At 39.3% G+C, this 72,089-nt stretch overlaps 3 protein-coding genes across 9 annotated transcripts in view; 1 reads left to right on the plus strand and 2 right to left on the minus strand.

Annotated features, from left to right (window-relative positions):
• LOC107205182 (solute carrier organic anion transporter family member 1C1-like) overlaps positions 1-5,625 on the plus strand; it is an 18,834-nt gene extending 13,209 nt beyond the window's left edge. For both annotated transcript variants that reach the window (XM_033514737.1, XM_015629459.2), the window contains 5 exons: positions 165-330; positions 1,119-1,300; positions 2,665-2,729; positions 3,905-4,022; positions 4,722-5,625. In XM_033514737.1, coding sequence (XP_033370628.1) covers positions 165-330; positions 1,119-1,300; positions 2,665-2,729; positions 3,905-4,022; positions 4,722-4,944 — 754 coding nt within the window. In that variant the 3' untranslated portion in view covers positions 4,945-5,625. The remainder of the gene's footprint in view (positions 1-164; positions 331-1,118; positions 1,301-2,664; positions 2,730-3,904; positions 4,023-4,721) is intronic.
• Positions 5,626-14,576: 8,951 nt separating this feature from the next.
• Positions 14,577-56,091, minus strand: LOC107204204 (solute carrier organic anion transporter family member 1C1-like). Of its 5 annotated transcripts, none has more exons than XM_033514734.1 (16): positions 38,955-39,190; positions 27,143-27,254; positions 26,088-26,239; positions 24,706-24,847; positions 24,487-24,619; positions 23,045-23,160; positions 22,327-22,473; positions 22,112-22,210; positions 20,448-20,693; positions 19,368-19,532; positions 18,687-18,882; positions 17,641-17,803; positions 16,729-16,913; positions 16,075-16,139; positions 15,813-15,930; positions 14,577-14,953 (listed from the first exon to the last, which is right to left on the minus strand). In XM_033514734.1, exons 3-16 carry the CDS (start codon positions 26,214-26,216, stop codon positions 14,740-14,742), a joined length of 2,118 nt encoding a protein of 705 aa, XP_033370625.1. In that variant the 5' UTR covers positions 26,217-26,239; positions 27,143-27,254; positions 38,955-39,190; the 3' UTR covers positions 14,577-14,739. The 5 variants fall into 5 exon arrangements, with proteins under 5 accessions (XP_033370625.1, XP_033370623.1, XP_033370624.1 ...); XM_033514732.1 differs by lacking the exon at positions 38,955-39,190 and adding an exon at positions 31,661-31,798; XM_033514733.1 differs by lacking the exon at positions 38,955-39,190 and adding an exon at positions 29,449-29,547.
• A 10,460-nt stretch (positions 56,092-66,551) lies between these two features.
• The window catches only part of PDE3A (phosphodiesterase 3A), a 223,870-nt gene continuing 218,332 nt past the window's right edge, over positions 66,552-72,089 (minus strand). For both annotated transcript variants that reach the window (XM_015628620.3, XM_015628622.3), the window contains one exon: positions 66,552-72,089. This exon is cut by the window's right edge and continues 3,386 nt beyond it. The gene's annotated coding sequence lies outside the window, so the exon portion shown is untranslated.

The raw sequence follows: 72,089 nt of genomic DNA on the forward strand, positions 1-72,089 counted from the left end.
AAGAGAACTTTGTTCTAGCTGAAATGACCTTACTGTCCATTTGACAACTTCACAGTGCTTTGTGAAGCAGATTTGGTAGCAGATTTCTAATTCTGTATTTTTTATTTTTTTTTACTATATAATTCCACTAAATAATTCCTTAATTTCCTTCTGTTTTCCTCCAGAATGAAGCACCTTTCCTCCAGCAAGCACATCTACGTGGCCAGCTGCAATGCTGAGTGCAGCTGCAACGTGGACCAGTGGGACCCTGTCTGTGGGGATAATGGGATTACCTACATGACAGCCTGCTTTGCAGGGTGTAAATCATCATCTGGGACAGGAAGGAATATGGTAAATATCCAGATGGGTAGATGACTCTGCAAGAGGACAAGGAGCAATGGTTTTAAGTTAAAAAAAGGTAGCTTTAGACTAGATAGAGGGAAGGCATTTTTATCAGCAGCAAAACCATTTGCAGGACTTCAAATAATCCTGTGTGAGCAAGACTATTAAAAACACTGTTTCTGCAGAAGAGTGTGCAAATGCTTATAACTTCTCTCAGAAGCAGAATTGTCTTCATTGACAATACTGAAAAAGACAAGCAGCATTATCAGGCTTATATTTAAACATTCCACCAATATTGTCTGGCTTCACTTCAGGAAAACTGGCCTTCAAACCCATGTCTCCTGCTAACTTCAAAGCCCATTATCAATCCAGCACCAAATGCTGTTTAAGCATATAATGATATATATGCATGAGTGCATATTTGGTCCACACCTCTATTTTTTCTTCTTGTTGTTGTTGCACATCTTCTTCATGGGATCCCTGAGCAGAATGGCTGGATAGCAGTTCACACATCTGATTCTTTTAGCTTTGAATCACTTTAAAGACACACAGAGCACCTTCTGTTCTAGCAGTGGCATGGCTGAAACTAGAATTCCAGTTTCTTTGTGTCTCTGGAGCAGCTCAGAGAGGCTGGAGCATATCAATGACCTGGCCATCAGTCTGCAGAGATGATTACAGAAGTTTTTTCAGCATCAACAACAGCCTGGCTGGTATGGGGAGTGAAAAATATAGCTGCTGAGATGGTTGTTTATTGCCACTGAATTCTGAATAAATAAATTCTCATCTTCTCCTTTCAGGTGTTTCACAATTGCAGCTGTGTGGATGGACAAGGACTCGGGCTTGGCAACTCCTCTGCAGTTTTGGGACAATGCCAAAGAGAAAGCTGTACCAAAGCCTTTCCCTATTTTTTAGCATTACAGACTGCATGTGCATTTCTTTTAGCCTTTGGAGGCACTCCTACATACATGATTATGTTTAGGTGAAATACTTTACCTTACCTTGACCGTAAAGCTTGGGGAAAGAGAAACAGAAAATGATACCTACTATTTCATTCCTGCTGTGAGGAATGGCATGTGGATCAAATTGTACCCCTGAGGATTTGCCTGTACTCTGAAATCCAGCTCTTTTCAGAGGCAGAGCAAAATATCTGTCCAGAAATTTAATTCTAATTTGATGCTGAGTAGATACTTTGGTGATGAAAGGGGGAGCATTATGCTGATCCTGAATGCTGGGTTTCAATTCTAGTGATAGCGATGTTTTTACCAGGGCACTGGGCCTGAAATAAGATGCAATGTCAAGCCATAGCCAATGCTGTTCACATTGTTCTGAGAAAAACAGGTACCTTTGTTAAGCCTTGTGGCCTCACAATGTCTTCTGTGTTGGGAGAAGTCTGATACTCCCATTTTTATCGTCAGCTGAGAGGAGCAGAATTATAGCAGGAATATTTTTTTTAAGATTTTCATTCCTTCAGTTGGAAAGCAGCACCACTATTTTATGTCTGCCATGTGGAAGTGTCTTTATCCTCCTGCTCATGGGTTGAATCTCAATCACAATGGCCAGTGCTCATGGCTAAATAACTTGGCTAAGCTGCTGATTTCCTGCAGTATTTCTGCAGGAAAATATAAAGCATGCCTGGATGTGCATGTCCATGGTTGTGGACAAGGCTCACTTTGCTGGCCACTTTTCAGAACCCTGATATGTATAATGAGAAGCCTTTGATATTGATGCTGAAGACACAACATACTGGTGTGTAAACTCCGGTTCAGGGAGCAGGCTGGGCACAGCAAGGCTCCCTCTTGTCCCTGTGCCAGCTCAGTACTCCCCTCTGGTTTTTGTCAATTCTTCCAGCTCACCTGATGGATACAGGCTGCTTTCCACTGGTAGGAGTGAGGTGCTTTTATAGCCAGGTCACTCACATTCGCTGTCTCTCTGTAAAATGCTAGTGGCAGAGGTGGGTTTAATCTAACAAGGACTGCACACCCTTGTTCCCTCTGGTCATCATAAAGCCAGGCTTGGAGCTTAACTTGTGGGCATGAACTGCCTTGTTTTGGTTGGTTCACTTTAATGTCCTTGTGCATCGTCTCCCAAAAGCATTTACAACCTGTTTTCCTTTGGTTCATGATGAATTCCTGTCGATTCTTCCATTTATTTCAATGAGTGTTCCTCTGTGGAAGGAGACTCTACATCTGAATTTAACTTTGGTGGATGTTTTCAGTCAGGGTTTGGGTGGGCTGTGCTGGGTAAGCCAGAATACTCTTGCAGTGGGGAATGTGCAGATGTTCACAGCATGACTGTGGCTACATTACTCTGTTCCTCACCCTGCTGTTTTGGTTTCCATTCCAGATCTGTTTCACCAGACCTGAAATCCTTTGCTGTTGGGATAGAAACTTTGGGTGGTAGAGTACTAGGTAAGACTTAATTCCTTTGTGGTTTTCAAGTGGGTAGTCAAAGACCAAAGTTAGCCATTGCAATACCCTTGCTCCAGAGAACAAAATAAATTTTCCAAAATATTTCTTTGTAAGCAGACTATACATTTCAAAATGTTTGGAGCAGCTTGCTGCATATTTCCTGGTATGTATTTACATGGTATGATTATGTCTTCAGATTTTTTCTCTACACTGGAAACAAATTAGACAAAGGAAGAAAATTTCATTTCACTTTTGAGGCTTTTTTTTTGCTTTTTTGTTTATTTTTTGTTTAATTGTGGACACAACTACCTGAGCTTGATCAGCTTAACACCCATCCTCCCTTTTGCTGACCATTATTTAAAGCTCCCATGTACTTTGCCTATTATTTTGTTTCTTGGGTTTATCTGCAATAAACAATCATTTAAGTATTGAGACACACAGTCTGCCCTGCCTGAAGCAAACCTTGCCTCATCTTCCTTGTTTGCTGATTTTGAAATCTCTGCCTTGCAGACAATCCCGAATAGTCATGTGGCTCTCTTTTCCAATCTCTGTATTATAGCTGAACACTGCAGAGAATCAATCTTCTACTTTTATAAGACAGTTATCATCACAAAATTGCACACTCTCTCAAACAGCTTACTGATGATATTAAAACATATCTGTTTAAAAGAAATTCTTTCACTACTATATAAATAATACACTTATTACCCAGTTTCTGTGGAGCAAGTGCTTAATTTCATCCCTTTGCACTGCACTAATCACTTTTTAATGGCAAACTGTTGTGTAAGACCTGAATAGATACATCAATATACATAAATATTAATATGTCATGGCATGCAATTCCTCACCAGGGATTGCAAAAGAAATGTTAGTTATATTATTTCTTTAAACAATGGAAGCTAAACTTCTGATAAAAATACCATTAAAGGGAATTTCTGACATTTCACTTGCTGGATATTATTAAGGTATAATTGTCCATCGTTTCAACTCCCTTTAAGTACTTGCATAAATATTTTCACAAATCTCTTCATATCAAAGCTGGAACTGGATGTTTAGTCCCATTCTATGCAGTCACAATTAAAAAAGCCTGGAGATTCACTTCCTCATTTCTTTATGTGACTTTAAATGATGAGCTCTCCATGTCTGAGATCATGTAATGAGAATTTTCTTTGCAGGAGGACTCCCAGCCCCTATTTATTTTGGTGCCTTGATAGACGAGACCTGCTTGAAATGGGGGACAAAAAGCTGTGGGGGATCTGGATCCTGCCGAGTGTACGACACAAAAGAGTTCAGGTAATCCTCATTAGGGTTTGGGAATCTGGGCAGCGAGGACCAAGGTGGACTTTTCTCTTGTCAACTATCTGTAGACTGATGAGGGCCTAACAGCACCACAGCTCCTTACTTTGACTAGACTTTAATAGGTAAATAAGTCAATTTTTATTCAATCTGATGTCTAAAATTGCAGGGCGCTGCCTTAAGTCACAATAATTAGTTCTTTTGTTGCAGCCTGCACTGAATAATAAAATAAGTGCCCTGAGTAACTCGGTGACACTTTGACTTTATGGGATGCTGAAAAGCATTGTACAAGGCATCTCACGAAATCCACGTGGACTTTGTAGGACACAAATGGCTGGAGAGCTGTGGCCAGGAGCACTGAGTGTGCCAGTGAGGAGCTGGGGAAGGACAGGGACAATAGGCAAAAAGCCCCAGCTGGTGCAGCTCTTCTTTTGTCAGCCCTAAAATAGAGTCTCCTGAATTGCAGCACACTCCAGACATTTCTGCTCTAAGTCTAAGACCTGATTAGAGCCTGTCTGGGGCTAAATATCATGAGGTCATTTGCTCTCTGCCTGCTATTTCTTATTTTAAAATGTGAAGCAATACCTGGCTGAGAATAGATGGTTTTGTCAAACTGCTCTTTATGTCTTACTTGGTTCCATACAGAATTGAAAAGTTTTATTAATATAAATGTATTTTGTCCCTCTTTTCCCCTAGGAATGTCTATCTTGGCCTCATTGCAGGACTACGGACAGGATGCTGTCTCTTGTACATAGTGCTCTTTGTTTTAATTATGAAACGCTTCAAATCAGATGGAAAAGAGATGACAGATATTAAAAATGCAGAAAGATCAACCAGCAAAGAATTAGATACTGCCAACAAAAGAGAAATTCTGCCTGGTTCAAGAACCTCAGAGGAGAGTGAGGAAACTTACATGTGAAAAAGAAACAATCTGTAACTTTGCCTATGCTTCAGTTTTTCTGAGCACAAAAGGAGTCTAATTACTGGCTTCAACAACTAGTTTACATTTTGGGAGTTCAAAAAGTATCTTTGAACATTGGCTTTTTATTTGCTTTACCCAGTCTGCTTCCTTTTCTCGTATGAAACAACAATAAGGGGAAAAGGTGTTCAAAATTTTGGGGAAGTCTCCCATCTTCTTGCTCTCAGTCCCTTTCTAAACCAACAGTAGGACAAGCCAAAATTTTTCAAGTGTCACAAATGTGATTATGATTGAAAAATTAAGAAGAAGAAATCCACAATAAGCTGCTTTGACATTTTTCACTGAGTTTATTTCAAGTCCTCTTGCTCTGTGTTTAGTCCTGCAGCTCTAGGTGGCCAACCAGGTCCCACTTGGGCCTCTCTGGTGTTCTTTGCTGTGGGTTCATGACCAGAGCTCGTTGTTGCAGGCTTGGTCCCCTGTGCCATGGCCAGGTGAGACCCTTGGGGCACCCCCAGGGCTCAAACTGCACTACAGCTCCGGGCTTTGGCTTCAAAGGTTTAACCAGTCAAAGTGGAAAGCAAGTGAAGAAAGTGGTATATTAATTTTTCAGCACATCTCAATAAAGGGTTTGAGAAACATTACTCTGAACTGATGAAATAAAGTGATAGGTGTTTCAGTTTCTTTGATTTTTTTTTTTTTAATGGGGGGTTTGCGTGGAAGGAAGGGAGATAATTTTTATCCTGAGGATCACTGTATTTGTACCACATATATTTAAATTTCCTTTCTTGTTAAAGTAAACAAAACTTCTTCAGTAAAGCTTGAAATACAGTACTGAATATTTGAAAATTCATGACTTTCCTCAGGCTACCTTGTCCAGAGAAAAGCTTTATTAAAGGAAGCTTGAAACAGTTATTAAAAGGGGAAAGAAATCTCTAAAAATATTGTTAGTGTGATTTTTTGTCATTAAAATAACAAAAAATATTAATTATTAAAATTATTAAATTTGTTATTAGCTCTCAGGATGTACCTTTGCAATAGGATGAAACCTACTTAGTAAGATCACTGGAGATTTTATCTCCATCACCTCCAAAATCGAGACAACCACAGGCATTTTGCTTTATTTTTTAGAGGGTGTCTCTTCTCCCTCCAATGCTGCACAGAAACCCAAAGCTAGGAAACAAAATTTCTTTCCTAATTTTAAAATTCCTTAGGATATGGAATAGAGCTAATAGACATAAAGAAAATGTACCACACTTTATCTGAGAAGGCAGCAGATCAGAGGGCTAAAGAGAGTGATTCTCCATATAAAATGATTTAATGACCTTTCTTCTACCATCTGCCCTGTGTAAATGCAAGAAGAAGGATGGGAAAAGGGTTGGTGTGATGCTCATTGAAAGGAAGTTCCTCACATCCTGGCCTTTGGGGATGGAGCTGTGTTTTACTGCTTAAAGACAATGACCAGTACATTTAGACTTTGTTTTTACATTCACAGCTCTGATTATAAACTCCCAGCAGATATGTGCAAGGTGTGTCTGTTATAAGAGATGAAATGAAAGGCACTCTAGTACAGAAGATATCAATAGTGCATCTAGGTCTGGAAATTATTAAAGGAAAATCCAAGTTCCAGAAACCTCAGGAACTATACACAGAGAGAATCGTGGTGTGTCATTCTCCTTCTGCAAGCAGTATTTTAACATTGAATAAATGCCTTGGCAGTTCTAGAAACACTCCTGATCTGAGCCAGACATAGAGTCAGTCAGGTGACTCATACTAACATCATTTCCTTTTTACTTCTGTTGTTTGGTTGTTTATTTCTGTACTCTTTTTTTTTTTTTTTTCTTCTTACATTATAGAGTTTTTTGCAGGAAGCATCTTGATTTTCCCAGGAGGTAACATTTTATCAAAGGTGTGTTGATAATTGATGTCAGACTGGAAATGAGATTCTGGTCAGATCTGATGATTCATGCCCAGATATTTACCCAAGATGGAACTTAGCAAAGCGAGGTTTTTCAAACAAATAAGAGTTAACATCATGCTTCATGACAGTCCTAAATTGATAATAGCACAAGCCCTGCCACAGGTAGTACTAAATGAGCCTCTCACTCAGTATTCTGACAACTCCAAGGTTGTCTCACTTCCCTGTGTTTCCAACATCTACTGTTTTTTGAGTGCAAATCTAGCAATCTCCTGGGAACAGAAGGTAGAAATTTCTTCAAGGGAACAGCTTGTACAGCAGTCAACTAGTACAGAACATGCAAAAAATTAAATAGGTGGTCAATCAAGTGGCATTTTCCGAAAGCTTTTTTGTCTCCTTGCTTCTCACAACAGAGAAGAACTAAGGACATTCTCTCTTCTAATTCCTCTGCTAAAAAGGCAAGGCTCCACCAGGCTGAGAGGCAGAGGGGGCCTGGGACTCTGGTTTGACAAAATCACATTACTGACCCTCGGATCAAAACTGGTATCTTTGTCCTGTGTGAGAGCTGTGATGTCTCTGAGCTCCACCACTGGGAAAATCCTCCAGGAAGGAAGAAAAACCTGTTGTCTCCCAAGTTCATAAGAGAAACTGCTAACCAAGAAAGCCATTTTGGAGGCACATTTGCACCTCTGCCAAGCTAGGCATGCTTTCAAATACAGGCTACAAACCATGTAGTTTAGGGTTCATTATAGAGAGCTTGGTGGGCCATAAATCATGGTAAGTCTGCTAAAATCCATGGACAAATAAAAGAGGCAGTGAGTTTTAATCAGACTGGGAGATTTAAGGGCATGAGTCCTGTGTTTACCCAACTCTTCTTTGAGGATATCAAAAAGCTCTTCAATGGCACTTTCAAAGTCCTGTCAGAATAGCAACGCAGGACAGAAGACAGCTCAGTTATCTGGCATTTCTTTGCTTTTAGATACACAATTGAACAGACATAATGACCTATGACTACCTGGTTTTATGATGTTTTCTAGTTGTTTATCAAAGAAATAGAAACAAACCCAGCATCCCTAAACCCACAGTTTTCTGTATGCATTAGGATCATCAAAACCCAAGCCCTCCTATGGCTGTTGTGTCCCCATTATCAACAACTCCTGTCTATTCTGGCACAAAAATAAGTTGGGAATAAAGTACTTGTTGTTGCAGAATAAACAGAAAATACCTCAGGCTGTCAACTGAAATTCAAAGCATTCAAAATGTTTTTATAACATAGGAGAGAGGTAACATTAGATTTAGTCTACCAGTTTTCACTGTGGAGTACAGTCATTTTGCCTTCCTCAAGTTTGAAATATAGTCAAAGTCTTTTCCAGCTGAAATTGTTAATATAGATCTGAGTCAAATGTGGTTTTTTTTTTTCTTCAGTGTTACTTTCTATTTAATTAATGTATTTATTCTGAACTAGATAAACATAAATAAATCACAGTTCAAGTTGAGGATTGTTTTCCAATAGGACTAAGTATTGTTTTTATGGTTAGGTGTTTTACACATGCTGTAATGTGATTACTAGTTTTAGTGAAAAACAAAGTAAGTCTTGAGTGATTAAGAATATCAGAAATCAGCAGGTCATCTCAGAATTCTGTAGATCAGTTTAATGATTGTAAATGAGGGGCAATAAAGTAATTGTTACAAGAGAAATACAGGTTGTGACAAAATATTCTGATGGAATCCTTGAGATTTGGTCAGGAAAAAAATTACATTTTACAGGAAAAATATCTGGGAAGTATTGCTAAAATTCTTATAACAGATCTGCATCTTAAACCAGAGGCATTCTGAGTTAGTGACTGTCAAACCTCATAATTCATCTCCTCAGCTGTGTTGCACTATAAGGCATTTCTATAAAATGCAGAATTTTCTTCTCTAAAGTCACCAGGTGGGAAATCATCAGAAGAGTTTCATGTTTCTCAGCAGGAGATATTGCTACATTAATGAATGAGCGCTCCTGTTATCAGCAAAAACCATAAATGACTTAATCTCATTTGGATGCATATTTATTTTAATATCATCTTATCAATGGAACATCTATGTTACATATTATTACCTCTAAAATTAGCATTACACCAGGTCACATAATCACAGACTTTGTGCTGAGTCCTGGCTTAGCTGACAAGATCAATGAAACCTGAAATATTACTCCTGTACTAATAGCAGGTTATAGTAATAATAATAATGATAATATTATAATCTGAAATATCTCAGGGGTCCTGCCAGATTTTCTGTATTGATTGCTTCAACTTTTTTTTTTTTTTTTTTTTAAAGCTGCAGGTGCTTGGGTCAGAAAACCATCTCCTAAACATAACAGATAGATTTCTATATGAAATTTTATTCTTCACAGCCAGTAGAAGGTATGAATCACATGAGATTATAATGACCACATATACTATTATATCAGTTGGAGAATGGCTCATCAGGATACCTGGTTTGCAGAGTGGAACACGTCAGCACATGAATAAAATTGCAAATGAAGAGAAGAGCTTACTTTAGGAGACTGTGAAAAGGTTTCCTGTCAATGCTTATGAAGTATGATCTGCATCTTAAAAAGATGATAATAAGTTTAGAGGAAGAATTTAATTTTTGGGCGTCCTATTTTAAGTAATTTGGGTAACAATTTTGAGTTTAAAATCATCAGTACCCAGAAGTCTGAAAAAATCTAATACCAGGCTTACTGAATAAAGCATTTCTTTAAGAAAAAAAAATAAAAATAATTCAGGACACCTCAAAAACATTTTAACTTCTATTTTTCAGGATTTTTTAAAGTGTCATTTCAGAGCAAGCACACAAACAGGTTCAACCCCTCTGAAGATCATGAATATTTGCCAATCCCTGAGTGTTCCAATCTCATTTCTGCTTTAGCCTGTGAATACCTGACCTTATTTTGATTGGAAAAATGGCTAGATCATAAAGTTATGAACCAGTATACCAAACAAGAGGAGATATACATTGCAGTCAAAGGTATAATCACAGCTGAGTGAGCTGAAAATACTGAATCTAGCTGGCACCTGTTCCAGTGCTGAAAAAGGCACCTGCTGCAGATTCTGGGAGGGTGATTGGACAGAAAGCCAAAATGCTCTGCTGGAAACTGAAATGTTCATAACAACTGTCATTTGAAGCTAAATGAATCAAAGCTAAAATTCCAGAGGCAAAACTGTTGTGTCCAGGCAAAAATTACTCTTTGGAGAAGAAATGAAAGGGTGGGAACTTCAGATAAAATAATGTTTATAATAATATTATTATATATAATGCTTATATAGCTTATAAGTTATATGTTATATAATTTGTCAGACATGCAAAGCTCACCCAGAATGAGGGAACATTTCAATAACTGTTAATAAATAATACAACATCCTGATTTATGAAGCTGTATCTCTTTAAAGTAGGAAATATATCCTAAAGCACTTCTTTCCTTGTGTGTTTGCTGTCATCCAACTCATACAAATGGAGGCTTTCAAAGCACTTACACAGTCCTGTTTCATTAGTGAATGTGAGTTAAGCTTTTTGGAACCTGCATCCATTGGGATGTGATTATAAAGTAAACCTGAAAGACAAATTTTGACTAAGAAGTTTAACTTAAAAATCTTGTTTATAAGTGCTTTGGAACATGTTATTTTACCTAGCTTGCATTTATTGACTGAAGAAATAAGATGTAACAGAGTGAGGAAGTGAATGCAAACATCCCAGATGCCAAGGTGATCTGTTCAACTTCAGTGTGTCAAAAAAAGATCTACCTGGAGGTTAACTGATCCTCCAGACAAAGTTTTGGAAGATAAAGAACACTTCTTCTCACGTCAGATCATTCAAATATTTACGTAATAAATAATTGTTATTTCCAGCTCAGTTTTTCTCCCTCCTCTGACTCCATGGTGTTTATGGAGACTGACCTAAGAGCTGAAGATACAAATGGAAAGTTGGTGGAAATACCAAGATTTCCACATTTTTCTGTAGATCCCAGAAGACATCTTCTGAGAGAAAAACTGAGGAGCAGAAAGGAACAAAAATAGTTCATGCTGATCACTGAGCTGTCACTGCAGAGGGTAAGTTGCAGCAACTTAGAAAGAAGTGATTACAAGTAGGGAAGTAATTCCTTAACAGGATTTTCTTTCAAGCTGCACAATGCAGAAACTCACTCCAGCATCAACACAAACAATCCTAGCCCTGCCTGCAGTCCCTGCCCTGAGATCCCCTTTTTTTGAATCAAGTGGGCTGGGTTATTTGCAGATTTTCATTGTTAACACCAAATGTTGGACCAATTTAGTCTCGTTCCTGTAATCATTTCTGTTCCTTGTATTTCCAGTCCTTTTTTATTTGCTCTCTTAATTCAACTTTCAAAATAACACCTAAGAGCTGATGTCTTGCAGAGACAGCCCATGTGTGCTCTCTGCACTGTGTTTTGATAACTGTTTTCACCATTTCATCTGTTTTTTGGAGGTAGAATAATTTAGGTAATACATCAATTTGACACATTTTTAGTTTGATTTTGGCCCATCCATACTTCCTTAGGTATGTGCTGCCCTGTCAGTTTTGTTCGGCAGTTCTACATTTATTGAAATGTTCAGTCCTCCCAAACCTTTTAGGGATCAACAGGAGCACATTTGTTCAATAAATTGCCCACTGTTTCTTTCCATGCCAGTATTAATATTTTTTTGCAAGTTCAAATTGACTGGAAAGTGAATCCCTTCTCCATTAGTCTCATCAATACAGAGATGATGACAACTGACCCAAAGACAGGTCTTCCAGACCTACTAATGCTTGGATGACCTCCAGAAGTAGCTGCTGAATTTCCTATATCCCTGGAGAATTTGTCAAATTCCCTGGAATAAGGGCATTTGTGAGACCTGGATGGCAAAAGCATTTCTTACTCTCCATAATGATTCTTTTTAACCAACTCAGTGCATTCCTGAAGTGAAGGAAAACAACAAACAACTTTAAATCCTGTGTATTTTAATGAGGATTAAAAAAAGACTAGTGGGCTGAAATTAATGATGATTCAGAAATGAGTCAGCTATTGAATTCTCCTTCAAAATCTGTTTTCAAGAAGGGAAAAAATAAAAAGAATAGTATGAATAATTGGAAACTAAGGAGCTTTTGCAAGTAAATACTTGCAGCTGCTTAGTGTAAGTAAGGAATTCCAGAAAGCATGCATAAGAAAGAGCAAATTAATTAGTGCTGTTACTGCAGGTATCTTTTGAAAATAATTGATAGCTGCTAGGATTTCAGGTGAATGCAGCAAAGAAATTGGTATTTTTAAAGACTTGAGAGATCTGACTGCATATGAGACATTTATCCTTGAAGTGAGTTGAACACAACATCCATCCCTGGTCAGGGATGTGGCCCTAATCCCACAGGGCACTCAGGGTGGGCTTGAAGAATTCTAGGCTGTCCCTTATGTTTTCATATTTCACCCTGATGCATTAAATTTATGTTATCTTTTAAATTCCAAGAGTTTTCTTAGAAAGGAAAACATGTATGTTTGTTTGAAGCTAAAGTCAGTTCTGTTGTTCTGCTGCACTGGATATAATGCTTGACAGATAGGCATTTTGCCAAGAAATCATTTGATAAATTCTGAAATTTAAGAAAAAAATAGTGACAACATTTAACACTGCTTTAGATGACAACTACTGAGTTCACCTCCCAGACTGGACAGTCAAATTATTCACACCTGATGGATTTGCATCAGTAGAGGCCTTGTCACCAAAACAAATCTGACAGATTTTTTTTCTCTTTGTGTCATATATCTATGATGTATTTTACTGCCTATAGATTCTACTCCAGAATAAACCAATGGCAACATCCATGGGTATGCACCATGTAAAAAAAGAATGAGCCTTTCTCATGTTTTGCAGTAGTTCAGACATAAATCTCAAGAAGTGGAAAACCACTTTTTTTTTTTTTTTTTTTTTAATGTGTTCCAGCTTTGTCTTGGAGATATTAAAAAAAAAAAAAAGGAAAAGACCTTAAGCACAGCATATTTAGCTAAAAATATAAAAAGTATTTCTGTATTGATTTTGGACATCAGGTACTTCCTAAAAAGTGGGGAAGATTCCACACACTTATTTTCCTGAGCACTAACAGAAAAGATAAAAATTATTCCCTCATCTGCTTTTAGGCACAGACAGTAAGATAAGAAAAGACTTTTATTCTTTTTCTATGTTTTTCTCTTGCCCATTGTGCAAGAGGCACTGAACAATGTAAATTTATGTTGCAGTTTACAGCATGTCACTTTTGGTGTGTTTCTTCTAGGGGTGGTGATTCCGCCCCTTCTGTGGGTGGGCAGTCTGTTCCAAGCATTTCTGTCAAGAAACTATTCCTGATGCCCAAGCTGAACCTCCCCTGGCACAGCTTGAGACCTTTCATCCTTGTCCTCTTGCTGGTTACGTGGGAGAGGAGCCTGACTCCCCCCTGCTACACCCTCCTGTCAGGGAGTTTTAGAGAGCCACAAGGTTCCCCTGAGCCTCATTTTCTCCAGGCTAAAGAAAAATAAATAATTTCTCCAGTTTTGATGGCTGGAGCATCTCTGCCTTCAGTAAATATCACTTCATTTGGAAAAAAAGGTCCCAGTCTTCTCCCTTCAGCTGCTGCAATCACTGCTCAGTGATGGTCATGACAGACAACACATTTCAGAACAATTTAGCATTTTGCTCAACATAATTTTAAAATTTTTAAAATTTTTTTATTTTGAATCTATTAACCATATCCCACTGAGCCTTGGGCATCTATTTTAAATTATCAGCCGTCCTGTTGTGAAATGGTACTCAAGTGCTCACCTTTTTATTTAAAGCAATAACAAGTTGTCAAGCTCCACGAGGTGTGAGTACAGCGAAACCAAGCCAACAGATGCACAAAGGCAGCTTTGAGTACAGGAGCTAAAGTATATGATCCGAGGGAATTTTAAGGTGTGTGGAAACGCGGATGGGTGTTTTTCCTGCCTGATGATGAATTTCTCCCGGAATAACCAAAAGTGAATGTGAAAAACACATCGATATCTGCGATAGTCATTGCGAGCAGCGCTGTCATTTCAGTGCCCTCTGCCGGACACTGAATGGCATCTCAACACTGCCACGGGTACTTCTGGTGCTTCAGAATCTTGTCAATTAAAAAACCAAAAAATTAAAAAAAATATTATTTTAAAATAAAATTAATTTAATTAATTTAATTTAATTAATTAAAATTTAAATTAATTTCTCTGACTCTAAGACTTAAAAAAACCAACCAACCAATTGTCTTTATGAACACGTGTGTCATTTCGAGCAGGCATAACTTTTTCAGCCCAGGTAGGACAGAATGCTTCCTGAAAAAATACTGCTTTTGCTAGTTTTGAGATGAAAACCAGCTGCAATGATGCAATTCGGTGTGGTGCTTGGCTTAAATGCTTAGGCTTACTGTGAATTTTGATTGAATTTGACAGAATCAGAAAGCTCATCCTAGACTTGAGCTTGTCTCGCCTGTGTCAGTCCCCTGCATGGATCTGCATACAGGACCAGGATCACTTTTTGTGGGTCTTTGGCATATGGATGTTCTGGCAGCATCTTGGATCCCACTAAAAATATAAAAAAGCAGACTGGCTCTGTCAGAAGTGGCAAGGAGGTTTTTCTTTGTTGAGAATCTGGTTCTGTTTGTGTAACTTGTTCTGCTACTGGTAATCAGGTACACATAAAGCACATTCATACTTGTTTGTTAGTGTTTATTGTTGTTGTTTGCAGTTTTGCTATTAGTTATGCTCTCTGTACAGGGTTATTATCTATTATTTAGTTACTCACAGCATTTTGAATGGCACTTCTAAAAGAAGCTGACCTGGTTCACATGCCACTGGTCTAAATTGCTTTCTAGATAGAGGATTCATTCTCTGCATCAGAAGAACCTGGCAAACGCTCTTTGATCTTGCAATTGTCTTCTTTATTCATAGCAGCATCTTCTTGTCCATTCTCTAGAGGCTTGGAGTTCTTATTTTGAAAGTGTTTCTTTAGCAATATATAAAAAATTATTCCAACCAAGTAGGAAGGACCTCTTAAAACTGCTCCTAAACCAAGGAAGACATACCTGTGGGACAGAGCATAGAAGATTGGGCCAGGCATTGAATTCTACAAAAACACTGAAAAAAATAATTTAATGGCTTTCCAGGCTCCCATACATATATATAAAAAAACAACTCAGGAGAAGACATTAAAACTCATTGTTTGTGAATGATACCAAAAACTGGACATTTTTACTTGCAAAAACTTCTCTGAAGGAACTGATAATTCCTTTTTTTTTCCTATTTTTTTTTATTTTTTTTTATTTTTAAAAGATTTTTGGATCACTTTAAGACTTTAGAGTCTTTAGGGCTAGAAATATTTTGAGGTCACCAGCGTGGTCTATTGTATGTAAAAATAAAAAAACACATCAGAAGTTGCCAAGGCTTGAGTGAAACAGAGAAAAACCTATGGAGTGCTCCCCCAGGAGACTGATAGTGGTTGGGTTTTCACCAACACCTACAGCTACTCAGTACAATATTCTGTCATGGACTTTTCTCTCAGAAGTGGCCAATGCACAGCCTTAACATTCTTGCTAGTGTGAACAAACTACCTGCAAATAAGGTAAATCAGGGTAACATTCCTCTTCATGGTAAAACCTAAAGTCTGAGGTATTTTTAATTGGCTCTAAGTATATGAAGAATACAGAATTCATTCCAGATATCTCTGTCATGGATATTGAATTTCTTTTGTACAGTGTGAAAACTGACTAAGAATGAAGAGTTTAACATTTGATCTTGAGCTTTTTCAATTTCAGGAATTCTGGACCGACTTAAAGTTGAGCCCAGGGTTAGTATCTGACCATGATTTTGGATCACACACTAGAGTGTGAGTGAAGCAAGCATGTCCTTCCACAGAGAGGGTTTTTGTGCCCTAATTTGCTTTACCTGTTTGCATTGGAGTCATAGAGCCTGCAAGCCCCTCGCTTCCCACAGCTGGTGCTTCCCCATTTCAAGCACGTCTTGTCGATCGCTGCACCGAAATAAACCGGTGCTGGAATCCCAGCTGCAAGGAGACAGGCAAAAAAATGGGACAAGGTTTCACAGGAAAGGACATCTTCTCAGAAATCAGCTTTATATTTCCTTAGTGGTGATTGCACACTTCAAGGGTGGCACGAGGTGGATTGGGCTCTGCAATGATTTCTCTTACCCAGCGTTCTCATGATGAGTGTGTACAGACCAACTGCGAGAGCTTTGAGCTCTGGCTGAACACATCTGGAAAAAAAAGAGGTATAAGTAAGAAGTGTTGGCCTATTTAGTGCTTAGACATGCGATTAAATAACCAGAATTTATTACTCTTGTTGATGGAAAGCCAAAATTTGGGAGAAGAGTGCTTCCTTCCTCTGCTGAAGTGTGTTGAGTGATATGAAAAAGGTGAATTTATCTGCTGATTTCCATCAAATAGCTGCTGGAAAGTCCATTCCCTATGCATAATTAAGGACTTGAACTTTTAAAGTCATAATCAGAGCCTTTTTCTTATGGAAATGGACTCTAATTATCTTCACTCTTGGGCATACATTTCCCTCACTTACTCAGAGCCCCATCCAACCTGACCTGGAACACTTCCAGGGATGGGGCAGTCACAGCTTCTCTGGACACCCTGTGCCAGGGCCTCACCACCCTCACAGGGAGGAATTTCTTCTAACCTAAACTTTCCCTCTTTCAGTTTGAACCCATTACTCCTTGTCCTACCACTACAGCTCCTGATGAGCAGGAAAGTCCTTTTTTTCCCTAAGGTAAAGAAACAAACATGACTTTGAAAGCCTCACTAGAAAGCCTTTGATAAACAGCCTGCTGTACTCACCTGAACATAATCATATATGCAGGAGTGGCTCCCAGGGCGTAGAAAAAGCCACCTATGACTTGTATTACTGTGTAATAAATGAACTTCATCGAACAATCATCGCTTTTTGGACATTGCCCCAAGGTGGCAGAATTGTTTCCTACCCATGGACTGTTGATTTCAAGACATCTGCAGTTATGGAAGACCTGGAAGACACAAAACAGTTTTGGTAGGACACTGCTCATGAAATGGGGATTCTGTTGGAGAGAAAACAGAGTAAAGAGACGGCTCTAGAACATTTATGTTCTGGAGTGATCACCTGGCATCAGGAAACATGCAGATGGCACAGCACAATGAAGGTTTACATCCAGGGACTGGAACTTTGTCTCTGGGACTCTGGGCATTATCTCCAACACTCCATGCTAAGCAAAAATCAGTCACCCAGAAGAAGAAGAAGCAGTTTCCTGACATCCCAAATTCTCACATGGAGGAAACAAGCTGCCTTTCCTTAACCCATTTTTCATACTTAAACATTAATGATCACTAGCAGGGAAGATACTACTCTATCTTAGTGTACTTCAACTGTTAGGTTAAACCTCAGGGCAGCCAAAATTATGTTTATGAAAGGCAAAGCCTATGGACAACCTTCAGGCAACATGAAACCATTTGATTTGTGTGTTTCCCCCTCTTGTGCTCAACCTACAGATGACAAAAGTTAATATCTAGAATACAGAGCTAGAGCTTTTTGCTTAATGTGCAGTAACTCAGAGAAATCGCTCTTTTCTGTGCTGTTTGTAGCCAGAAATCAAAAATACCTTACTGACTAGTCCCCACTAACTCTGATTTTCCAAAAATGCATTATCCTACTAAATCTGTGATGTTGCATGGAAAATAAGCAGGTTGGAAACCTTGGAAACCAAAGCAGGGTCTTACTGTGTTCTTTCCACGTCCCACGGAAGTCTCGCAGCCAGCCAGACACGCCGAAACATAGGTGATTCCATTGGCTCCACACACAGGATCCCACACATTGGAGGCACATTTGCAGTGAGAGTTGCATTCAGAAATCAAGGAATTGTTGTGGTACGGAATGGGGTTGCTTGGAAGTTAAGTTCAGACAAGTGTAAGAAATTTTTAATTCAGTGCTGAAGTCAGTGAAGTCCCTTCTGTGTGACAGTGCTGCTGTTCTGAAACCCATCTCATATGCCCAGGACAAGTTTTCACAGCTGAGTTTCTACATCTCTATTGGTCTGTTTGAGATTCCACCCTCCTTGCATTGATATTAAAGTGATTACTAGATTATAGAGAATTTTAAAAAAAGCCCCAAACATTGCTACTGATTTTACAGGTGTAGACAGAAAAGAGAAAGGTGGGAGAGATCAGTTGAACTGCCCCCCAACTGAATTTAGAGCTAGCAAGAGTTATCACAGTCTTATCAAGTATATCTTTATTGGTTGGTAAAAATGCACCAATGACAGAAACCAGATCTCCTGGTCTCTGTAGTTAAAAAATACTCCTCTCTTAAAGCCTAGCTGAATTTTTTCATAGAGGATATGAAGAATGAAGTTATTATCTTTTGCTTTCAGTAATTCTTTGTGTATTGAGCAAAAAGATATGTCTTCACTTATCTTCTCCTTTCTAGGTAAGTAAAATTTATGTGCTTGCCATTTTTTCATCCCAGTGCTTCCTAAGCATAATTCCTAATTCCTAAGCATATTCCCTGGTCCACCATCTACATTCCTAGTGAAAATATTGCACAGAAATAAAATACTGCCACCCATCCCCAGCAAAACAACCTACATTGCTAATGATGCAATTCCTAATTAATCTTTAACCAGCACTGGGCTTTGTCAGGCTGACACTCTGCTGACCAACAAAACTACCCCAGTGACATGTGGCAGGTTTCTCTTTTAGCCTTGATGTCACAGTACCTTTTTTGAGAACTATGGAGAAAATCACAATCTTTTCTATTTTACACTCACCCTTGATAGGACACTGTCATTCCTGCCACGGCGTAGTTATCACAGCCAACAAAGAGGTGTAACAAACTGATGACATAGGACAAAAATGACATGGCAAATGAAAACTTTGTCGCTCCAATGATGCTCATTTTATACTTTTTCATTATAAGCCCTCCTAGGAAAATGCCAAGACCTACAGGAGGTAAGGATGTCACTCCTGAAAGAGATTATAGAAGGGGAATATAAGAATTAAAGAGTCATTTTGGTCTTAAGAGCCAAAGTCTGCCCTTAGTTTTTTGTTCCTGGTAGCTTTATGGTCTGTTATGACTTCAGAAAGGTTTGTGCTCAGTCCAACTCCTGGGCTGCACAAGCTGTTTGTGGAGTGCCAACCCTCCAAGCCCACTTCCATTGCAAGGAACTTGCCAGATGCTTCAGCAACTAAAACTTCCACACCACACTCATTGCATATTTGGGGTGCCCTTGTTATAAGTATAATATAAATGCAAAGTAATGTAATATAACTTAAAAATTTCTTAGGATCCCATAAGTAAAAACCCTGTAATTTTTTATAATTCAGGTTCAGGTCAGACTGCCATTTACCTCAACCTATTCTGCATGGAATTCAGCCCCAAATAAAGCACAGGAGAACTTACTCCCATGCATTTCTTACAGCATAAGCAGTTCTTGCATGGTGGAACTCACCTATTAGAAAGTTGGATTTGGATGTAGATTGTCCATACTGCTGTTCCATGTACTTTGGTTTGTAAGTCACGAAACCAATAAAACCACTGAACTGTAACAGTGAGCTACACAAAAATGTAAAGTACATTCGATTACCCAGTACTTTTTTCAGGGAGTTATAGAAATCTGAAAGAAAGGGACATATGAGTTGGCATTGGAAGATGCATGGCATAATTACTGGTGAGTAACCTGCAAAACTTAGGGCAAGGTCCTGCTCTCAGCTGTCCAAGCGCAAGTTGTACTGATCTTCATTTGCATGAGGGTATCTGAAAGCAAAACCAGGCTCTTGAAAAGCACCAGAGGTTGAGACACAGGAAGAGAATCCTAAAAGAAGATAGAAGTGTGGGTTAAGGCCTGGCTGCTCTGTTGAGATATGCACATGAAGACTAAGGGGCTCCACACAGCACAGACTTTGTTCAGCTTGCACGAATATTATCACAGGCTCAAGGCTAAGTGAGAGCTGCCTTGGTGGAGATGTCCAGTGTCTTCCACTGGGGTCTGAACAAAAAATTGACAAATGAAGCAAAGCAACTTCTTCCCATCACCTTTCCACCACTTTTTTGTTTGTTTGTTTGTTTATTTTTTTTTTTTGCCTAAGGGCTGCACAACCAGAGTTATTCAAGCCTGATGTATTTTCATCAGGCACCAATGTACTTCAGAATCTCCATGAACTCTGCCAAATGAATAATTTGTCTTTCCACACTGCAAAAGGAGCCTTTGAATATTTTCTTTAGGTTCAGATACAGGAACGCTTTTCCACTGTTCAAATTTCTTCCAGCACAAAATTTTAGAGGTAGGTGCCACTCAGGTGATGATTTATTTCAGGTGATGATTTATTTCAGGTGATGCATGCAGAGCCTCAGAGTCCTGAACAAGCTCTTTCACTTCTAACAATTTTTGGTGGACCTTTTCTTTCCAGGGGATAACTGCCTGGTTTAGATGGAAGTGCAGGGGAGGCAAAATATTTTGCAGAACTGTTACATTTCCTATATGAGTTGTGCCTATTGCTTCTCACATTTATACAACATGAGAAACACTTGCCTTTCAGCATTACTGACCACTTCCTTGGCTTCTTTTTTTCTGGAGAAAGTTTATTCTTCATGGCACCTGTGCTTTCCAGGAGACCATGTGAAGTTTTGTCCTTATTGGCTTCCTCTGGCTTTTTCAGACTCTTTGGCAGGAAGCAAAATGGAATGGCAGATAGGAAACTGGTTGCTCCACCTATTAAAAAGCCAAGCCACCATGCACCCACCCAGCGGGAATCCTGTGGGGTGATAGTGATGCTCCCTAGAAATGAAGAAAACAGGCACAAGTTACCCCAGTGAAGAAGCTGAGTGTTCCAAACCTTTTTTCTTTTATGACAGCTACATTTTATAGTGTCTGACTTCCAACAATAAACATGTAATGAGGGACCATCCCTGAAGTGAAGGCATCAGGAATCACACCCTGAATAGTGTTATACAATCATAGATTGGTTTGGAATTGGTTTGGAATCAACAATTCCAGTTGACCAGGATGGTCTGAGACCCATCCAACCTGGCCTTGAACCCTTCCAGGTATGGGGCATCCACAGCTTCTCTGGTTCCTGTCCCCTACCATCCTCACAGGGAAGAATTTGTTCCTGACATTCTAATCCCAACTTACTTTATAGTGGTTTGAAGCCTTTACTGTTTGTCCAGTGTTATTTTATCTGCATTTTTACAGCTTTCACTGACTGATATTTTGTGGCAGACATAGCAACGCCAAGGTCCTTACCCAACACATGGGAAACCAAAAGGGGTGGCAGACAGACCTCAAGTTTGGTGTGTTTTTTGGCTCCTGAGACCATCCTCTGCTTTCCTGAATTGTGTAGGTCACTATTAAGCAATTGGACATTCTCTGTGGTGTCAGTGAAATTACCCATGGCTTTAAATGTATTGCAAGGAAAATGAGAGTAGCTGGTTGTATTTTTCTGATTTTTAATTCTGGCATGATTGGCAGGGGACCAAGATTATAAGAATTTTCACTGCATGACTGGAATTGGCTCACTGTCTTTACTCTTAAATAAAATCAAACACTGTCTTAACAAAGGGCAGAGACAAAATAGTTCACCTATCTAACTACAGGATTCTGAAGAGCTGAAAACTTCTCTGTCCTGCTTGAAAAACAAGATCACTGAAGAGGAACAGGATGAAGGACCACGGCCACCACTTACAGGGATTGCTGTGTGCCCTCTGGCATTGTGCAGATGTGAATACACACACGTGTTTTCAGTTCATCTGAGTAAGCAAGGGCTGAGAAAAAGTGTAGAGCGAGCTGCAAAAACTATGTGAAATGTAAATGTAAAATATTCAGTGGAAAGGGTGGGCAATTCCCCCAAACTGTAAAGCTGCTGTACTAGCAGAACCTTTTTTGTTAAAATTCTATTTTAGAAAAAAAAAATCTTGATTCTGTGAGAGTTCTTGGTACTAATTCTTAGAGTTGTGTATTACAATCCTTTAATCTTAAAGCACACTTCCAAAATGTTTCCAGTCTAATTCTGCCTTTACTCTAAAAGCTTTCAGTAATTTAGCAAAATTGTAATAAATTATAAAATAAAAATAATTAAATAAATATAATTCAAATAGATTAATATAATTAATATAAAGAAAATATATGCAAGTGTTTATAGGAAATTTTTATGGACAAGTATTAGCTTACTTTCACTTTTTCTCTGTTTTGCTTACCTGGATCCACAAATCCAATATCCACATACAATTTTGCACAGAGAGATCCCAAGAGGAAACCAAACATCGGGCCCATCATGGCTATTGTGTGCAAACACGCTGAAAATACAATGAAGCAGATGCTAGTACCCTCTAATGGCTGAGTGCTGTCTTCTGCAGAGGGTGATGGACCTCTTACACTACTGATCTCTCAGTTTACTTCATGTTGAGATTACCTACATACACAGGAACATTCTCTTCTTTAGCAAAATCATCGAGGTAAGAGATGCCCAGGGGTGTTATTGGTGTCTCACCAATCCCACGTAACATGTTCCCCAGTAAGATATATATCCACATATATGATGATGGTTCCTTCTCACAGCCTGCAGATGACAGTTTACACCTTTGTAATAAAATATTTGAATGGGAAACAAGGAAAAATCACAGGAAACGTAGCACATGAAGTGATTATAGATTAGAAATCAAGGTATTAAGAACATTTCCTTATAGAAGATAAATGAAAGGCTGTCAGCCCCACGATAACTTTGCATGATCTTTTAATAACACATTCTTCCACCCCCATTTTGGATTTGATTTCTAAAAACACAGGTATCACCCATCAGAAAAAATGCTCATTAAAAAATAACTTACTGATATTTTCAAAAATATATTACCTGGCATATATAATGAATCTTTAATGTGAGAAGCTTGAGATGGTTTCTGGTGCAGAGCTTGGCTCATTCTCTACCTGTGTCCCATACAAGCAACATATAAAAGAGCAGTATTCCATATTGTAAGGAGGATAATGGCAATCTCCATTTATTTCTCTTAAACTCTATGCAGTTTCATGGGGAGTTCTTCCACTCCCCAACTCCAGGTCCTGGGTAGCTGAATCCTTGCAAGCAAGGATGAAACAAGCTCCCATATTGTGAATTTTCGTTTACATTTCCTTACCTGATGGTGAGACTTCCAGGACAGTGTCATTTACATCTTGATGTAGGGAACAGGGATTTATGCTGGAAGTTAAGTTGGCTGAAGCAGCTTTATGTGGTGCTGTTTCATACTTGTAGCTGCAAACACACAACAGTGGGTTTAGAAGCAGTGCTCACCAGGGAAACACCAGCATGGGAGGGATGGAACCACTTTGCTGTTGTTTCCCTAAAGCTAAAGATATCTTTGATTAAATATAAATTCAAGGGTCTACTGAAGGAGCAAATAAGATTATTTAAGAGCATTTTAGAAAAACAAAATGCTAAAATTAAGAAGAAATTAAAGTTAGAATTCTCTGTCTGGAAGGCATAATGTTTTAAGCTGGAAAATTCTAAAGGGCTTGTGAAAGTATCTCAAATAGGATTGAATTTTTGGTGTCTAAATTTAGGGTCAGGTCCAAGTGAGCTGCCTGTGTTGACCCCACAGCCAAGGAGAAAGAGAAGAATGTCATGAGTTTGAGCAAAGTTCCCCTTCCATCTTTGATGTGTGTTTGGTCTGTTCACCTGCTTTAACATGATCCCTTTCCCAGAAACGAGTGCTGCTGAGGGGCAAAGTACAATTAGCTTTAGCAGAACAGCATGGCAAAGCACACATTCTGCTTCAAGGAATTGCCCTTGCTCTGTTAGACCAGGCAGGCTTATTTTCCAGGTTGAAACAAAGAGCAGCCATTAGGAGACACAGTGCAGAGCAGTTCCCCTGCAAACCTTCAGGCCCAGGTTTGTGAGTTGCCCAGTGTAGACAAGTATGATACATGGTCTGTCTTAAAGACAAAGAAAAACTGATGGAAAGTCTGGTTCTAGTGCAAGATCCACTATTATGAAAGAAAGCATTCCTCAGTTTTCTTTTTTACAGGAGTATACCTAAAATTATTCTAATATATTTAAGAAATCAACAGAAATATGTCTTACTCTATTTGTCATCTCTGTGCCCAAGTTATGGCTAGAAACATTATCACATATGAGCACAATGGGGAAATTCCCTGAGCCACGAGAAGGTAAATGAAAATTAACCAAATATGGAAAATCAGTTTAGCCAGGCATGTGCATTTGGAAAAGGAAAAACCTGGTTTGAATTCTACCAGCACTCATCCATCTGCAGCTCTAGCATAATTTCATTCTTTGCTTCCTTTCTGAACAAGCCTGAGTGGAAACTAAAACATTCATTGTGATTTTCTCATTTTTTCGAGGAGTTGCACTTTCACTTCAGAAAAGCTGTATTTTTCGAATGAACATTCAGCATCACAATAGTGATGTGTGTGCCATGTGAGGTTCATTGCACTTGGAAGTGAGGTTCTACAGGCCTTTGGAAATCTAAGGCTAAAGATACAACAAGTTTCATTTAAAAACCAGAAAGCACAATGAAACTCCAGTGTTAGGTTACCCAAATTCACCATGCTTAGTACTTACTATCCCATGAAGAAATGAGGCATTGCTGATAAAAAGCATCCCACAGCCATAGTAAAGCATCCCACAGCTATTATTTTGGGCCTATGGAGCTTAGCTCCAAAATAGCTGACAAATGCAATCACCAGCAAGTTGCCTGCAAGGAAATGAACCAGAATTAGTGCCAGATGCTGCCTCATGTTTCTCTGAGTAGTTTTCTGCATGTTAAAGAATATCCAATACCCATCTCAAAGCTGCTGTCGACGAAACCTGCGGTAGATGATGTCAGGTCAAACCTCCGCTCAATCTGAGTGATGGAGCTTTTCATTATCGTACCAGACAAGGCTTTGCTGAAGTAGCTGAATGACAGAGCAGCCAGAAATACCTGGGGAACGATTCAGACAGAAAATGGGAGGTTGAGGCAGGAAAACTAGTTGCAGAGGGATCAAATATATTTAAAACTGTGTGGAGCAGTCACCATCACAACATTTATTTGTTACTTAAATTGGAGTGGCAAAGTTAATCTTAACCCAAATCACATTTTGCTTGGGTCATATGTCCCTTATTTTAGGTCAATTCATAACTTCATAAATTCTTTATTTCAATCAATTTGGCATCAAAATAAAAGATGTATTCAATGAGGAATGTGGTAGTGACTGAGCTTATCTCTGTGTCATATGATGTATTTTGAAATATGCATTTTATCTATATACCATATATCTCACAAGGAAAAGCTTAATACTCTTGGTAGTTTGACTGCTGCTTCCACCAACACACATTGTGGCTTTTGCAAAGAAAGATTTATTTGGTAAAACATTTAAGTTTGTTTAAATATTATCCAGATATTTCCACATAGTCTAAAAAACAAATAGACTTATTGCTCACTTGGAAAGAGTTGCAATACAACAGAAACTTGGGTAAATAAACAATGTAAATACAGGTTTGGACATTGCAATACTATCTACTCCAAGAAATGAAGCCAATCTGGGAAGTAAGAGCTTGAAATTTGGTATATTTACTCTCTGTTTGTCAGGAATGAAGAGAAAAATCTCCCAAGTGTGGGGTTTGCCCTATGTTCTATATTTCCTGAGCTTGACTGGCAAAAAATCTGAGAATCACCCTTTGTGCCTTATGCCAGCAGTGCTCTCAGAGAGCTTGGCTGAAATCACGAACTGCTGATAAGCATGAAAACACAAACAAAAATTAATGGGGTCATTTGGGTTTTAAAATGCAATCCTCAGGCCAGCCACAAAACATTTGATGAAATATGGTTCACCTCACCTTATTTTGACCCTACAAGACTGGTGGTGACAGCAACCTCTAGACAAGTGTGTTGTAGGCACCTAATTGAGGCTGGTTCTTCCTCTTGAAGCTGCTGCCTCTCTCTAATGACCAAGATGGGGATCCACCTACAAGTAACTTGTGGGTAAATATGGTAGATCCTGAATTTTTATTTTCTTTAGAAAAAAGATGAGATCTGACTATCCCCTGTACCTCTAGTGTGTGTCCAGTTCCACAAAAGATAGGGGGAAGAAGAATGAAGGAATTTGTCATGTCACATCTTGAACAACGTTTCTCAACAGATAACAATGGGAATTCATGGTGATATTGCTAAGGCACCAAACCTTCAATCCAGTGCAAGAGGAAGTCTTTTTGACTGGTGGATTTTTGTTTCCTTCATCATCCAAAAGCTGGTCAGGGTCTGCTTCCTGGTTAGAGTCATTGACATTGCTGGGTTTGGTTTCCACTGTCATGACTGATTTCTGTACTGAGTGATCTGAACTCAAAGAGAAAACAGTAATAAGTTCCAAAGCACATATGCCAAAATAGAGTTGTTTAAGGACCACTCTGATGAATCTGGTGAAACTAATTACAGGAAAATGCTGAGAGGTTGAAACTCAACCTTTCTACTTGAAACAATTTAGCTCAATTACTTTCATGTTTCAAAGTGTGTATTTGTTTAAATTCTGAAGTATCTAGTTTTGACACCTCTTTTTAAGAGACATAAGCACCCCCCTTTCTACCTTGTCCTATCTTTTAATGCTAAAAAGGCAATTTTGACAGAAGAGGAAGAGGCAAAGTATCTCTCCAAAAATAACAAGAGTCAACAAAGCAGTAGTGTTGAAGCACAGGGAGTCCTAGGAAGCTCTAAATTTTCAGGCTGCGAGGCTTAGAACTCAGTCATTGATTTGGTAAAATCTGTAGCAACACTGTGCCATCCAATTTATTCCTTTACAGTGGCTTGTTGGAAACAACTCTTAGTGACAAAATAATTTATTATTTCACCTAACTGAAATCCTGTAAGGATTTTACATGTTTTTTTTCTTCTTGCAATAATATGCAGGGTGTCCCTGATCTCTTCCTGTTTGCAGAGATGCCCAGATGCTTGAAATGATCTGCAACTAAACAGTTCAGGAGAACTGCTCCAGTTCCCTCAGCAACTTCCTGTAGTCATAGACATTTATATATCCTTTGACACATCAGAATGCTCTAGGGTTGAAAGCCTTGTTTTGTTATTAAGTTGTATTTTGGTTTAGTGCAATGAATAATTCAATACTTCATCTTTTTTTTTTTTCCTCAGCTTTTTAAAGTTCTGTGTCTAAGAGATGGATAACAACTAAAAAAGGACACTTCAGAGAAATCTGTTTGCAAAGTTTATTTAAAGAATGAAAACACTTGCCTGTTTGTGTAACTCCCACTACAATCAGAACAGATTTCTCAAGGACGATCCAGAAGCCAGTGCAGAGCCCCTCGGAAAAAAATGGGTCACTTGAAATAAGCCATCTTCAGATCTGCCAACAGGAGTATTGCATATTATTTTACAGTATTGAAATTAATGCCCTCAAGTCAGAGCTCAGAAATCACAGCTCACATGATCTGATTTCCCCCTGTGCAATACTCTCCTCATTTGAGAAAAGGGTGAAAAAGAGAGAGGGGAGGAAAAAAATCACACAAAGAGAGGTTTTATATGCTTGAATGCAGCTGAAAAAAGTTGGATGAACTTTTCCAATGCTGGAAAAGGTCCATCTGCTTTCCCACTGCTAATATCTACTTCCCAAACTCTTTTTGTGGCTGTGCTATAAGTCTGGGTCAGCACATGTATCAGGACAAAAAATATTATCTTCTCCTTCCCCTTGGCTACTCAGAGAGATAGGAACAAGAAGTAGAGAAGGGATTTCTCCAAGACTGCACAGCTACAAACAAAAAATATTGTGAAATAAAATTCCTGATGCTCAGGAAAAGCTAGTATACAAATGCTTTTGAGCATCTGATCCTCCAAAATTCACCTTTGTGTAACATGAAGATCTAAACTTCTCCTCATAATTATGATACATTGATGACTACAATAATGTGCTGGGTGAGCATATCATTGCAGATCACAGGATTGGAGAGGTGACCTTTTTTTTGGGAGTTTAAAGGTACAACATGACTTAAAATCTGGTGGCAGCATCTCCTCCCACCCTCAGATGACCCTGACCTACACAGATATCAGCTGGAAATGGAAGAGATGAGGGCTGGGGAAATTCCAGGCCACGAGATCATTAGAAAAAAGAAGATAAAAGGTCAATTCACAATTGATGGCAACAAACAGCAGCTGTTGAGCCTGATAATTTTAAGTATTGACAATGTTGATATTTTAGATTTTTTTCCTTAGCCTTTTTTTCCATGTTTAATAAATCAAAAGTTTAGTTAAAAATATGAAGTATGAAAGCAAAGTTATGAAGCTTTCTGCACCAAACATGACTTCTACTAATATGAGTTCTCTAAAACTACCATTCTTTGCCTGCACAAGCCACTCTTCTGTAATAGTGATCTGAGAGAGCTGCATTTGCAGAAAGACAAGATTTGGAAAATAAGGTATTGTTCTTGTATAGTGGTGTAGTCAATCAGCCTAAACACAAATTAACCAAATTTCTTCCTAGGGGAAGAAAAAGAAACTCTTCCCAAAAAACAAGCAAGCAAGCAAAAAAAAAAAAAAATCCACTAAAATTCTAAGCAGTACAGACATGAAATTTAATACTCAATTAACTTTTTTGGAACTCTTGATAAATTCACATGATTTTATGCTCAGTACAGTCTCTTCTGAGAACCACTTTGGCTGGGGGAAAATCAAGACTCTTAACAAATGAATATTAGTCAAGAGTCTTGATTTTTTTGCCCACCCAAAGTGGGGATCATTCGTGTTGCTGGGAGCTGACAGCTTCCTTGACATCATGGGAAATCATGCACCAAATTGCAATTCAATTGCAGAGTGAATGCAGCCAGCCTTGCAAAAAACAGATTTTTTCAGTGCTTCAGGGCACATGATATTATAAGGGCCATGGCCTAACTCAGTAAATCTGTTCCTTATGGATATAAAAAAAATCAGCGTTGTTTTATACCTGATAATTATATGCAAATTATAATGAATAAGAGCATCAACTAAAAAAGCCTCCACATGAATAACAGGTAATAAGTTTACAAAGGACAAGATGGCAGTTTGCTGCAGGTTTTGTAGACTCTAACAAAAGAAAAATACAGTGATGCTTGAGGACTTCGAAGATCCAGCAATGACACTCTAAGTCTGTCATCATAGTTGTTCTCTCAGGGACTGTGACATCACCCTGTAGAAGAGCAAATCACAAATCAAGAGCCACATTTCCTCCAGTAATTTACGGAATTGCAGTGCTGTTAATCTGATTATTTTACTGATATTTGCATGCCATCATAGCAAGACCTTTTAAGTTCACCTAATATGAAAAATGAGTGTTACAGAGCTGTGCAGACTTCAGTGCTCATTGTTCAAGACATACAGTGCTGACATTTCAGAGACACACGTGCAATGCATGATGCCATCACTAAAGAATTGACATTTTCACCAGGACTGGTGAATTATATTCAACTATAGCAAATGCAACTGGAAACTGCACAAGTCATGTTTGATAGCTGCAAATGGCAACATTTTAAAGTTAAGACAAACAGAAAGAATATTAGAGAGGTTCCTACCTAGGTTCTGCATCCACAACAACAGCAATTATAATACCACACAAATGCTCAGAAGTCAGAGAATTCTTTCCTTAAGCAAAGCTCTGCTGGTATATGGTAGAAGAATCATTAACTTCCAACTCAATCCAATGTTTTAATCTTGTCTCCTCCCAGTTCTGCCTCTGTTAAAGGTCCCAAAATCCATGTTTATCCACAGTGGTCAAAAGTTAATTAGGAAGGAAACGTGCAAGTGTGTTCCTTTTGTACATTCTTGCAAATCTCCTTTTTCTTTTCCCTGAAATTCTCTAGGTTATAATGGTTCACACCTCCCTGGTGTTCAAAAATATGATGTCCCAACTTTAGAAATATTTGTTTCCAATGCATTTTGTTATGAAGTTTTATTTCCATAGTATATGTCTAAAAGTCCATTCAGATCTGCTAGAGCCAGCCAAGGACTTGCAGGAAGAGAAAATGTAGTGCCTTGGATATAATGAAAAAAGGGGGTGCTCAAGAATCATTCACACTTAAATGACTGTTCAGATTTATATTTTATTGCTATTAACATTAAAGGCAGGTGAAATACAAAGGTATATTAGGACTATGTGTACTTTGGAGCTGCCCTTTATCACTTACAAACTCAGTTCAAGGAAATCGGAACAGGTTTATTTGATTGTGCCCCTGCTGTGCATTCTGCCTGATTCCTGAGAGTAATTGCACTTAAAAGATATGTTATTCTCGAGGCTGGTGAGATATGACTACTGTCTGCCTGGATGTTACACCAAAATTCCATTCCTGGTAGCTCCTGCCCCCTTCCCTGCCACCACTTTCACCCCATCACCAGCCATTTCCTCACAGAAATCAACCAGCTTAGTCAGACCTTGATGTACCCTTGATAAATCCATGCTGACTGTTCCAAATCACCAGTCCATTGTGCCAAGTAATGGCTCCAATGTTAACTTGCTTTATAATCTTCCATAAACCTCTGCTCCTATTTTATTGATTCATTTTGGTTGTCACTTTTTGTGCAGGGCAATTTTTACTTTTCCATGAGTAAGTGAGGAATAACGTGATCAAGGGGGACTTCATTCATCATTGCAGAGAAAATCCATGGTGTGAGTTTATGATCACATCCATTATATTTAAGTCTGAATGAAAAAAAAACCAAAACAACCAACATTGCCATCACTATAGTTTTTCTAAAAGAGTTGTCCTCACAGTCAGAGCATCACTTAGCATTAAATACCTGCAAGAGATGGAAAATCACGGTCCTATAACACATGTGGGCCTCTTTTTTTCAGAGTTAGTGATCCTTCATGTTCTGTTGTGGCACAAAACATCAAGCACCCACTTCCAGCAGTTTTCTTATACTATCTTGGCCCCTGTTTACTGCTCTTTATTGCAGGCTACCACACTGTACTGCTACTCTGTGTTGCTGGCATTCCACCAAGGGCACAGACACACAAACACCCATGTCCTCATCCCTCTCCAAAGGCGTGTCACAAGCTCCACTCTTCAGCTCTGACAGTGGCAAGAAAAGTATTCCCTGTTGTTTTACAAAGTTTTCTGGTGGAACTTTGCATTCCCAAGGTTTCATTTTCAGGTTGTCTTCAGATGTGATTGTCTTAGTGATCTAAAAGATCATGTGATCTTTTAAGCCTAAACATCTGGAAAGGGATGGAGCTAAAATTACTCCTTTACTTCTGAGTAGTAGAACCAGTAGAAAAAGGTGTTACTTTCTTTTTCACATAAGGGAAACAGTATTTCTTTGTTTTCATCATTCTGAAAAGCGAATACAATCAGTTCCTCCCTATTTTTCATTAGTCCTGTATACACCATTAATTTGTAACTTTCTGGGATTAAAATGTCTTTTGTACTTTGCTGAGAAGAGTTTTTCTATCTTCTGACTGCTGCTGTCCAAACTGTCTATGGAAGCATTCACAATCAAAGCTGACTTGTTGAACCAAGAACTGTAGATTAAAATTACCAGAATGGGAAACTACTGGAGTCAAATTGAAGACTATGGCCTCACACCTAAAAAATAAAAAGATGTATCTCTATTTCCATTCATGACCCCCTTCCATATTACTCACCCTTGCAGGAAAAAAAAAAAAAAAAAAAAAAATAGAAAGGATTACATTAGTAAAAATCCCCTTGATAAGAACATTGAGTTATCAGAAATTTCTGATTCCTGTTTGGGTTGAAAGCAGTAGTTACAAAAGCCACAATAAGTCACCTTTAGCACAGGAGCTGGTTGCAGACTCCTCCAGGCAGAGGGTGGCAGCAGATCCCACCAGAAGAAGAGGCTGCCAAGGCACAATTTTCAGGGGGCAGCAGTAGCAGGGAGCTGCTGGCCAGGCAGAGGCCAACTGGAGTAGGCAGCTTTGATTAGAGCCCTTCTTGTTCTCAGGACACTAATCCCTAGATACAGAAAATCAATGTATTTTAAAATTTAACTCTTTGTTAACAAACTAAATAAAAGGGATAGTGTACAGCAAGTGTAAGCAAATATTCCTGTAGTTAAGATACTACAGGAATCCTGAGAGGGTGAAAATAGCCTTTTCCACAATAGAAAAGGATTCTTTGCTGCTCCTGTCCCAGAGTGTCTAGTTTCTGTTTGGTGCTGTAGAGATAATGAGAGAAAAGCATGCTGAGAGGCTGATCTGTTGTCTCCATTTTAGCTGGTGTCTGGGAATTAATCCTTCTACTGCTCAGTGGAGCATTTGCCTTTCAAAAGAACTTGATAATTTTGTCATTGATTTGCATCATGCATCTATCTGGGGAAAAGTAGACCATGGTGTGCTGTTTTAATGGTATTTTTTTTTTATTTTTTTTTTCCTACTTAAAATACAAGGGGTAGATATTAGTGCTGGTTGTATAGCTACTCTTTGGATTGTCTTAAGCAGCAGCTTGGGTTGGAGTTGTTATTAAAGACACAGAAGTGATGTGTAAGTCCCTGGCAGGTGAGAGTGCTTAGACCTTTTTAGTAGCCAATCCAAATGTGAGCTGCATCACAGAACAGCAGAAACAAAAAACCATGCTGACTTCAGGTGAAATCCCAGGGCTTATCCCATCACCTTCACATGGTCTGAGATTAATTGAGATAACAGGACTGAAAAATCTAATATGGCCCAGGTAATTGAATACCTGGTATTATATACAAAACCACTTCAATAAACTGTTCATCTGTCTTGTTCCACTAGAGCAGAACTTTTACAAGAATGGGTGACTCTTGTTTTTTTTCCTGACAGAAAAATCTATCAGCTCTCAGAAACAGCCCAAAGACTCTTGTTCTAGTTAAGAAAAAAATAAAAATAAATAATTATTTCTATTGTAGTTTTATTCTGCTTGATTTCCAGACACTGGAAAACAGTCTGTCTGCACAGTTAAGCAAACAGATTTTTGCTGACTGTATAATGTTATCACAGGTTGGTTTTTACTTAAACAAGTTTGTGTTTTTCCACAACTTATTTTAGAAGTGCCAACATCACAGGATCGACAAGAGGGTTTTGTTTGTCTACAACAACCTTTCAAACTTACCATGCTCAACAGCCATGAGGGAGAGCCTGGGCACCATCCAGCTGTGAGAATGTGCTCCATGTGCTCTCCACTAAATCCTTTCCTTATTTACTCTCTTCAAAATTCAATGAACTGTATTAATCTGGGATGAGCTGTTGGTTAACTAACCTCCTGATATTAGCCACATGTTGCTTAAGTAAGGTCCTTTTAATGAGCTCTTTAAATCACCATTAAAGGGCCCCACATTTAAATTGCCCCTCATCATTTTTTACAGCAATTATGGACTTTTTGTCTTCTAGAGGTTGATTAGCACTGGATGAAGAACTGCCTGTGATGCTCCAGGGCACAAAAAAAGATGACCAGACTGGGTCAGATCTAAGATCCCTGTAGGCAACAGCCTTTGGGCTAGATTATTAATAATTGTTAATAATGTTTATCTATGTGCAAATGCTTTTAAAATAGCCCTGTAACCTAGCCTTGCAAGTCTATGCACTTCATTGCTTCTAGAAGCAAAATTTAGTAACTTTTCTTTCAATGTTATGCAGAATTAAGCTGCATGTTGGTTTCATCATCAGTCAAACCAGCCAAAGTGGTGCTGTCACTGTTTTCTCTCAGGTTATACCAATTGTGCTGTTATTTCAAAATATTGCAATATTCATACATCACTCTTACTCATTATTTTGAGCATTTCAAGGAGGCAATTTATAATTATTCAGCCTGTTTATTCTTTTTGAGATAGCCACACCCCTTGCTCTCTGCTTTTCAGTAATTCCCTCAGATGCTGGGATGGCTTAACCCTATAGCTATATTTATTTTGTATATCTATATAATATGCTAATATTATATAGATATTATATCTATCTAATCTATATCTATAATACATATGATATTATATGATATAACATATACAATATATATAATATACTATATAATATAATATTGCACATATTAATATATTAATATGTTAATATATATTTAATAATACATATTAATAGATAATATATAATGAATAAATAATATCATTATTATAATATTATATTATTTATTAGTTAATATAATGTAATATAATATAATATAATAATATCATTTATATATATATATAATATATAATTATAAAAATTATATATATATAATATATGATCACTCTTCTGATCTTGCCTTTTTGCCTCCTTTATTTGTTAGAAGTTCTTAAAATTCCCTCCTGACATGATTAAAAATGATGTGCCTATAACTAAGACATAGGATTTCATTTGAGAGCTGCACTTTTTACTGGGAGGTGGGAGAGGAAATGTGCCTTTGGCTCAGGTTCCCCAGGCCTGGATACCCCAGCCTCATCCTGCATGTGACAAGTGGGGACCTTGCTATGATGTCCCACCTTTTACATGGCACACAGCCCATGGGACCTTCTTAACAAGGATGTGAGTCCCACTCTGGCCTCTGAGGCTGATAGCAAAGGCTGGGAAATCACCTCAGCTAATTCTTTTAACAATCTCACCTTTGAAAATGAAAGGCATTTGCTCCTTTGTAGTCTCTTGGTTATAGTTTGGCATCTCTAAAAAGAGAGGAAAAGACCCAGATTTGTTGACCTTTGTGAGACAGCACCTGTTGCAGATATCGTTTAAGATGCAGAATTCTGGTAGGAAGATGCTGACAGACCCAAATACCCTGGTTCTGAGATAATTTTTTCAAGTATTATAACAAGTCCAGAATATGTATCTGTAGTCAGACACTCATCCATGCATCCATGGTACTGCTTAAAGTACTAAAATAAAGTAGCAAACTCGAAAATAGTTCAGAGTGGGAATGGTTTATATCTGCTTGCTGACTTACAGGATTACTATTGCTGAAGGATGGGAGGAGAAAAATGGACTTTTTCGAAACATAATGCAAATAAGAGTTATGGAAATAAATGATTTTCCTCATATTCCTAGGTGTAAAGAAAATGGGTTATGGAAGGAAAGCCTGCATTTTAAAGAATTATTCACTAAGTTCAGGCTTAATATATAACCACAGGAGATAACCCATGAAGCTGATGTTTTCTGTCTTTGTTTCTTTTTGAACTGTTTATTTCTCTTAATTTCTTTAGTTGTCTGTGGTGATTTAACCCCAGCCAACAATAAAACACCGTGTAGCTATATCCATCACCCTCCCCTCACAGAGGGATGGGGAGGAGAACTGAAAAAAAAAAAAAAGGTAAACCCTTCGGGTTAAGAACAGTTTAATAATTAGAATAAAATATAATAATACTAATACCAATACTAATACTAATACTAATACTAATACTAATACTAATACTAATACTAATTTCAGTGAAAAGGCAGATTAAAAAAATAAAGATAGAAACAAAACCCAAGAAAGACAACTTTTTGATGCATGATATGGTTGCTGACTGATATCCAGTCTGTTCCTTAACAATCACTGTTTCCTCTTGGCCAATTCCCTCCAGATTATATACTGGAAATGGCATTCCAGGGTAGGGAATATCTCTTTTGGCTAGTTTGGGTCAGCTGTCCTGACCATGCTCCCTCCCAGCTTCTTGTGCAGGTTCTCACTGGCAGAGTATGGGAAGCTGGAAAACCCTTGACTTGGGGTAAACACAATTCAGCAACAACTAAAACATCAGTGTGTTACTGGCATCATTCTCCTACTGAATCCAAAACACAACATTCTTCCAGATACTGAGAGGAAAATTTTCTCTCTCCCAGGTGCAATCAGTGAATTTTCCTGGCCCTCTTGCTGGCAGGCATGTGCAGAACTACTACTGTGACAGCTTCATAATTGTTGAGTAGCAGTGTCCTTGGCAGGACTGATTCACAAAGTAGGAATCACCCCCATTGCTTTGACACACATACAACATCAAGCACTGAGTGAAATGCAGATATCTCTCATTTTTTATCCCAGTGTGCACTTAAGTTGTGTTTCTCCTTTCTCTCGTGGGATCTGACAGCTCATTTCTATAGAAGTGCCCTCCTCAGGGGACTATGGAAAGCTCCAAGCATTGTTCTCACTCCTGGATGCTGGTGCAGTTTGACATTTTCTTTGCTATTTTTATGATGATGGAAAATGAATGAGACCTGAGACGGGAATGCCAATCTTTGTGATTCACCCCAAACACAATTCTTGACTTAGTCCCATATTCATAAAACTTCAGATTATTTTAATTATCTTTGTTTAGTTCAAAATATCCACTTCACAAGGCCCAGTGAAAACCACAGCTGTCCAGGACCTCACTGCCCATAGCCTCTGACACTCACCTGGGAGGACAAAGATCTGGGACAGGAGACTGGGTCTCCAATATTCCAGGCCACTGACCAAACACTCACCCATGCAGCAAATTGGGGTGACATTGGTTCTTCCTCTGACAAATGCATTTTCCCCAATAATGGGTTTAAAACCTTACCTTCTGCAGATATTTGGTGCTTAAGCACCATCCTCCTTGATGTTGCTATTGAGTGGATTTGTCAGGTCCCTAATGCCACAGGACAAACATTGATCTTTGGTAAAATCCAGTGATTTTAATGCAGTGATTTTAATTTTAAAATGCACTCTTATGCATGTGCCCCTTGTCATGCACCCCACAGGGGAGGCAGCAGGGTACCTACAGTCACTGCTGGGACACAAATGATGTGATATGGGTTTGTTTTGCCAATAATGTGGTGAAGGATGAATCCTTTCATCAGAAATTCCAGTCTCTTTAAAGGATATTTAAAGGTGCTGCTATTATCTTTTCCAGTCCAAGCTTCCTTGAGACTTTTTCATATTAAACACTCTCCTTTGCACTCCCCACCCCAAATATAATTAATGCCATATATTGACAAAGCCCAAAAATGTCTTCATTTCAGCTGGAAATTACAATAAATAAAAGGAAAAGCCCCAAGTCACCTGGTCTTTTAATTAATTTTAATTAATTTTATTTTTCCCAAGCTGTCTTGTCATAGCTTTTTAAAATATAAATCATATGTATCTTGTATTATTTTGTTATTACATCATAAAGTGCATGGAATTATTTAGTACACTGAGTACTAGAAAGTAGCAAGAAACTGCTGGAAACCTAAAAAAGCTCTACTTTCATTCCAGTTTCCTTTGGATGGTACTCTCGTGGTCCTTTTGACTGTAAGGACAACTTCCATTGTTGACTGTTGCGCTCTAACAAAGCTACTGGAAAACAGATTCCTAACCACAACACTTGGCATCCTAAGTGTTCTGGATCGAATTCTCGTGGTGTCCGGAGCCTGTGGCTGATTTGTCCTTCCAGAAGACACCTTCCTCCTTCCCTGTGCCTCGCTGTTTGCAAGGACGGGCTGTGTGCTGGAGATCTCTTCACCTTCCAGGTTGCCCGGTCAGGTTTTGTGCCCCGGCTCGTCTTGGCTGGTCCCATGGCAGAGGGAGCTGCCTGGCAGCCTCTCCTCTACCCCTCACACCCAGGAGGAAACCCAGGGGCAGCAGCGGTTCTTGCAGCTTCGTGAGGAGGGAGGGAGCTGAGGGGCAGCTGCAAAAACGGTGTCTGGGTTTGTCTGCACCTCCCCAGCCACAGGAAATCCCCTCACTCTGCAGGAAAATTGGTGAGCAGTGTTTTTAGACCCGTTCACGTGCTGAAAATTGACGGTCTTTGCTTTCGGGGTTTACAGTGGAAATTGCAAGAAGGTGAACATTTTCAGGGTGGCTGCTAAGATACTGCTTCTCTGATGATGGATTTTTGCCTGGAACACCACCCACTGGGTGAAATCACAGTGGAGATATCAGTTTTCCTAAAGTCTGGTCTCCTTTTCTGGCCAGTAAATTGACTGGATTAACCGGTCACTGTTGACAAAATTATCTTTTCTGCTCTTTGTCCCACAGGTGCCTCTCTCCCCGTTGGCTGAGAGGGTCTCATCTTGTGGAGAAAACCTTTTTCGGAGAACCCAAAGGACAGCAACACTGAAGAAAATGGACACGGTGCCCAAGACCAAAGTCAGCCCCAGGTACACATACCTGAGGGAGAAATCATTGATCAGAGCCTGTGTCAAAGGCAGTGCACGACTAGAAGGCATCAAGGACACATTCATACTTTCATCAGGTGAGGCTGGGTGAGGACACTTCAGTCAAGGGGATGGCCCTGGAGAGAGGAGTTTGTCAGCTTGCCCAGGTCAGGTATAGAGCGATGTGTGGTCATGAAAGCATCTCAGGCAATGACTGACCTCCACCCCAATGTGGTTCAATAAGAATAGCATGAATATTTTTATATTTTAGGGCAGTTACTCTATTTTTTGGTCATCTTATAAACAGAACCAGCGATACCAAGACCACTTGATGGCATTTTTGCTTTACAGCCATAATGACAGCAACAGCAGCACCAATAACATCATAATGTTTTATTAGCAAAAACAGTCCCAGCTGAGATTTTCCTCTTTCCTTCAAGTTTTCAAAGCAAGATGTACCCTCCTCTCATGTTTTTTTTCCTTGTGGTGGGAGAAGGGACAACCAGTTCTCCCATTTTCCTCTTACCACTGTTACTCCATTCTTCATTTCTGGTGAATCCTTTCACAAATGCAGTTCAGACAATTACTGTCCTCTAGCAATAAATTGATAAAGACAACTCTTCACACAAGCTTCTAGATAAGCCAAGCACATTTTGTGGCACCTTTACCTTTCATTTTTTGATCCAGCTCCAACATGGAGAAAAGTGAGGTTTAATAACTTGTTTACACATGTACATACACTATGACAGCAGAGATATTGAAAGCTGAGGGAAGCTTTACCATAAAATTGAAGATTCAACACAACTTTTTTTTTTTTTTTAAGTGTCAATTATTTTCAGCTGATACTGGAACAAGATGATCTGCCCCTCCTCCCCCCAAAAAAAGAGATTGAATCAAAAGTGAAATGTGAGTATTATTGTTAATATTGTTAGTCAGAGTCTTTCATTCGGTTTCAAATCCTTCACTCAAATTTTGTAACAGAAATTCTTCTACCAGTGCCAGGTGTAGACGTACTTTAAGAACAAAAGTTAAAGAATGGAGAAGAGCTGTTACCTGAGTGCACTGGAGTCATAGAGTCTGCACGCTCCTCTTCCCCCACATCTTTTGCTTCCCCATTTCAGGCAAGTGGTATCTATGGCTACTCCGAAATACACTGGGGCTGGAATCCCGGCTGGGTGTATTTAACAAATAGAGGTAAAGAAATTTACTTTCCAGGGTGATCAGTTCTGATCTAGAGGCCCATTCATGCAGAACATTAAATAGTATATTCTAACAGCAGTGACACTTCCACACTGTTTGCTGGTTCGAGAAGACGTGCCTTGTGCTGCCCAGGCACACACCACCCTTTCCTCCCTGTGGGAAGCCAGGAAAACATGACAAAACATCAAAAAGCCTGTGGAAGTCTGTGGAAGGGGTGCTGGCAATGGTTTTGTTTCCTCACCCTGCGGGACTTCTCTGGGCAAAAAAAATAGGAAATACTTCTTTCTTGTGAGCAATGGGGTCTGTTCAGCTTGGGTGTAGGGGTGTGTTGGGTGAGGGATGAGAAGGGACAGAGACAGTGGGGCTGGGAGCCTGCTGTGGGGCTGCAGGAATCCTCCAACTATCCTCAGATCCTACTGTGCCAGGGGCAAACCTACTGCAGCTCTTGGGGGTGATGGAAAGGAAAAGCCTTTTTCCATGTGCTGCCGGGGACATCCTGGGCTCTGTGTCACCTGGGGAGCCACCCATGGTTGCTGGAGGAGAAAGTAAGCCTGGAGACAAAATTCTGGCCTGCAAAGGTGTAAGGAAGAACACCTTTCACAGCTTATTTTGATGTAATTTCATCCAGTTATCCAACTCTGCTCATGTGACTTGCTTCTTGCTGATTTGTTTTTCATGAAGACCTAGAGGATTTTAGAATTTCCAGTTCATTGGAGTCTCCTGTTACCCTTGATTTCAGGTGACTCTACCACAAGGCTGCAGTGAACCCTGCCCCCAGGCACACCCTTAGTCAGATTAATTCCCTTAGAAAATAGTGAATATATGTCTGAAAAGCAATCACAAATTCTCAGCCATAGCTGTTGTATAGTTGCTGAGCAAGGAGACAAGATATAATTTTGATGTGAGCTTCATAGTCCACAGGATCACATCTCTATATATATTGGCCTTGTGTAGTTTAATTATATCTAAGACATAATTATGTGATTTATGAAGTACAAAGTAATTTCCTTTTTCAAACCTTTTTTTTTTTTAAATCATATGGTATTTATTTTGCAGATAGACATTGCTCTTTCCAACAACCAAAGCTTAATTCTAAGATAAATGATTATTGAGGAGTATATTAAAACTGACTTAGGAGCACAAATGGACTTACCAAGTACTCTTATTGCCAGGGTATAGATACCAAGTGCAAGTGATTTCAAGTGGGGTTTAATGCATCTAAAAATAATAATAATAAAAGGGTTGTTAACTAGAAATAAAGCATCAGGTGTATATAATTAGTACACAAATAGAAAGCAAGAGAAAGCAATGTGACCTTCTCATCCTTAATGTCATGTACTTTGACCAAATTGCAGAAATATGTAAAAGAGGTGATAAAAGCAGAATGACACCTAGGAATTCTGAACATCTATATTCAACATCACATTTTAAGATGGTTGTGGATTTTCAGATGATATCAGCACTTAGGTGTTACTAACACAGGACAAGAAAATTGATAGTGAAATCAGGCATCCATTGGATGGTTTCATTCAGTTAGACACTCCCTGAAATTCAGGATCAAGGCTGGTACAAGGTATTTAGGCACTCAATTTTCATTGCACTCTATCTAGGATCAGGATCACATCTCCTGTAAAGGTACATCCTCCAAGCCATCCTCTGACAGAGCAGACCATTTGCATTTGCACTCTTCTAAGATTGCAGGGTGAGTCCAACACGCACATGCAACTCTTCTGGCTCCAGATGAGCCCTGCTCCAGACTTAGATCATCATCCTGGGTCCTTGAGGGAGGGAGAGGCAGGAGAGCAGCTGCCTTTCCCAGCCCTGCTATCAGCAGGATGTGTATGGAGCCTCTCAGACTTGTAGGAATCACCTGCTCCCCCACCAGCAGCTCAAAATGTGCTGTTTCTCCCAGCACATACCAGACTGACTACTGCAATACCTAATCCAGCACAATCTGGCTATATGTTTGATTTTGGCAGGTGAGTAGTGCCATGATTAAACAAGGACATTTTTGGTATGTGGGGTAACATTGATATTGATACGGTAATTAATGAAACTTTTGTCACATTCTATTCAATATTAGTCAGAAAAAATAAAATGGGCTGAAATTCAATTTGTCACTATGGATGAACACAGCACTCTGGAGGTACAGTTTGTGTGGTCTGAACTAGGTGGGCTCAGCTCCTGCAAAAATTAATGTAATTGGAAATATGTTAAAAAAAAATAAAAAATAAAGACATTTGAGAACTAACTATTGTTCCCCACTGGGGTAGTTTTCAGCACTGTGTTCTCTTATGCCCTGGTCATGGATTATCATCACACAATCTGTCGATTGTGGCTTATACAAGCACTTCCATCTATGAGAGCATGACTAAAATGATTTTAAGTTGGAAGAACAGAATGTTGCTCTCCTACTACTACAAGCACTCCTCAGCCAAGAGTCCTCCTAAGCAAATCTGAGGGCATAGAAAGCAAAAAGTAGAAAATAAAACAAATAAATGGATATTTGATGTGGTTTCATAGGATTTATAAACTGCAAAAAATATCCTCTTTCACATGAAAAAAAAATTGTTTTATTCTTTGTATTGTCTTTGAACGGAAACAGGAGTCCTTTGTGATCCTGAGTGATAGCCAGACCTCTTAGGGAGATCTTAGACTTCCTTTTTGCTGCCTACTCACCTGCTATAAATAGCTGGTGCTTGAACAACAGCTATCTGAACTGCAGGGCTTTTTTCTCAAAAACTGCAGGGCTTTCCCAAGTTCCTTGGCTACTGTAATTAGACTAATACCACCAAAATGACATTTCAGCAAATGACTTGGTCACCAGCTGCAAGCTGAATGACTTCAGTGTGCAAACCATCACAGTAAATGTCCCTAAATCTTATAAACTTTTAGGGATTTAGCTGTATTTGTCCTCCATGGCAGGTGCAGTGATATCCACTCATCTGAAAACAGCTTGCTTAAGTGCTGGAACCTTAACAGAGGTGACTGAATACTGAATAATTTTTGAAAGAGATCATTGGGAAAAAATATATAATGAAGTTCTGCAACTTGACTTTGGGACTATTTGTGTTCAAAGAAAATTTATTTTCCTTCTGGTAACAGAAGCTCACTTTGAATTCTGCCAGATTTTTGGAGAAAGTCTCTCAGTGATGAATTTCAAAAAAGACAAAAGTAAGTGTGAGCTTAAAGTGGAATTGTGCCCACAGGTCATTTACAGTGCAGGAAAAAAAAAATAAATTATTGAACTTACTGAAACATGTTTTATTTAGCTGCAGATCAGAGGTGGATACCTTCAATCCAGCAGGAGAACAAATGACTTCTCAGTTTCAGTTAAATGTCTCTCAAACTAAAATTATTTTCTGCAGCAATAAAAGCATTGGAGCAGAACCAATAAAACTGTTTTGCTGATTTCATATAACAAAGTGGTTTAATATTGTAATTGAAAACCTTTCTAAGCTTTTCTAACTGAATTGATTAAGCAGTAAGGGTCTTACTGCTTAATTGATTTACTTAGAAATCCAAGAGCAAGTTCTTAGGGCTGAGAAGGGCAGGTAACTCCATGTGATTTAAGTTTGTACATGTTCAGTTATGAACATCTCCCAAACACTTAATTTTTTATGCAGTAGAGACAAGAAGAAAGCAGGAGGTAGAGTATGGCTACCACAATTTTGAGGCCAAATTTTGTGGTACCAGATCTGTACATTTTCCACCATATGTTTTATGGATAGAAGGAAGACATCATGTAGAGGGAAAGGAGAACTTTATCCCTGCATAGCTCTATGCCTGTATTTATCCAGCATGTCAGAAGCAGCCACAGAGAGCAATCTGGCATAAATCCTGAAGGCTTTGCTGCAAGCTCTCCACTCATGAATCATCCTCATCTTGGCGCATGGACACTTCAGCTGTGCAGAGGCTTCAGTAAAAATGGTCTAAAACTGATTATAGTATGATTGTTCTTGGAGTGAGCCCTTGGGGAGAGAGAGATGCTGTGTGGTTTTCCAGCACTCAGTGGTGTATGAAGAAAGCTGTGCAGCTTGTGTACACCTCACTGGCAGTGTTTGTGCAGGGCAGCAGAGAAGGATCCTCACCTCAGCCTTTTCTGAAAGTCTCTGTGTGAATATTTATTCTGGTTCAAGGACTGTGATGTTCAGCCAGTTCTAACACTGGCCTTGTCCATGTGGCACAAAGATACCAGCAATGAGACAGGGCCCGGTCCAGAAAATTTAGATCAAAAACAAAGAGAATTTGGGAGCAAGAAAACACAGTTAAAATACTAAAGATTAGTTAGACTGGGTTTACTGTTGTTTTGTTTGAGAAGTAGAATGTGCCCATCTGGAAATAATTTGGAAAAAGGAACTGAGAAAGAAAGGTTTCCAAAACAGAGCAGAGCAGGACTTGGAGTCCAAAAATTGCAAGTAGCTGACAAAAACCCAGATTAAGCACTTGTAGTATTAAATGCCTTTTGCACTTGCTAAAATTAGCTTCAAAGCTTACAGTGATGGACAAATAGTTCCAGCAGTTAAGTATCCATTGGGACAAGCATTCAATAAATCTCTGATTATCACAATAGGAAAAAGAAATATCTTGCTGAAATGATCATTAAAACGAGGAGAATACTCTGGGAGAGAACAATTATATGGAATATGCCACCTAGCTGCAAAACATTTCCCAATACTAGGAATACCAGGAGGGGAGGGATCACCAGTCACGTGTCAAAACACTTTGAAAACATTTAGCAAAGCTAGCAGAAACGATTTCTTACCTTAGAAGCAGTATGTATCCGGGTGTGCCACCTACTGACAAAGTGTATGAAGTGATAACTGATATTACTAGAAAATACAGAAACATTTTGGGACACTCATTTCCTTTTTGACATGGTCCCACCACAGCTGAGGAGCTTTGTGAAGATTCAAAGGTTCCCACGCAGCTGCAGTTAAAAAATACCTGGAAGAGAGCAGGCAAAAGTGTATGATAACCTAAATGGTGGAGAAGTGGATGTTTAGAAATTACACAACAAGCTTTTCTGGATGGCTGAAAATTTAAGTCCAAAGCGGGAAATGTTTTGCAAAAGGAAAAGGCTTATTCAATGAAGGAGAAAATCATAAAGTGTCTACCATTGATGGATCTAGTTATTAGGTTTTTTCCAAAAGTCTTGGCGGCCAACAGCTAAAAAAAAAGCCTCCAGCATTCTCTGCTTGTGATTCCTGCCGGCAACAGGAAGGGAGAAGATTTTAAACGTTGGTGGCAGATTGCTAAAAAAACCCTGAGGAGTTCAGGGCTGAAGAGGATGTGTCCTGCTCAGTTTAATTCCACTTACTCTGACAGATCTGGCTGTATCAGGAAAACCTGTCACATTTCCTACGGAAATGGAAGATGGCCTTACGGTGTTTTTCCCGCTGCCGTTGGATGCCTGGCAGCCGGCGAGGCAGGCGGAAACGTAGGTAACTCCATTCTCCCCACAGATGGGGTCCCAGTCGTCCTTGGAGCATGAGCAGCCTGAGTTGCACTCTGAAAACAGGGCTTGATCGTAATCAGTCATTGGTTTACTTCTGTGGGAAAAGAGAATTGCAAAGGTGTTGCCCAGGAGATGTGGAGGAAATCACGATCACCTCCTGGTTATGCTCTCTGCCAGGCACACCTGGACACACCTTCTCTCTGTAGCCCATTAAAGTTTGTCTCTTCACATCCACACAGCAGTGTAAATCCTTATTTCTCTGTAATCCAAAGGTTTTCACACTATCACACCACCTACTGTGAAATACTATTTACTTTATTAAGAAGGACAACTAAGAATTTATATTCATGCATGTTCTCAGATTTTTATGGTTTCAATTTTGTAGTTTTAACACAGCTAGGCAAGTGGCAAAGAAGGGATTGAGTTACCCATGGGAAATGGTCTCTGTAGAAGTTAGCAAGGAACTTATCAGAATGTGATTCATCCAAACTGAGTGATACCTTGCACAACAGCTCTCTGCCAAATTCAGTCACCAGACACCAGTGGAGCAGCTACCAGAGCTGCTGTGAGTCAGTGCTGGAAACTCCTCCCAAAAAGTTAGTTTTACAGAGTAATTGCATGGGCAAAATGTTAGCCTCAGGTGTACCATCCTCATGGTTAACATCATCAATCCTTAAGTTTTGAGTTCAAAGGCTATTAAATGCCATTCATTGTTCAGTGGCACACAAAGGCAAGAAACAATTAATTGAATCTCTTCCCCCCTACTGAGCTACTTGCATTTCCAGGAATTACTGGGCTCAAAGGATGGGTCCCATGGCAATAATAATTAAAAAGTAGTCAGAAAAGTAATCTGCACTTGTGACATAAACCCCTCTGTTGTATGCCTTAACCATGAGAAGGTCATGACACAACGCCCGCTGGAATGGAATGGTTTCCACTGATTTGAATCAAATTTCTGGGGAGCATATTCAGGTCAGTCACTCTCTTTTCAACAATATAGTGAAATAAAATGAGGAAGGAGTTTGGTTTGCAGTAGCCCTTCCCAGTCCTTCCCAGCATACCCGTGGTATGACACAGTCAGCCCGGCCACGTCCGAGTTCTCACAGCCCATCGCAAACAACGAGAGGAGCAAAAGGTAACCAAAGAAAGATGATCCCAAGGAAAGTTTTGCAGCCCCTAAAACACCGATTCCGAATTTTTTCATGATCAGTCCTCCAGAGAATATGCCAAAGGCCACAGCAGGAATGTTAATTAGACCTGAAATCAAACAGAAAAATCTGTAATAATGAAAACTCTGGCTCAATGGACTAACCTTGTCAGCCACAAAAACAGCTGCAGCAAGCAGATGAAGGAACAAAACATAAAAGATCTTCAGTCAGGGCATTTCCTTGGAGTGTTACAAAGGTGCTGGGACTGCTTTGAAAAACTTACTCCCAAAGACATAATTCTTTGCTGGTTCTTTGACAGAAAGGTTATGGATGAAGTTTAGACAATGCTCTTCCAATTTCTTAAGCTAGGTGGGGTTTTTTTTCCCACAATTAGTTTGTCAGTGGAGTCATCTGCTGATTCCTAGAGGACAAATTTAGTTTTATCTAATGTTATGAAAGCCGGAGCAAGACCTGCTTTTTTATTGTTTTTAGTGCTTCAAATTGCTCTGACAATTTTGATATCTATCAGAGATTGTGAAACTGTTTTTTAAAGAAGAAGAAGAAAGAGTAAAAGAGGCTGTGAAAGAAGATAAAGACTGAGTTTGAGTCAGCCCTCAGGTTTCTTAGGAGGGGTGGATCTGGAGAGAAAGGAAAGAAAGAAAAGGAAGAAAAATCAGCTTATTGCAGGCAGGGATAGCCACTCATCAGGATCCTTCCCTAACCAAACCATCACACACTCTGTTGGATATAGTCCCTATGCTCAGAGAAATCAAATGGTTCTTAATCCTCACTCAGTTTGCACATACCTCAAAGCTTAGCTCAAAATCTTTAAATACAATGAGAAGTACTATACTGAATGTAGGGATTGTTTTCTGGACTTTCTTTGGCCATCAACTATACTTGAAGATTTCTCCTTGCTTTGAGGAGTTTCGTGCCAGGAAATTCCAGCTTCTATCTTTAATGGAATTAACATAGCACAATGGATCATTACAGCTTTTCTGCATATATATACCTCTGTTGCTGTGCAACTAATGCTGCTCTGAAAAACAAGGCAGTTCCCTCTGTGTTGGGTAGATGTAAACCTCTTTGCTGCTTAATGCTGTTGAAGCCCTGGACTTCTGGAGCTGAACCCCAAATACAGGTTCAGCAACTGGGCAGTGAAGCCCACCCTCCTGAAGTCAGCTACACAAATTTTGATCTCTGTACCCAAAGGCTGAAGCAGCTTCTCTCCCTTGTGTTGTATGGAACAGCCTGGGGTCTGACTTGAATTCCTTTTATTTAACACCAAACTCTTCAGAGTCACCTATAGCACTCACTGAACTGATCTTCATTTTGTTGAAATAAATGGGAAGCAGATCTGTCTGATGATGAATTTATGTAAATTGTTTTAAAATTATTTCCCAGTTATTTTCTTCTGTTGTACATATATTGCTTTTCAAATTTATAGTTACACGGGAATTAAGATATCCAATCATGTAACTTTTACAGTAACTCTTGTACAGATAAACTCAGAGTTAATTAGTTCTGAAGCAGAAATGAAATAACTTACCTTCTTTGAGCTATTACTTAAAATCAGACAAGGAAGGAGAAGAAATGAACATACCCTAAAAACCATACAATTTTTCCTATATGTATATGCCACTCCTAAAATGTCCATTGTAAAGATAATCAAGAAGCAGATGTAGCATTACCTATAACAAAGTTAGTTTTTGAAGATGTCTGCCCATACTGTTGTTCAATATACTTTGGCTTATATGTCACCATGCCAATTAAAGAATTGAACTGAATGATACTTGCACACAAATACAGAATGTAAACTGGATTCCCAAAGAGGTTCTTCAGTGATGGCAAGAATTCTGCAAGACAAAACAGCAGAAATAACAAAACAGCAGGCCAGAGAGAGAATAACTGCTGTGAGTAATGCTTTGTAACCTGTGTGCACTTTCCAAAAAACCAAAAACTGCAAAACATTTCAGAGGGAACCTGTGAAGTTCCATGATGCTCCTAACAACTCCCCCATTTCTGGGTGGAGGAACAGTGGAGCAAAATACTAAGCATCAATTTCCCAGAAGAAATATCTTGTTTTAAATACCTTCTTTCCATCAGAAACTAGGAATGATGTGGTTTCTATGTGTTCTCAACAGCTGCAGCACTGTTTATCTTAATTTGGGGCAAAGAATGCTCAGCACAGCTTACAGTAAGCACAGACCTATTGAGGTACAGATTCAAGTTCTGAGGGAGAATGCTTTTGGAAAAGCATGGCCAAGGAAATGCAATTGTGCAAACCAGTTCCTGTCTAAATCCAGAGAGCCTCCTCTAATTCTGTAGCTGGTTTGTGCCTGTCTATATTCTGATCAGATATTGGATATGTTTTCCTAATGCTTCAACTTACAGGAAAAAAAAAAAAATAGCAAAAACCAAGGGTTGGTTTTCTTTTGAGCACCACTTCTGCAAGAGTCACTACATTTGAATAAAACTTTTACAGAGCTTCATGATATGTGCTGGGTCACTACTGTAATTCTAGAAATCTCAGCCAAAGACATTCTCATGCAATAACAAGTCCAGAGAACATTGAAGAGACCCTTTTGTGTGTCCTATTGAGTTGCAGAGTGAAACCTGAGGGAAAAAACATAATTCTGAGACCATTAAAATAGGGACTCAGAAAGCATAATACTTTTAAATCTTTGAGAGGAAATCTCAACAATCAGGAAGAAAACTCAAGTGATTTGCCTCTTGCCATCTCTGCCAGCTTCGCTTGTTGCCAATAGGATGTGTGTTGGTCCTTGCTCTCCTCAATGAACTTTGAGTGCTCAGAAGAGGTGCTGGAGTCCTTCCTGCTCTCAGGTTTTGGGAGGTGCTTGGGCAGGAACCAGAAGGGGATGCCGGCCAGGACGCTGATGACCCCAGCTATCAAGTACCCCAGCCACCACGCTCCCACCCACTGCACGTCCTTGGGACTTATTGTGACTCTGTCTGGAGAAAGTGGAAAAGAGGAAACAAATAAATACGTTTTGAGAATGTTTGCTGCTACTAAGGAATGTGGTTTTGCAGGGACTTTCCATCCCCACCCCGCCAGGTTTAGCTGTGCTCTGTGTCACTAAGGGTGTTTTACAGGAGCAGCTGTGGGGACACACTGAGGACTTGCTGATTGCTGGGGCACAGCAGCAGCCTGGCCCTGACACTGCTGTGCCACTTGCACATCCCCAGAGATGCTGCAAGGACCAGCACGTGGGGCAGGACACTTGCTTTCTCCCAGTCAGGCTGTTCTGCACAAAAGCCCCAGGGAAAAAAAAATTGTTTTCCTCCTGGTTTTATTTCTTCCTGATTTCTCAGAAGGAGGGCAATCAGGAGACTTGGAACCCCCTGCTAAACCACTTTTCTAGGCAGCAACAACCTATTAAAAAAGCATATTATTAAAAGTACTACTATTAAAAAAGCACAGGCAGCATCCTGAGCCTCAGTCCTGCTTCCTCCTGGCTCCCATTGTCTCCCCAGAGCCTCCTTACCAGAGCATCTCTTGGAGGCACCTGCTGCAGATCTGCTGGGGCTGAGGAAGAGTCATTCCTCCTTCTTCCTCTACACCCACCCTTCTTGCCAGCCTGTTCTGCATGGAACCACTACACTGCTGTCATCCTTTTCATTTCATAAAGTGCCTACTCTACCCCTGCTAGCCCCTCATGCCTAGAAGATAACCAGAGAGCTCTTGGCCTAAAATAGGCTTTTTGGAGCCTGTCTGGATTTTTAAACTGAGTGTTCTGACTTACCCAGGTCTACAAAGCCAATGTCAACGTAAAGTTTGGCACAGAGGGATCCCAGGAGAAAGCCAAATATTGGCCCTACAATCGCAGCTGTCTGTACACAGCCTGGAATAAAAAACAGGGCCTGTTACACTCCTGAGCTGAAAAGGGCACTGGTTCTTCTGCATCTAACAGCAGATGTGATGGGCAGCAAGAGATGCAGCTACACAAATTGAAATATTTTCAAGAAGAGAAATAGTCATCAGTAAAATTTACCCCACCAGGATAACACTTTTTATTGTTCTCCAATTAAAGAGTTAAATTCAGCCTGAAGGAAATAAAGTCAGGAAACTGAACTGCCTAAACTTAATAGCAGCACCAATCTACAATTGCTAGAAATGCTTTAGGTGATAGGATTAAAGTAACTGGAAAGCAAATGCCAATTTTTATATTTAACTGATGACTTTGAGGTAGGCCCTGAATAGGCTGAGAAATCACTTTGCTTTGGTTCCCACTATTAATATGTTTCAATACACCCTCAGCCAAAATTTCTGAATACTTTGAACTTGAACTGGAAAGACTGAATCTTTTACAGGGAGAATCTGAATTTTTTTTTTGCCTTTTGCCTGGCTGGAAACTTGTCAAGAGCAGATGCTGATGAGATAGGACTTTCTGGTAATATTTCAGGTAAATGGGCAGTGATCAGACAATGAACACAAGAAAACGTAAGTCCAAACTTTCTAAAGTTTTGGTACTATTGTTTATAATCCTACATGAATCTGGAGGGAATGTTTTGAGTGCCTACTGAAATTCTATTTTAAGTGCTTAAAAGAGTGCCTGTTTTTATCACTTTCCAGAGAACTGAATGTGCACAGAGGCTCAGCAGTCCACATCCAGAAGAATTAGAAAGATTAGGGTAACAGCAGGAACCCAAGGTCAAATTCTTTTACCAAATTAAGATAATGGAACTGTGCTGGTATAATTAAATGGGAACTTGGTCTCTTGAGTGTACATGACTGTTAAATAAACTTTAATATTGGAAATTATGCAAACAAAACAATCAGGGCAAGTTAATTCATTCATTCCGTTATTGAGAATGACTCAGTTTCCTCTGGGGAAGAATCCATTAGGAAGAAGAAATAATATTTATTTTACCAATATATAAGGCAGCATTCTCTTCAACAGCATAATCATCAATGTATGCAATTCCCAGGGGCTGGATGGGAGTTTCACCTATTCCACGCAGAAGATTTCCGAGTAAAACGTAGATCCACATGTAGGAGCCTGCTTCCTTTTCACACCCTGTGTAGATAAAAAGAGACAACAACTATGTGTTTATAGTAACAGTTTGACACTGAAAGCTCAGGGCTTCTAAAATACTTCTGTTGTGGGAGAAACAGTTGGAAAACTGTGAAATGGCTTGAAGTAGACAATTTTTTGCCATGAGCTGCCTCAAGGATACTACAATTTTCTTCACAATTTGCTGCCACATCCCTTTTTAGAAAACTCTTTCACTTCCTTCTAACCAAAACTGGGATTTCCTGACAGAGAGATTTGGGAAACATTAATCAAAGTGAGCACTACCAGCCCTGAGATTTAACAGAGATCATTCTCACCTGCATTTATTTTTGCTTGAGGTTTCTCCAAGGCTGAGAGTGGAGTTTGGTTTTTATCCTGCAGACATGGAGAGAGGCTAACAGTGGAATTGATGGTGGAAGGGAATCTTTCATACCGGTATCTGTTCAGAAAACAAAATTGTATTTATTCATAAGTACTGATAAGAAAAAGCAATCAGATCTGTAGCTACCAAATAGGCCTATAGTACTTAAATGCAAATTTCTTCTGCATCCATATGAATCCATCTGGATCCATTGCCAGTGGTAGTTTACAGGGGATAAACAGAGCTCTATTTACACTGCAGCTGTACATGAAAATGGTCCCATTGGTTCTTTCTGAGTCAGTGATTCATTTCAGTTTAGCAGGTACTTTGCTCTACCATGATCCATGAATTTGGACTAAGAGATTATCAGACACTGGTGTATCCTCTGGCTTGTGATTGGTACTCAGATTGTCTTCCTGAGTGTCATCATCACTTCTTTAAAGACATTTTAACAATTTCTAAACGACATCAAAATGTGACCAATCAAGATTAGAGACTAATAAAAAAATTAGTTGATTACAACTGAAAATAGTGTACATGTAAAATTATTTGTTCTACAGTAATAAATATCTTCACAAAAAAAAAATAAATTAAATGAAGTAACTGCATCCCCATGTGCCTATTTCTATCTTCATAATCGATGCCTAAATGTTTTAGTGAGCTGCCATTCAGTGTGCACAGCCCAGCTGGAAAACACTGATCACTTTGCACTTACCGTCCCATGAAGAACTGGGGCATTGCGATTAGGAATGTTCCAGCTGACATAATTAAGCAGCCTGCTCCAATTATTCTTGGCCTATGAAGCTTTGCTCCAAAGTAGCTCACTAGAATTATGATCAGGAGGTTCCCTTTGAGAGTACAAGAGGAAAACGGAGTTTTACTGCTTGTTGATAAAAGATCCCCTAAAATAATAGTTCCTAGTATTTACTATAGGCACTGATTTCAGGGAGGCAGGGCTGATGGGGTTGGTCTTTCTCCTTCTTTCCAGGCATCCTACAGGAGCCCAATGCCTTCTGTGATAGGAAAACCATAAACCATTGGATAAACAGATGGAAAAGAGGAGAAAGACTGTGCCAGCTGAAGAGAGTAAATAACCAGAAAATCAGAAAAAAGAGTAATCAAACAGTTTTATACACTTAAATTAATATTTCATTCCTATGAGTACCACAGACCACTGAACACCCATGAGATAAACTCAGTATTCTGAAATTGTAAGAGACAATGACATGCTGGAAACCTTAGTGTGAGAGTTAAGGAGAGGGACCAGACAAGAAATGTAAATTCCAGTAGTTAGAGGTTTGTCCTCCTGCTGCTTAATAAAATCACAAAGGACAAACACTTGTAGGGGCAGTGGATTTCTGCCTGCAGAAACCTGTGCAGGCAAATTCTCCTTCAACACTCAAAATGTCTATTAGTATGAGTTAGCCATATGTTTAGCTCATCAAATTACATTTTTGTAATGTCTATGCTGAATTGCTTGTATTAGCAATCTTATCCTGTTGAACATAATCATACTGATGGTCCAACTTATCTTTACTAGTTGAATCTTTCTTAGTTTTATGGTTCAGGGAGATTCATACAATCATTCTTCACAACAAATTGCATTACTCTTTTTTTTTCTGAAAATAAAAATGGGTTTCTACAGCACATACCAATTTCAAAACTTCCATCAATAACACCAACCAAAGAGGAAGGGATGTCAAATCTTCTTTCTATTTGTGTGATAGTGCTTTTTAGATAACTTCCTGACAGTGCTTTAGCAAAATAAACAAAAGACAATGCAACAAGAAATATCTGTGGAAAAAAAAAATCATAGTGATTAAAATCAGGCAGTCTGATTACAGAAGATATATAAATTATTTTTAAACAAGTTCTGCATTCCTACCTCCTTTTTGCCAAATAGCCAAACCAATTATTTCTCCTTCTTATTAAATGCTAGACTGCAGATTGGTTCATCTCTTATGAGCATTATTGATAAAATATTATAATATAAATATAAATATAATATAATATATATATAAATATAATATATATATATAAAATATATAATTGACTCTCAACCATTGCTAATTTCAGGTAGAAGCCAAAGCTACTGCTCTGTTGAAAGATAGAAACTTGTGATTTTTGCAGGAGGGAGTGTCTTACACAGTAACCATATGGGGAAATGCTAAGTGTGCCTTGGTGGGGAGGTGAGTTTATTAACAATTTGAAATGTTACAAGCTCTGTGAGATAAACAATGACCTGCCAGGCAATTCTCTTCTAGGCTCAACCTTCTCCTACAAGATCCCTTCCAATCTCTAATACATGCATCTTCCTCAGAGTGCACCTTGCATTTTCTGGGGACAGCCCTGTCCCATCCTTCTGTTTTACAGAGATGGTTTTCTCGCAGTTATCACTATATCTGTTTTGGCATATTCTTCTCTATCAGGAGTGGGCTTTGGAAATTAAACTCCATTTCCCATCACAGTTCTTTGGTATATACTTCAAAGGTGCAGACTGAGCCCCTCTACCACAAAATTCAACTGGAAGATGAGGGTTTGTCTGAAATGCATGTAGTAGGAGCACAGGGTCCTTAGAGTATACTCTTTGTTCCTGCAGTTCTACTGCCTAAATTTGCCCTCACTGAATGCAGCCCAGTTGAGTTTCTGTGCTCCACAGATGCTCACACACAGTGCAATTGGTCATGGAAAGCACAGCATTGCTTTCTACCTTCAGATAGAGCTGGTGACTCAATATGAATATGAATACAAATGCTTTCTGTAAAACCCAGTCCCAGAAATTAGGAGACATGTTAAGGTTTTATTTGAATAGAAATCTAGAACCTTGTGCTGCTTCTTCATCCTCTCTGACAATTGCATTCCCAGTAAGCAGGTGCCCTGAGCAATGCACTCACCTCCTGTGCAGATCTCCTTACAACATCTCATTTGACAAGGCACAGAGGTAATCACTTCATTGCTGGATGCAAATTCTTGTGTTAAGGTTCAAATATATCTGTGTCACAGACTTTATCCAGAGCTAGTTATCCCTCCTTCAGAAACAGTTGTGGGTAAATAAACATATAAAACACCTTTCTGGTGCTTTTTTCCTACAGCAGCAGCTCTCAAAGAACTCTCTAGTACAAATATTGTTACAATATTTTACATTTTCTCTATATTTATGCCCTTGGATTTTAAACAGCAATGTGACAGCACTTTTTTTTTTTTTTTTTTACAGGATAATTGTATAGGTAAGCTACAACTTAAAATGTTTCTGAATGTCCTTGTCACAAATTCTTTTACTGTGTTTGCAACTATCCCAGGTGTGCAGTGGTGGAAAGACATTCCTGGTTTAGGTCTGGGGCAGGAAGGTACACATAATTTCACATTCTTCTCTGGTTTGTCAGTGCTTGTAAATAGATATTTCACCACATCTTTCTGATTAATAAAGACAATTTTAAGACATAGGAGGGTTAATAATGAAGGTTGATAATTGGTAAAAATAACCTGTTGTATCTGCTTATTATTTTCTAGGCACATTAGGCAAAACCTGAAGCAGATTTCTTCATGACTTAGAGATACCTTTAATAATTTCATTCTTACTCAGCAATCAGAACTAAAAAGGGTTAGTTCACCAAAAAAAGGAGAGGTTTTCTAAGTTCTTACAGGAACACATTAGTTATATTGGTTTGGGTTCCCAGAAGACACAGCTTCTTTAAAGAGAAAGAAACTGCACTGAAATATTACTGCTTTTCTGTTTCTGGAGTTAATAAGCTGATTCCTGACTGGCTAATCTGGACTGAAGTTTTATTCATTGAGGGATTGGATTATCATTATAGCTAATGGAGAAGCAATGATAGAATTATATTATGGTGCAACATTTATTTAATACAACTCATCTTCTATTTCAAAACAAAACCATTTAAAATTTATAGACTTCAGGGAAAGTATGTATGGGGCTGGATTAATATCTGAATGTAGATGTGTGTTTGTGAGGGGCAAAACCAACAGAAATAAAGACTGTGTGTGGTGAAAAGAACGGGGCAAGGCTGAAGACTCATTTTCTGTGTAACTTAGATCATCTCACCATTGTATGATGATTTTGAGACCTCATAAAGAGGGTCAGCATTTTGGAAATCAGGTAGAGGCAGCAGGCAGAGCTTTGTGCTGCCTGCTGTGTCCCCATGTCCCAAACAGGGAACAATGCTCCTCCGAGGTGTAGGTAGGCACAGCTACATTGTGAGGCTCAAAGAAGGAACCTCCCATCGTGTCCAGGAGAAACTTCTTGTGGGTGAGAGAAATGTAGATAAAGCAGAAATACTTCCAGTTTCATTTCAAAGTCACCTCATGCAGAGTTCTCTTGATTGAGGAACATTACAATGATGATTTATTAATACAGCACTCGAAACACACGGACTGTAATACAATATTACTTTGGGGGAGCCCAGGAGACCACCATGGCTTCTACTTTAGGAAAGCAATCTGTACTGATAGCTGCCTGTGGAATCTCTCTGCCACTGCTCTGCTACCAGCTTCAGGTGGAGCAATAAAGAAGATAGAGGGACTTTTTAGGATGGGTCCTGAAGTTCTTATGAGAGCCTCAGCCAACAAATGATATTTGATGACTGCCAAACGTTAAGCAAATACATATCTGAAGAAGATTTTCTTGTGCCTTAGAAATACCTCGAATAATTTTATACTGACTCAGCATGACATAATCAGAACATATAAAGGGATCATTCATAAAGAAACAAAAAAAATAAAAAAAACAAACCAAAAGAAAAAAACCCAAACACACAAACAAAAACCCCCCCAAAAAAGAAAAAAAAAGAGAAATTTTCTAAGTCCCTACAGGAATATTCAAAGACTCGTACTCTACCTTTATACCTCCACAACACGACTGTTTTTCCTTGGATGTGGATGATTCGGATTTGAATGAAGACCGGTCCACAGGCAAGATTGTGTTGTTTGAGAAAAAGTGAGTATTTTCTTTTGATGAAATCTCCATGATGGTATCCTCTGCCTCTAAAGCAGAAAACATGGAGAACACTTTAAAAGGGCATCCTATTAGCTCAGCCTCAAAAGCTCATCATGTGACAGCAACACCCCGCTGGACTGTTTTCCCAACAACAGCAATTACCAAACTTTACAACAGAATCTGCCCAGTGCACTGGATGTTTAATTATGGAAATTTGCAATCCACTTGCCTATAATAATGGAGATTAAATCATACTCAGCAAACAGCCATCATCTTCATTCTCTTGCTATCATCAATGTGATTTCATTAAACATTTGTCCAAGTGTGGCCAGCAGACTAAACAAGGCTCATTATCATTTTAAACATTTCTGAAGTCTACATGTAAATTCATGTTTCTAGATGTGTCCAGGTCTGCAGAGATTTCTCAGCACTGATCTCTGAATTTCCCATAGATCTGGGACATGAAGTAATTAGATCAAAGGAAATCTATCCCCGTTAATGAGGCACTTGAATTGTTTTAGATGGAAACATTAGCTCTAATCGTCTGATGTTAGCTAATGAGTTACACAAGAATAAAGAGGTTTAGTTCCCTTTACCATTTTACATAGAGTCTTAGGGCTCAGTGGTTTCAGGAAAAATGTGAATTTCTGTCTTTTCAGGTAAATACAAAGAAGTAAAGAAAACCTAAATACTGCACTTTGAAAACAAAAGATATCAGTAATTGTTAAATCTCTGGTTACATACTGCAGTGCTTTGTTCTTAATTTCAATCTCTAAATCAGATCTGAAAATATTTATGAAATCAGCTTCTGTGTTCACTTTTAGGCAGTCCTAAAAGTCCTAGCACTTTTATGGAACTGCTGCCTGAAAATATGAATAGGAAATGTTTCTCTGAAGACAGAGATCTTAGATAAGTTAAAAATACATATGGTTTTATGTGCATGTATATACTCTGGATACATGTGTTTTCATGGCTTTCCAAACAAGCACTTGCTTTTTCAGAAGTACAAGTGAAAATAACAAAAGTATATCTTTAGATGCTAAGATTTGCTCATAGGCTCTATTCATATATGAGCAAGACAAAAGGACTTGGCTTGTGGCACCAAAATTTTCACTGAGATCTCTCCATCATTTAAAATAAGAGGTATGACTACATATAAGAGAAATATTTGCATTTCACACTGTCCTGACAGGAACTCTAATGTATTTTCTTGTCAACACTAAAGAGTTCTGAGATTTTTTTTCAATTTAAAAATATTTTTGTGCTTGCTGAACACTTACTGCACCTATTCCTGTTCTGCTTCTGATTTTCTTGATGTCTTGGGAAAAATCACACTAATAGTCTCTCTCTGTCCCACCTTTGAACCTGTACAATGGGGAAAGACAGCATGTACCTCACAGGACTTGCATGAGGATAAATTCTTTTATGACAGTCACATAAGGGGTGCTGCCATGTAAGCACATCAAATAGCCTCTTCTGAAAGATTTGAAATACTCTGCATATTTACAGCAATTTTGGAATGAAAAAACCCAAAACCTGAAAGAGGGAAAACATGTGCACCACAGCTAAATGAATTGTCTTTATCTCTGAGCAAAGCAACTTCCAGCTAGAGTAGGTGTGGCAGAGGTGCAGAGGGTCTCCTGCACTGCACTGCACATATGTAGGGTTGGTCAGAATACAAAAAAAATTTGCTGTGGTGGTGTGAATATGACAAACTGATGTTTGACAGCAGCATGCAAGCTTGTGTTCCTCTGAGCTGAAACAAATCTCTAATGGGCAGCAGAGCTTAAACTAAACTTATGCTCAAATGATTACAGGACAAAAATTGGTAACATTTATTGTCTGACTGTCAAATTGAAGAGTGCAAGGAAGGCCTGATATCCCTGCAGGCTCTACAGGTTTTAATATATCCCCAGCTGCTCTTGTGGCATGGCTTTAAGGAGGTTGGTAGTTTTCAGAGCCACCTTCAGCCACATATCTCAGAACATCAGCTTGGTTGCCCTGACAATGCCTCTGATGGAAACTTTTAACACAAGACAGAGCACAGAGGAATGTGCCCAGTGGAACCACAGCAAACTGCACTATTAATTTTGATCCTTCCTCTTCAGTGCAACCAGAATACACAGGGCTGTTTCACTGCAATCACAAATTTGCCACTCAAATACAGACTGCCAGTTCCAGTGAGAGGTGAGGGACATCTCTGGTTTTGTCCAGGGAAATACCTGGATGGTAAAGATGGTCTCTTACTGAACTGGGTATAGTGATAGCCTCAGCTTGTTGCCATATCTGGGATACTATATTTCTCTATGACACAGAAAATGAGGACAGAGAATGTTTAAGCATTTCCTTTCCAAACATGGCAGGAATGCCAGGAAAATGTAATCATAGAATCACAGAATTGCTTAGGTTGGAAAAGACCCCTAAGATCATCGAGTCCATCTGTAGACCCACCACTGAGAGGTCCACCACCAAACTCTGTCCCTGAGTGACACATCCACCCATCTCTTAAATACCTCCAAGGATGGTGACTCAGCCACTTCACTGGCCAGCCCATTCCAGTGCTTGACAACCTTTCCAGGAAAGACTTTCCTGGTATGCAATCTAAACCTCCCTGGCACAACTTGAACCTGTTCTCTCTTGTCCTATTGCTTATTACTCAGAAGAACCTGAGCCCCCCTCACTACAGCCTCCTTCCAGGGAGCTGTAGAGAGCATAATGCCCTGAGACTCTTTTTCTCTGTGGTAAACACTCCCAGCTCCCTCAACTGGTCCTCGCAGGACTTGTGCTCCAGACCCTTCCCCAGCTCCCTTCTCTGGACACATTCCAACATCTCAAAGTCCTTGCTGTGAGGGGCCCAGAACTGAACACAGTATTTGAGGTGTGGTTTCAAAGTGCTTAGTACAAGGGGACAATTACTGCCTTGGTCCTGCTGGCCACACTATTGCTGACACAGGACATGATCCCATTGGCCTGCTCCTGCACCTTTAAGATTTCTTTCTTGAACAGTGTACAGCCTTCCTTGAACCCTTTGTCCCTCAGAACTGCCTCCCAAGCAACTCTGTCAACCAGACCTTCCCTCCAGAAGACCAAAGTGACAGCTTGCTGAACTCCCCTCCTTACTTGTCCAAGAATGAAATCTCTTTCATTTCATGATCACTGTGCCCTAGACAGCCTGCAAATGCCACATCACTTGCCAGTCCTTCTCAGTTAACAAACAGGTCAAGTGGGACACCTGCCCTCGTTACCTCTGTCACCAGCTGTGTCAGAGAGTTTTCCTCCTCACGGCAGGAACCTCCTAGACCTCACTTCCTCTCTGCTGTGCTGTATTTCTAGCAGACTGCCACGTCTGCCTTGCTGGCCTTTCCACTGACTCCTACCCACAAACAGCTGTCCCTGTTGGTACTGTCATTAAGCTCTAGAAATCCAATGGTGCTACCCCACTGCCTCTCCCTCTGTGCCTGTCCCTTCTGAAGGGTTTGTGACCATCCACTGCAGTGCTCCAGTTGTGCTTCATCACACCTACAGCAACTGTGTAAGTCCAGGTGGGTGACACCCTGCCTGTGCCCACACCTTGTCCCTGAATGTCTCCTGGACTCACAGCTGGGGCTCAGACCCCTCCTTCCATCCCTGGCTCCAGCTGCCTGGGGTGTGGGAGCTCTTTCTGGTGGCTCTGCTTTCCATCCCACCAAAAGCACGCCCGGAGCTCACCTGTGACACAGCTTGGGTGGCAGTGGCACTCACTGTCCTGAGAGCTGGCATGTGGACCTGTGCCTGATGGTCAGGTCCAGGGGCAGACCTGTTCCTGAGCATGCATTCAGCAGGCTAAGGCACCTCCAGGCAGCTCCTGAAGTGCCCCTCCACTCATCCAAACTCCAGGCAATGAGAAAACATCCTTCCCCCCTCTGGAAACTCCTCCACTCCGCAGTAAGCCTCCTTAGCCATGCCTTTGCTGTGTGTCAGCCCACAGGCACTGGAGCTGCACTTGCTGGGCTGGGTGGACACAGTTCACCCAGGAACCCTTTTAGCCAAAAGATATCCTCTATGGAAAGTGAGGCAACAAAGAGAAGAAGAAAAGCCAAATCTTACCTGGCAGCAGGAATCCCCAGAGATGGTGCCTACTAGTTTTCATAGGTAAGCTTCCTCTCCTGCTTATGCATACCCACACTTGCATGCACAGGCACTGGTCCCAGCTTACAAGGGGGAAAAATCGGAGGGGAAAAACTCCTCTTAGAAATGACCTTGTCTGTGGATGTATTTCTCATACTGGAAGTAGAGAAAGAAAAAGAATGGGGGTGGGGGAACTTGTTTTGTCTCTTGTTTTGCCTGAGCATTTTCTATTTGTCTGCCCCCCATCCTCCTCCCCCACCTCCCCAGGTTTTTCTTCCTCTGTCCCCTATCAATTCCAGGACACTGGGCACACCAGCAAAGCAAAGATGCTGGGTGCCCTAGATGGGAATCATGAAGGGCATTTAAACAGCTCACAGGGGGTATTTTCTTTGCAAGTTGCTCTAAGTTTGATGAGGCACGTGACAAACCTTGTGGAGAGGGAAAAAAACCCTCAAAACTCTGATCTTATTAATTGCTTAATTCCAGGAAACAAAAGAATTCAAGGGGGAATGGACTTGGGAAAAAAAAATAGAGAAAATGGGAGTGCATGAGAGAAGACAGGCTGGAGGGTGAACAAGTGATTCACAAATATTTCTTATCCAGTTCCTGGTCCTCCCTGTTATGCCCAGTATGCTCTGCTCCCCAAAATCTACAGGGCAATGTCCCTATCAGCATGAAAAAAACCCCCCAAAACCAGAGTGAAAAGATCCATTAAGGGGGAGGACAGGATTGCATGGGGAGAGTCAGTCAAGTCCTTTACCACAAACAAAGAAAAGGAAAATACTGAAGACTTCATTCCCACCCTGAGTTTTTCCTGCCACAAGGTCACAGCAGCTGAAACATTTATTTGCAAGTTTGGGTAAAGGTGAAGGATGTGTCTAGTTCCCTCTGTAGTTTGTTGAGCTGAGAGAGGCTGTAAATCCCATCTTCTGCTACCTTGTAGGCTTTGATTATGTAAACAGAAAAGGTATTAAAGTTAAAAATTCTTCTTCCTTTTCCCTTCTTATTCCTTCCCACCCTCTGCAGTACAGCAGGTTCCCATGGCAGCTAAGACCTCACTCACACAGCCAAACACAGAGTAGGCTTTTGCTTTCCTAGATTTAATACAAATTATTATCCTTCCCTTTGTTATTTCACCATTTTGGGTTCTTAATGAGGCTGGAATTTTATTACACTACACATAATTCACATTTTGTACTTTAAAGTGTCTTGTATCCTTCTTTGGTTTGGAAACTTGGAAATCTATTTTCCCCTTTTCTAAGAGATATCAGGGTGCCCAATAGTTCACAGTAATTAGTGATTAGGAGACTTAGTGATTATGAGCTCTTTCAACCTCTTTAAGAGAACAGCTTCCAGGCCATTTCCTTCAATTATTAGGAAAACTGAGTTTACACAATACGGGATCTGTACTAGTTTTGCATGACCTTTAATCTTGATTGCTGACCTTGTTGCTTTCAAAGATTTCTGACACAGATTCCAGTTATTCTGCCACTGGTAACCTTTACCACACTGTTCTTTAAAATAAGTGAAGTTTCATTATCAGATATGTAAATTTGTTATAAAAGTCCCTTAATCTCGTAATCTTCCATTATTCTACAAATTGTATTGCTAAGAACCAAAGCCTTGTCCACCACACTAACAGAAAAATACCTATGGACTGGTTTTATGTCCTTTAGAAGGCACCAGTGCTTTGAAAAACAAGGCCCCCAAGATTTAGTGCAATCCTCTCATCTTTCCTGGATTTTTGTTTCATTGTAAAACCTCAGTATCAGGTTTTTATCACTGTTGTCTTTTACTGAAATTGCTTTACAGAGCCTTCTCTGACTTCATAGGTGCTGATATCTTAACTGGAACTTCCCCAAAACCACTTGGGGGAGGTATTTTCCATTATGGAAAGTTTTCTTACACCTCCAGATGAGTGTCACCATTCCTTTATGAACTAATTATAGCAGCTCCTCAGAAATGACCATACTCATGTCCTCTACAACGCTTTTCAAGATGCTCAGGGTAAATGAATGATGGATCCTCTCTAAAATTCAACAAGTTAATCTGACAAAAAAAGAAAGTCTCATCTAGGTAGGGATTTCTTAGTCTTCTAGGCCTTGCAGGATGTCACATGGAAATTCAATACCACAATTCACTACCAAGGAGTGAGACATGAGAAACAAATAACTACCAATTATAATACTGGACATGACACCTCTTGCTTGTCATTCTCCAGTGTCTCCCACAGCACAAAGACACAAAACCCACTGGAAGCTTGGTAGACAATCATCCAGACAAGAAAGGTTTTCTTTCCTGTAGTCCTAAAAGAAATTGCCTACTTATATATACTTATTCTATAATTTAAACAAAGCCTTTAAAGCAGCTACAGGACAAAGAACCAGACTGAAGCTTGTTCCTTGATGTCTGTTTTCTTTACATACCTGCTTTGTATTAGTTACAGGAAATTAGAAGCCAGACCACCTTCATTTCTAAAGAACAGGTTAAATTAATTACACTTACAAAGCCTTGTCTAGCCAAAGTGAATAGCTGTGACAAGTGTAATCTTCATATATAGGCCCACCATTATACTGACATTACACTGACAACACAGCAGGTTTTTGGAGCAGTATTTAGAAGAATGAATTTTTTTTTCCTTTCTAAAAAGGAAATTCTTTAAAAAAATGTATTCCAACAGAATGCATTTTCATCTGCTATAAAGAAAATACTGTTTAAAAAAGCAAACTGAAACATATAAGTAGGATTAGGGTATACCACATCACCTTAAAATCTGAATTTAAGTGATTCCTATAGTCCAACAGAGAATACATTTGCAACCCTTAATATTGTGCTGGAAAGCAAAGTTACTTATAAACTCTTGGTGGAATGAGTCTCCAGCTACTCTCATTGAGACTTGGCCAAATGCTCCTTTAATATTTTATTTTTGCTAACATGAAAATGCTCCAAACCTGAGCCACTTGGACTGACTCAGAGGAGAGCCAGTCATGGCAGCAATTACTGTAAATGTGTAGCTTGCACTCAATGACAGGTAGAAAGAAGGAAGGCATTTGCAGTTAACTAACAAGGCATCCAAGTTTCACTGCCTATAAAATTTTAATTGCTTTAGTTATTCTACTCTACCGCTACGGATTATTAATTTCTTGACATTAATTTTCCTCTTCTTTTTGTTGCCAGTCCTAGGAACGGGCTTGGTAAGGATATAAATAGGTAGGAAACCCACTGCCAGAACAAACCTTGGGTACCCATTCCACATCAAAGACAGAGACAAATAATACACTTTGGCTTTTAGGAGCTCTTGGGGATTGCTGGGGGAATTTCAGCCTTGGAATTTCAGCCTTTTCTTGCCCAACTAAGGACTTCCAGATCTATCCTGTATCCTCAAAGAATAGTTTTCTTACCAAAGGACAGCAAAGCAATAGAAAAATGTTCCAATTATATTTTGGATCTGTCTAACTTCTTGTTACTACGATATGCAAAGGTCCTACTGAATAATCTCTTTACTCCAAATCATATTATTCCTGATACTTATATTTTCAGCCCCTTGCATGACACAGAAGCAAGAAAATTTTTCAGAAATAGGAGTGGCAGTAAAGGCCTTTCTTTACTGCACCCTGACCATGGAACATTATCCCCTCTTCTGTGTGTGCTCTCTGTGCTGGGTACCTGAGGCAAAGTTTAGAGTGTGGTCAATGGCTGTACATCACCTTGAAAGGACTTGCAGAAAGTGACTGATCAGGTAAAATGGCTCAGAGGTTTTCTTTCCTGAGTGGTTAATAAAAAAAAACAACAAACCAACAAGTAAAAAACCCAACCATCCTTCCCCTCCACCCCCAACTCAAATGACAGAGTCAGGTTTTAATGAAAACTTTAAAATAATTACTATGTGTTTTTATGCAGCACCACACTGTGCAGAGATCTTCTGGGAAACCTGTTTCTGAGAGAGTACAAAAAGCAGGATGAATGAGAAATCCAGTGATGTGACACTCTTCAGGGCAGGAAGAATTTGCACCCTCTGGAGCTTCGGGGAGAATTTCTGTGCATAAAGATGTAATAAGTGAAAATGTAACTCGTCCAGCAACTGGAGATTAATGCCATTATTCTTAGAAAAAAGTCTATAACACTTTCCTTAATGAAGATAAGTTCTTTGAAGTAGGTTTAAACCCAAAGATTTTGCCTGGAAATGTAGAAAGAGAAGGTACAAAGGGTTGAGCAGGAGAGCTGATTACACTGAAGGTGCTGAATTTGTAGAATATGATGCCTTTGGCAAGAACAATAATAAACAATCACCCCGTGCAAAGGACTGTGGAGGGAAGTAATTTATCAGCAACAACAACAGAAGGAACATTAAATGAAGCCATTGTGCAGATCAAACAGGAACCTTTTGCTGTGTATTTCCTGTCTGGAGACAAGCAGGTGCTGCACCAACCTTTTATCTGTATCAGACTTCCAAACCATTATGCCTGTGTCTACCCCAGGTAGTTCAGTGATTACAACTAGCAATCCACGCTGGGTGTGACACAAGCCATCAGAACTATCTGTTAAATTTGAAACTTGCATGTTTTCTCATGAATCAATGCAAGGTTTGTATGACCTCTTGGCAGAGAAGCTGTTCAACAAAGTACTTTTGACAACTTCCACTGCAGCGTGCCAGGTCTGTGGGAGCCCAGTGTGGAGCAGCTAAAATTCCCCTTGGATGGTGTGAAATGGAAACCCCAGAGTTACAGACCCCATCAGCCAGGGAAGCACTTGCAAGTCACCTTCCTGTCAAAGTTGCTTGCTCTTCCATCCCTACAATATCTGGGGAGTCCGTGGTGGCATTAGGTTGATTTCCACAGGATTTTGGTGAGACGGCTGAAGACACTTTAAAAGAAATCATTGCTAAACAAAGCATCAAGAGTTCTCTGAGAACTGTGTTTGCAGTGAAACACTTCAAGTGCTTTTAGGCAACTGGATTTGCCCAAGCAATTGAGAGTAATTTGAACACCTGGAAAATGCAACTTTTAATTGAGCTGCTAGGGACTGTGCGTCACGGCCTCCTTTATGTTTTACCAGAACCCCAGGAGAGGCAGGCTCATGTGTGGTCTCATTAGCAGATTCACAGCTTCTGCCCTGTGTTTTATTGCTCATCTCTTCCCATGGGAACCTCTCGCTGTCTGAAGAGCTTCAGAGAGAGTTCTGTGATTTTCAGACAAGTGCATTCTTTACCTTGGTAGCCCCTACTCTTTGTGGTGAGAAGTAGTGAGGGAAAAGTTTTTCTTTGCTGCTCCACTTGCATTCCCCTCTGTGAATTTTAGCATCAAATAATTACATGCTGTTGAGATGTGAAGTGTTTGGGACAGAGCAGCTGCTGGCTTAGAAGCAGTTCACTTGGAATAGGTTAAAAATATTTTACTTTTCTATACTGGCAATGATCCTGACTCGTATCTTCCTAATCACTGCCTGGTGCAAATTTCCTTACATTTTTTCCATTCAGAATTTTAGCCAGGGGACAAATAAACAGGGGGCATTTGGAAACTGACAGCCAAATATGGGGCTGATACTTCTGATGATTTTGAAATCTGTTAATTTTTCACTTAAAGAGGCTTTAAACACACGGTTGATCTAGATAATTTCTATGCAACCATTTAAAATCAATTAGCTGAAGAGTTCTCCAGGTCTTTGATGAAAGTAGGTAATAAAACTTTAGAAATGGGTAAAATTTTTGACATCTGTGAGATACTTTTTTGAAATTATAAACAGTGAATAAAGACAGTAGCTAGATGTCAATTCTAGCCCACATAAAAGACTAGCAAAATTTTACACTGAAAAATGACAGCATACTTGCCAATATAATGGCAGGAAAATTGGTTTCACTCACTGATGTCCCACTTTAACAGATTACTTCTGTGATTAATATGGGAAACTGTTAAGGTAACACATTTCATTTTCTCTGGAAGGATTACTCACCCTGCATTGCTGTGGCTGAATGCTGCCAGGTAATACTGACCACACTCAGTCTGTGTGGTCCACATTAATTGGATTGAGTACTACACTGATGATGGATGCTGAAATACTGGTCATCATTAAAGAAGAATGGTCATAACGAGGCTTTCCACAGATTGGTTGAGTCACAAAGTATTTAACATGGGATTTATTAGTAATCTGAACCAAAGTGCAGAAATCTGCAGGTAAAAGTCTCAGGAAATTGGATACCAACAAACATGAGCTTGGGTCACTAATACATACCAAGCAGGGCTGGCAGCTAAAATGGTAATTCAATATATACAAGCTTTCACTGGATTTGAATCAGAGTCTAAAGAGGGTAAAGTCATTTTTAGTCTGACAAACTGGAAGCTGTGCACCGAAAGCAATTTTGTTCAAAAAAGGAAAAAGAAACGGAGCCAACAGGATACCACAGAATTATATTTATGTTGTACATTTGTCTTCACATTGCAACATCCACATTGTTCATTTTGTGACAAGTATTTCTAATAATTTTGAATACATATTTACTGTATAATACATTTTACCAAGAGGCACTTCCAGTAATTCTGGCAAAAAGGAGCTCCATTATAGTGTCTAACTTACAAAACAGTAAAAATAAATAATGTTTATCTAAAAGATTTTTTTTCCTGTACAGAATCTATTTTGTACAAAACATTTATCAGCCATTAACTAAATCACTTAACAAATACTTGTGAAGAGAATATATTAAGTATTGCTACATGTATCGAGTGCAAGATACTAGTGAAAGGAAAAGAATTACTCTGTTTATGAAAATCACCTAAAAATACAAGGCCTTGTTTCTGAAGTGTTTAGAAAGGAGAAGCTTGGTTACAACAATATTGACAATATATAAATATAAATTAACGTATGTAGTACTTAGTGAAAAGAACACTGTGTTAAAAACTGGCGTGTACAAATCCTAAACAAGATGGCACTTTTCTGCATTGCCACTTTGGCTGGCAGTTATTTTTTTAAAATATTGCTTCAAAAGAATTATAAAGGTACACAAAACCCTTTTCAAATAGAGCCATATAAAATTACACTCCCCCCACCTTTTTCTCACCTTTTGAAGTGAAAAAAAATCAAGGAGGAATTAAATTTGTAGTACACAAGTGATTTGTGGTAACTTGCTACTATAGCTGAATCTGAATAAGCATCATTAAAATAATTTTGCCCCAGGCCAGGAGTCAAACCTGAAAGGACAGGAGGTAAGAGGACCAAATTTCTCAGTGTTTCCTGAAGCAAAAGAACTTTGGCCTGTTGTCAATTTTAAAATAAAAAAAAATTGTATAATTTGGCCCTTGAATCTGGTGGGGGTCAAGTGCTTCAATTATATTGGCACACCAAAGATTTTAATTCAGAAAGGGCTGTAATCTTGCTCTATTAATTTCTTGATCACTTTACCAAAATGGGATTTTTAATTTGTTCAATCACATCTTCTACATGATATATATACTTGCATATTGTTACCCAGACAGGCCAAACTGTATTGGAAAATAATTATTTTTGGAAGGTCTTTCTTCCACAACTGGAGGCAAAGGTGAAAAAAATGTGTTTTTGTTGGAAAATATCCCAGATGTTCTTCTATCAAAAGCACTAAAAAGAAAAAAAAAACTGCCACCCATCAGTGAAAATGTTAATCTGTTAAACAAACGTAACCCACAGTATGAATCACGGCTTTTTAAAAAGTAAACTTAAATTACTTTCCATCATGCAAACATCTGATATTGATTATTCAAGAGAAGAAGACTTAACTTTAGAAAAGTAATGACCAAAAGTACGCTGACATGGTTGAAATATTAAAGATATCATCAACATCACATAGCAGTTATTAATGTTGTCTTTGATCTTTTGGGACACCATCTGCAGTACTGTATCAAGGTTTACAAACACCTACAAATCAACATTTTGCATTCAAACACAGGTTTTCGTTGTGTTTTGGGATCAGGCAGGAATTTTGAAAAGGAAAGTCAGCTTTAAGAGACTTTAGCAGGCTTTCTACCTACAGCAGTATGTACACACATGGCAAACCCCTCACTGATTTCTCTCTGACCAGATCACAGAGCTTTTTTAATTTTTTTTTAAGAAAGCATGGGGGAAAACAACTAAAGTCAGAGGAGAATAAAAAAGCACCACCAAAACCTCCCAACTCCTTTAAATAAATACTTAAAAGCAAAGAGCAGTTGCTAATTCACATCAATTGTTTCTGAGCGTTGAAAATTTGAGCTGTTATTTGATCTGATTTTCTATGGTTTTACCTCAGGACAAGAGAATTCAATTATAAAAGGACACATGGCCTGCAGCAGTGGCAAGGTCCTGTACACCTGCTCTTATGCTTCCACACAGAAAACAGAAATATTGGAATTTCCCTAATTAATTCACTGCTCATTTGCACCTTCTTCCACACCTGCAGATTTCAGTGGTGCTCCCCAGAGCACAAAGGCTCCCTATGGCATCCAGGGCAGAAGAATTCTCCTCTGCTGCCCCATTCCCACATCTCAGACACATTACACACACAGCTTTGGAAGCAAGAAACCACAGGCACAGACTAGCGACCTGAAAAGCTCAATTGAAATATTCTTTTATATATTTTTTTTCCCCCTCCTCTTGCACCAAGCAAAGTTTCCTTAACGAAGGAGAATTAAACAACTTCAGTCAAAAATTCTTCTTGACTTACTACATCCCTCAGCTTGACAGAGCACACCCAGGGTCAGCTGGTTTTACCTGAACTCATCAGCAGTTTTACACGAGCAAGCACTCAGGGGAATGTCTGCATACACCTCAAGTGACACTGGCAGGGTTCCAGACTGCACACTGCTTACCCTTTCAGTTTTATCAAAGAAGTTTTGTTAACTGGCTCGAGCTCTTCCCCCCTTTTGTCCTTTTGAAAATGAAATACACCAGCACTGTTCTGCCCCCAGGCTCCTGAGGAGTTTGTATCATCCTAAGAGCTCAGGTGCTCACTCAGGTGACACCTGCATCCCACTGTGGTGGTGTGATGCATTTTTCATCAAAAGGACACCTGCCTGCCAGGAAAATCCCACTAATGGCCTCTGAATAAATAATAATTAGGTTGTAAATGGAGAATAATTCTCACACTGCTCCCTCCAATGCTGGACTAAATAACTACCACAGCAGGGTAGTTCTGTGGTAGTTTGGCCCCCCAGCAGGGGCTAAACCCTGCTTTAATTTACCTGCAGAGGAATGTTGTTTTGCTAAAAGAAAGTGATGAAATTCAAAGAAAGATTTGTCATACTAAATTGCTCTCAAAAGTACTGGTGCTATTTTGCTCTAAATCAAAGTTTGGCTCTAATAATCAATAATTTTGCAAGTTCTTCCAATGTTTCTTAAGACAGCTGTAACATAATTTCTATTGTTTTTTTTAATCTGTTCAAAATCACTTAACATGTATTTTTCTCTAAGATCCCTGGACATTCTTACTTGCTGATTCACTGAGAAATAGGAAAAAATAAAAGATTCCCCCGCTTTAATTAATGGGAATAATTATCTTCTCTTTAACACTGCCATCATTTTGACTAACACTGCAACATCAAACAGCAATTAAACTCCCAGGAACTCTATGTTTACTCCATTTCAGCAGGATTACATTTGCTTTTGAAAGAAAAGGAAAATAAAATTTTGTTTTATACAATCTGTTTGATACGGGACTATGATTTCCTTTTCTCCTTCCCACAAAATTCTAGTTTTACTTCCCTTCTGCATGTGTACAACCCCATCAGCCTGAGGATTGATTGCCCCAGCTCTGGGGTGAGGATACCCAAGTTCTAAGGCCAGTGCCCAGGGCTGAGGCTGGGGAGAGCAGGCAGCCCTTAGTGCCTGCAGAGAGGTGTATTCATCACTCTGGGAATGTCCTTCTGTCTAATCTTCTGCCCATGAGGCTGTGGGAGGCTCAGAAACCTCTCATCCTTTAATTGAAACCTTCCTTCCTTAAACATGTGATGCTGGAACATCTCGATGGTGGCAGGACTTAGACGTTGCACAAGTACTTCATTAACAACCAGGACCAACCATAAACCTTTTCCTGCATTAGACCTTATGGCTGAGTTTTCAAAAATGCCTAGGGTTCATTTTGAAAAATGACAAAATTCTCTAGGATTCCAAGTCCAGCTAGGCTGAGGTTGCTGAGAGCTACCCCATTCCTACTCAGCTCACAGAACAGCAGCACTGGATGCCCACACAGAGTCCTTACAGGCTCTGCCACTGACTGATGCTCAATTTGGCAAAATCCCTGCCTTCTTCACACTGCATTCTACTTTCCAGAGCATTTCTGAAAAAAGATGGGGACAGAACTTCAGAAAGAAAAAAAGAATTCCAGCAAAAAAGCAGACAGAAATTTAGAATTTTTAAAGAAAACAAATGAACGTAATGTCCAACATGGAATGCCTAGAATGGGACTTGGGAGCAAAATTTGCTTAGATGCCAAATGGTACCTTCAAAAGCATCTATTTGAACCTCTATAGCCTTAAATTTCTTGCAGATTCAGACCACCAGGATCTTAAGAAATTCTAACAGTGGTACAACAATGGTAAAAGACCTAAATCCATCTTTAGGCAGATGATGATGCAGAGAGAAGCTCGCACATGATATCAGAATAAAAACTGATGAAAACTATCCTTGCATTATTAACAAAAGCATTCTCAAATTACATCTACCCTGGGAACCATTTCCTGCCATGATGTGACTGTGTTTGCCATGAGAACCAGCAACCTGCATGATGTAACAGGGAAAGCCTTCAGTGACACACAGCTTTGTGTAAAAGATTTCATTCACAAATGAAGGCCATCCAAAATCCTGCCAAGAGCACAGAAAAATCTCTTTTCCCTAGATTGCTACAACTCATTTCTGATGCACAGCTTGCAACATCTCATCAAACACCTTCTTCCTACAGGAGGAAGCAGATGATTTTCAGAGACAAGCGTCAAAAGGCTCTGCACATTAGCTAAAAACAAACCAAGATTTTAGAATTAGAGCATGAATATAGAGCATAGTAAACTATGGCCCTTTGAACATGGTGGAAACTGTTGTTTTTAGACCCAGCATTTTTAGTTTCTGAGAAGCTAATGTCTTAAACTCCTCCTAAAAGAAAAAGTAAATAGTTTGGGGCTTTCACACTCTTACTTCCACATGTTCCCTCTGCAACATAATGTAATGAGAGAAGGTATATTCCATGGTAAACACCACGTGGCTATCAATGAAAGTGCCAATATAAGGACAAAAGTGTTTACATGTGATTGCTATGTGACACAGAGAGTCCTTTTCTCACTGCACTGAGAGCTTCAAGGACTGCAAAACTTCAGGCAAACTTCTAGGCTAGAAGAGAACAGCATCAGTCACCAAGTGCCATTACAGTGGGCAAAACAAAATATCCAAATAGGAAAAATCATCTAGTCTTTCTCTTGTTTTTAGAAATCAGAAAACTAAAGTACTTTGGGTTTTCCACTGCAAAACACTGATAAAATGGGGGTTGCTTTCCTTAGTATCTAACACACTGCTTTACGTATGGTATGTACCAGCAATTCATATCAACTTTGTAAACATCCCACCTAAAACATGAGCATTTTGCTGATTTAATACAATTAATTTTATTTTATTTGTTTTTTCTTCGTAAAATATTTCATAGGCTGTGGTTTATTTGGTGCTTGCAACCCCAAAGGACTACACAAAGTGGAAATCCAAGGTCTGCTTCCAAAAGGCTGCTATAACTGCAGGTAAAGGTTTTGCTTCCTTTGGTCTAGAAAAAAAAAATAAAAATATAAAGCCCCCTAAATTACCTGCTTCATTATCTATGAACCCCAAAGCACAAATTTAAGAAAGAAAGTTTTTCACATTCTTGACGTAAAATTTCTGTTATTTCCCTTTGTGTTATGTCTAAACCAACCTCGAGATTTCCTAATCATTGCCTGCCAGACATGCAC

This window comes from Parus major, chromosome 1A, assembly GCF_001522545.3.
Source record: "Parus major isolate Abel chromosome 1A, Parus_major1.1, whole genome shotgun sequence".
Lineage (NCBI taxonomy): Eukaryota > Metazoa > Chordata > Aves > Passeriformes > Paridae > Parus > Parus major.

What these genes read in the sequence shown, in the direction of transcription:
- LOC107204204 (XM_033514735.1), bottom strand. Translation starts at nt 56,088, where the DNA reads ATGGAGATTTCATCAAAAGAAAATACTCACTTTTTCTCAAACAACACA. An exon ending in CCCCAGTTCTTCATGGGACG is followed by an intron (nt 51,183 to 51,819) that starts GTAAGTGCAAAG and finishes TTTTCTGAACAG; the next exon opens with ATACCGGTATGAAAGATTCC. An exon ending in GGATACATACTGCTTCTAAG is followed by an intron (nt 40,320 to 43,866) that starts GTAAGAAATCGT and finishes TATTATTTTTAG; the next exon opens with ATGCATTAAACCCCACTTGA.